This window comes from Aythya fuligula, chromosome 7, assembly GCF_009819795.1.
Source record: "Aythya fuligula isolate bAytFul2 chromosome 7, bAytFul2.pri, whole genome shotgun sequence".
Lineage (NCBI taxonomy): Eukaryota > Metazoa > Chordata > Aves > Anseriformes > Anatidae > Aythya > Aythya fuligula.
In genome coordinates, this window is record NC_045565.1 from 32407629 (window position 1) to 32479717 (window position 72089).

Below are 72089 nucleotides of genomic sequence, written 5' to 3' on the forward strand. Positions count from 1 at the left end.
TATAAAATTACTGGGAGTCTAAAAGAATGCAAACAGCATGACTTCTGCACCTCTGTTTTGTACAGCCTACTGCATATAATGAAACTGCAAATGGGGAAAGTGTGTGTCCCAGTTCTTGCCTGTCTTTTCAGCCCTTTCAGAGTAGAACAACTGCACTGCTACTTAAATTCAGCAGCACTGGCTTAAGGTCAGCATCATCTCTGCTGCACAAGAGGCTGTGGGAACACATTTCCTTTGGTGTTTCGGCTGCTTGACAGACGTGAACAGTGGAAACTGTATCGACTCAGCAATTAATAAAGTTGTCAAAGGCAGACAAGTGGGGGAATACAGAAATCCTGCTTGGGATTAATGAGTATGGTGATCCAGAGGGCAAATCTTTCCAAATGAACAGAACAGCTTTCTGGGGAAGAAATTTTGCAAAACAAATGCACTACACAACTCCCGATAGATGCACAAGGTTCAAATTCGGTCAAGGGGTAGTTTGAGTGAAAAGAAAGATGAAACTGAACTGTCTGTGCTCTGCAGTCAGTCTGGAGGAGAATGAAGTGTGCTGCTTCCATTCCTACAGCCAATTTAAGGCTCGGTTTGATAGAGAGTTTCTGTTGGCTGCTGGAATTCTGTTAAAGGAAATAGGTTTGCCCTTTATCTTTCACTGGGTCCAGCACACTTAGAGAGATTAGTTTGTAGCAGAAGACTGATTTCCAGCTCAAAATAAATGTCAGACTGGAAACGGTCTTTGTCATCCAATCCCAGCCATGCCAACGCTGGGCTTGAGATGAGAAGAAGGGATGGAAGAACCATCCCTCAGAGTCCTGCGAGACTGGAGGAGAAAAAGGTCTTTGTACCTTTGACTTGAGGTTTATGGTTATCTGGATTCACCTTTTGGCTTTCCTAGAGGCATCACCAGCGAGTCGTCAAGGTGGTTACAGTCTGTAAGGTGGAGGTAGGTAGTAGTATAATAATTTTACCCTTCAGTGGCTCTCATGCAGTCATCAAAGCAGTTGTATAAATCAAATTTTTGTCACTGCATAAGGCTGTTCTGATCCTAAGCAGACCCCAGTAAATGGAGCATCTCTGAGAAGCGACATTGCTGTGTTAGGGCTTTCTGCTGTAAGGGTGACAGCCAATGCATCTGTACGGGTCAAACCAAGGCAGATTACAGCTCACCATGGTTTGTGTGTTACAGGGGCAGGGGGGTTCTCTTTTTCTTTCTGTCAAAAGAGTAAAATATTTTATGAGCAGGCAAAAATAACTGTCCAGACTTTATGAAGCAGAGGCAAGAGGATTCCTGCTAGTATCCCAGGAGGGTGGAGGACATCTTGCATAGATTGCATAGGAGGACTGGATAAGATCTATTAATGTCATTGAAATCCCATTCAGTCTAAATGGTATTATAGAAGTCATGCTGGGTTAAAAAGGAATAGACCTTACTGGTCTTCCTAAAAGCTGTTCTGGGAAAATCAGGTTTGTCTTGGGAGAAGCTTCCTTGTGTCCAGATATGAGTGGCCAAAGTTTGCAAATCTGTTCCTTGTGAGTACGAGGGGAAAAGGCATTAGTGAAAATGCTCGTCAAAGGGGACCATAAGGATGGACTTTGTTTCTAGCATTTTAAATTCTTTGATGTGCTTAGATTAGCTTTCATTTGAGGACAGTAGGAACTCTAGGTAGCACCAAAATTCCAGGAATTGGTGCTGCAAAGAAAACAGTAAATATGGTGAAAATATTGCATCTAGAAATTCAGCAACTGTAAGATTGCATTACTGGACCTTGACATGGTTCATATGTGTAAATTCATCAGAAAGTTATTCAAACATGCCATCTATGCATCACTTCATCTGTACATCATTTCATTTTTTTTTAGCATTGGCTCTAGAAAACACAACATTCATACAAGTTTACAAACCTGAGATTGTTCTGCCACACATTTCAGTTGCTGATATGCAACTTTTGTCTTTACCGAGTAAAATGAAAGAATGAAGTATAAAAGATGATGTAGTTCTGATTTTATGTCATCTCCATTTTCATTCTCCCAAGAAGGAAGCAATTTGGAGTAGTGAATGTTATTTCCCTTTTTAAATTCACCATCCACATGAAGTGGATTCCTCTTTTTAAAGATGGTTCAAGTGTAGAATTTAGTATTTGTGTCACTTTATTTTTGGAATTCAGCAGAACTGACTATTGAGGCAATAGACATCAAACTCCTCAGCCCCTCATAGACAGGACAAGTAGATAATACTTGGACAAAGATTCAATGGAGACATCAGGTAATCTTATTGTACACATAAAAGCTTATTGTTATGCAGTGTTATGCTGCCATAGCAAGTGACAATGACAACCTCATACTTCCTCTTCTGTGCTCGAGATGCAACTGCCAAAGAGTGGTTTATACTTTCAGGAACAAACTGCTGGGAAATTACATTTTTTTAATGAATCATAGAGCGCAAGCTGGAATGTCTGAAACTTAAATTCAGTTTCTATTCACACATTTAGATAGATAAGATACAGATAGATATCATCTACGTAAGATTTAGATAAGATACATTCTAACTAAATTTTCCTTTCACTATGGAAATCCCTGTAGAACGTGATTAAACTTTCAACTGATTTTTGATTCAGGACTCATTTTTCAGTTATTCTATTTGTCTGTGGTATAGCACTGCCTAAAATGCATTGCTTTCAATTACACCAGCTGTCTGAAATTGAGTGAATCAAAAATGGTTTTATATAACTTAATAAAAATACTAGTGACAATAGTATTCAATAACAATTGACTACAAAATAACTATTAATGATTTACTTTCATGTTACTTGTCTTGCTCCTGTTATATGTTCTGATATGTAGAGCTGTCCTCATAAGACCGTATCCATATTTCTTTGTTAAGTGCAAAGTGATGGTGATTGCACTACAGAAGGCCTTGTGACCATCCTAAATATAGTGAGAAGTGGCATCATAGTCGGCTTCATAAAATCCAGTTCACAATTTCAAGGGCAGCTGCTTGGAAATTCCACTCAAAATTATTTCACTTGTATGCATATTCAACATGGGTATGAAAGGCTGTCATGTCCATCTCAGGTTTCTGATGGTGAAATTGCTTTAGATTGAAACGTAGAAAAAAGATGAAGTTATATTTTATTGACCCCCTTCACTTGCAGCCTGAGCAAAATAAAGATGTTTCTAACAAAAATAATATTTAGTTGTCTGAAGAAATTATCAATTTTTCAAATGCAAGGTTCAAATGCTATTTTTAACACAATTTCTTTGAATTCAAAATATTTGAAGCTTTGTTTTCATGTTATTGTCTAAAACCTGAAAGCTTGATATTTTTTCCTGACAGTAAAAATATATATGTATTTTTTTCATAGTAGGTAATATTATGAAAATTATTTTCCTCACTCTTCTTAATAAGCAATCAATTTTTTAGTGCAAACTGACAGGGGAAAAAAAAAAAAAAAAAAAAAAAAACAACCCACTACTCAGCCCCTGGAATGTGCGGTACCGTGCTATATATCCTGCCTGTGGTCTGAAAGATTGTGCTGTGATTTCTTAATCCTATAAATTATAGCTCTATACTGTTGATCAGTTTAAATATAGATGCGTGTGTCATCCCCACAGCATCATTGATTAATTCCTTCTCACAAGCTGCCTGATAATTACAGAAATACTATCTGAGTATTAGGCAATAGCAGGATATATTTGAAAGCATCAACAAATTAATGCACGTTTGCTGCACTGTGGTACATGAGCGTGACCTCTTTCCTTGAGGTCCACTGAGAGACACTTGACAGCTGCCTAAGACCTACCATGAGGTCACTGATTACCTTTCATTAGAAATGGGTTGATCAAATTTTGGTTATCATCTTTCATGCAACCCAATAAATACACGAAATCATGCTAAACCAAAAAGAGCATAAACTCCTGCTTCATGCTCACTGCATCCTTCTTTCATAGTGAGACTGTAATTTTCTGTTAAACGTAATGTTTCTGCATATATGTCACGTATCAATTTAATTGTCAAAAGTTAGAAATTATTGGCATAATTTCTGACTTTTGGGAAATTTATGGGGATAATGTTAATCTAAATATTGTATTCTTCAACTTAATGAAATGGAGAAATTGGTTAAAATTAACCAAAGATACAGTTTAATCCAGAGGAGGATTTTTTCTTTACCATTAGTGCTTTGGAAAATACTAGAATGAGACTTTCTAAAACAATTCATGCCCTGAAGGCTACCCTGGCTAATTTTCAATCATTTTTAGGAAGACTCTCTTCTGAGGTATGAGGAAGAGATATATTTAGTTTGCAGTCAAAACGAAGTCTGGAGTCTCCATATGACTTGTGATTTTATCCAGACTGTAGCCTTAGGGCTAAGAAGCCCCATAGCTTGAAAATGAGATCAAGCAAATCTGATCTTCCCTCATGGACCTTCACCTGAGCTAGGAACGGCAGAAACTTAGAGAATCTGCTACTTGCACCTTACACAGCAACTATTTAACTATTTCAAAGGCTCACTTAAAGGGAACTTTACTTCATTAAAAAAAAAAAAATAGTTATATACGGAACATAGTAAACTAAAACTCATGAATAAGAAATTAATACTTTTCAGCACGTGTTGCAAAATATATAAGCAGAATATACACTTAAACTCAACAAAAAAAAGACTTCTAATATCCAGTCTTCTCAACTGTACTGTATTAAGAAACAGTAACAGATGGACAGTCCACATAGGACTTTTCCCCCAAATGATTCCCCCTGATCACACAGAACAATCAGTCATAGCTGCCTATATGGGTAGGAGAGTAGGGGGAGGACAACATATTTGCCCTAGCTTTTTAGAAACTTTTAATTTATCACTAGTAGGTGTGACTGAAATGGTCCTGATCCTGGTCTGACCCTTTGGTCCTTTATCTGTTCATTTTCTTTCTCCTTCTATTTTTGGTCTTTTTTTTTTTTTTCCTCCCCTCTGTTTTTTGGCTGTTAGAAAACACCTATCATATAAGAATGAGAGCAATAAAGCACAACAAAACCCAAACCAAGCTAATTATGAAATCTTTTTTCTTTTTTTCTCAAGCGTGAACTTGTGGGGATAGATTTTTAATATACTCAATCTTTTGTTAATTAGCAGATGTCATTGCCTTTGAGGAGCCCGGGTGGTGTACAATCAAAACTCCCAAAGTCTTTGGAGGTTTTTTGCAGATGGCTTTGAAAATATATTCCTACAGTGACCAAGTGGATCAAACTATGTAGGAACTGAAAAGCTGCAAGGGGGTTCGATTGCTTAATCAAAGAGATGGATAGAAATTGCAAATGTATGAGCAATAGCCTTTGGGAAAGACTACAGTAAATATGACAGAGAGCTGCATGTAACTACGCTGACAAAATCCACTTTCCTCTCAGTGAGGTGAAGAGACAGGTCATCTTGTTAGTGCAGTTACCTTCATAAAGACTACAGAATTGATTTTCTTTATATTGTGTTCTCCCAAATTAAAGCCACATTTTAAATCTTAACTCGTACCATCTTAGAAATTAGTTCTAGCATCTATCTGTGCCTGTCACTGCCACTGTAATGTCGGTTAATTAAAACGGTCATGGCAAGGGAAAATTAAAGATGTAAATATCTCAAGTTTCATAGCAGTTGCTGTTGTGGAAATTTGGAAGCTTTGTTGACAAGGCAAAAAGTTTTCACCGAAACAATTAATTTCCTTGCTGTCATCCTTTTTCAGCCGAGTAACACTGCTGAGGTTACTTAATATGATAAATATGAACAGGTAGGCTGCATTTTAGTAAGACAAGAGCAAATGAATCAGACCTTGTTTCCAGGCAGCATTTTTTTTTGCTGAGAGTGATCAGCCAAATGTGCACAGCAGGACTGTTTGCACCCTGAACTTTCATGGTAAGTGAGGGGGGGGAAGGATATTAGAACTGCTTGTCTTCTTTATGGTGCCTTATGCAACCATTTTTCTCATTGCACCTGCTTTCTTCATTGCTGGTAAGAGAGAAAGGAATGGATCAAATACATCGTTGCAGTAAATCCACTGATGTAAGCTCACATTAGAAGACTTCATTCTTTTCAAAGACAAAATTATCACAAGCAGTAAGGAGGGGTTTTGTGTCACATTAAGTCTTTGTGAAGGAGCCAAGATTCTCATACTTTATTAATGAGGATTTTCTTTTGACAGATGTGTTTTGTATCCCAGTAGCTGCAAGTGGTTTCAGTGTTACAAGGACTTTTACGGGAGATGCTGGGTTACTTACAGCTAAACAGTAATTTTCAAAGAAGAGTTGATAAGAAATCCACAATGCACGAGTTAATGAGAAGGTTTTTTGCTAAGCAGCCTCCTGCTGGTTGTGAATCCTTTCATTTGAGGGAACGTGGGTAGGGCGGCAGACTGGGACATGAGAGACTCGCACTTTCTTCCTTGCTGTGCCGCCACTTTGTTGGGTGACCTGGATGAGCTCTTCATTTTCCTGTGATACACATTTTCCTACAGCACAATCAGCATCGGGGTGAAGAATTAACCAAAGCCAAACTTTTGGTATTTAGGGAACTGCTGAATTTTGAGTTGAGACTTGCTTCATATAACTGGGCAGCATAGTTTTCCATTTCTGCTTCAAAGAACCCCATCCTCTTCCTATCCCTCACATGTCTACTGGTATTTGTGATCTATCTGCAACCCATAAGTGTTGGCTGTTATTGGATCTTTTTGCACGCTAAAGTTCCTCAGACAGTGGCTCACTGAACTGACTAGGATGGATATTGAAAAATTGCAAATCAGATTGTTTTCAATCTAATCAAAGATGCAAGAACTCATTTTGCTCAGTAGCTCTTCTGAGGACTGATGAGATCAACATGAAAATTAGATGAGGAAAAAATGTTGCTGAGTAACAATAATGTACTTTTCATTGAACTTCCTAATGGAATGAGGAACGTGCTTAATTATGTGATCCCAGTGGTAATATCTGACATAAACAGCTTTCTAATTGGTTCTCCTCTTATTCATCCCTGCCACCATCCTCATGTAATTTCTAATCTTGCTAAAATAATTGTTAAATTACTCTCCAACATTTAATGCATAAATAAGGATATGAAGAGGGCTACAACAACATATTTACAATGCCAGCATAGCTAGTCTCATCCACTGAAAAAACACTTTCCTGTGAGGCACATAACTGGTCCTTCCAAATTTTTAAAGCACACAAAATAAAGCAAAAATAGAAGAAATGTAGTACCATTGGTGTGTGGGTGTATGAAGAATGGCTATGTTTTGTGTTGTTTTAGTTTTTCTGTAAATGAGCAATTATCCCTTAGTAAATTGTAGCACAATGGATTAGACGTGCTTGTTAATGCCATGTAAAAATCAAGTCCTTGAGATTTCTTGTGTTCAAGTTAATTTAGAAAGGATTACAAAATACAAGATGAAGTTTCAGAATTGGCTTTCTTCCTTAAAATTGGGCAAGAAATTATGGCTGTTGGCCATGCAAATCATAGAACCATAGAATATCCGAGTTGGAAGGAACTCATAAGGATCATCAAGTCCAACTCCTAGGTCCCTGAAGGATCACCCAAAAAATTAAAAAATCAGGTCATGTGGCTGAGAGTGTTGTCCAAATGCTTCTTGAACTATGGCAGGCTCAGTGCTGTGACCACTTCCACTTCAGAAAATTATCTGAAATTTGAATCAAATTCTGAAATTGAAAATAAATTTACATCTATCTTATTTGTTGGATTTTATGTGCCAGTAAGCAGTTCTGTACCCTTGAAAGTCAGAGGACTTGTCTGCTGGAATTTAAGACTTCATACTTAAAACAATTTTGATGAATGCAAAATAGTTATACATCTATCTGATTTTTATAGCACTTAGTGCAATTGCCTGAAAGGTTCTTATTTTAGGTAGTAATACACAACATTTACTAACATAGATAAATGACTGAAAAATCCTTTAAAAGGAACAAAGGGCAATCCTATGCTTGTAAATGGATGAATAAATGCTTGTTATTTGAAAGAAAAACTTTCATGATTTATGAAAATAAAAAATAGTAATAATAATCATGATTTATGAAAATAAAATGGAAGATGGATGGGTAGGCTCCAGTAGTAGGGACCTCAGGAGTGGGATGTCTCTTTGTGCCAGCCATCCCAAGCAGTCAGCAAAAGGACTATCTTCTCTAGGATGGAGGTCTTTATTATTCCACAGTGTCAGAATTGAAGACTTGACCAAGAGTGAAATTTGGTTTATAGTTGTTGGAAAATACAAAACACATTTTTATCTATAACAGTAATTGGAAGTTAAGGTTTCTCATTCCTATGATTTCTGTCCCAGCAAGGATGCCACTCATTAAGTCTATTTTTGGAAATATGGCCTGAGAGAACTGGCTTAAAACTGAATATGTTCCTTCCTTCCCGATCTCATGTGAGTCCTACTTTTGAGAGAAGAAACAAAGGAAAACTGAAATCATGACCAGTATTTGCAGTACAGGAATACAGAGATTCCTTTATGGTAGTATTTCAAGGTAATAAAATGACAAGGAAGAGACAGAGGTATATTTTCAAGAGTAACAAAATTCCACTTATTGCCAATGGATTTTGAATTATTCGTCCACCTTCCACTCTGGGAAAAAAATGACTTTTTAAATTACCTTACTCAATGTCACTTTTAAAGGTTGCTTCCACACAAATTTGTTGTGAAAAATCAGATGTCATGTGCTTCTGAATACTACATATGAAAAATTGCCGCATCTTTGTGCATTCCTCTATCAATTCCCCATAAATGTAAATTCCCCCATGCATTCATTATAGATCTACTCTACGACCCTACAATGACTAAAGGTTTAAAAAATAAAAATATAATTTCTCAATCTTTTCTGAGCTTTTTCAACACTGATTGGGCTATTTCAGGTGAGCTTAATGAAGAGTGGAAGAACATTGTGTATCCTTGTAGAAGTCCTAGATTTCAGAGATTTCTATTTCCTGCATTGCATTGCAATTCCCACTTGAACAGAGATCATACTTCTGAGGCATGAGATGTCTCTAGCTGATAATACTTCTAGAAAGAATTTCACACCAACCCCTCAAGGCCTATTTTTTGTTGTTTGGTTGGTTAGTTTGGGGTTTTGTTTGTTTCCTTTTTTTTCGTTTTGCCTTTTTTCTCATTTTTTAAACCCACCTTTGTTTTTCTTCTGTGCTGAAGAGTACAGTCAGAAATGGAAAGGTAAATAAAATCTATTACGCGGATATTGCCACGGTGTGGAGGTTTTAAAGGCAATTTCTCATTTGGTTGAAGCCAAGCTGTCTCTTCTACGTGTGAGAATGTACTCAGACAACATCTGTAATTACTTTTGTGACATCCCTTGCATGTTGAGAGAACAATATTTTATTTTAAAGGGTTTTATTTAAGAAGGGGATGAAAACATTTTAGAATATCACCAGTAAAGCTAATATCTGACTCTCTCTCCACTACTGTTACCAAAGGGGAAAAATAGATGCATACTGCTGATGCCACAGAATGTGAAAAAGCATGTGCAGCTCTCAAACAGGACTGGGAAGGAATACATTTTAATTCATAGCTGGTAAGGCAGGGGTCAAATTTCTATCAGTATTTTTTTAAATGGACCTTTCAGAAGATGATTTTCATATATATGCATACATGGCGTTCATCTATTAATAGATACAGTATTTCAGCCAAGTCATTTTCTACACTGCAGACATTTAGAAGAACAGGACAATTTATATGTCAAATATGATGGCTCTTGTGAGGATTTTTACTTCTGCATTGCCTTGATCAGTGACCATAAAACTTGCTTTTTCAGCACTATTTCAAAGTCAGATCAAATAATTACTGTGCGTACGGGAAACATTTACATAAGCTCTCTAAAATCTGCAGTCTGAACAGTAACACACCACCCTAGAAAAAGTTCCAACAATCACTTGATTTCTCTGTAACTCAATACCATGTGAGAAAGCAGTCAGGTGTGGAAAGCAATCATTGCAGGAGGCAGCTTTATAGAAGATAAAAAAGATAAAACCCTTGTGATTGTCTTCATTCCCTTGATCATATGTTGTTCCTCTTTTTTTTTTTTTTTCCCATGGTTCCTGTACTCCACTATAATTCCTGTCAACCCCACTTCTTTCCATTTCTTATGCGCATGATGTTTCTGTAGAGCTGTCTTTACTGCGTAGCTGTCATCATCAGTGTACCAACTTCAGAAGCTGATATTTTTTTATGTATTTTTTTTTTTTTAATATATATATATTTGGATATAAAATATCCAGCCATGGAGAATAACTCTGTTTGTAGCTGTCAAAAATCTGGATATTTTATTCTGCTGCTGCTGTGCAGATTGCAGAGATTATGGCTTTGTTCTGCCAACTATATTGACTGCTGCATGATTTTCTGATTCTTCCAGACTTGTTCCTACATGATCATTTTTAGTTTTATTTAAACTGGAAAGGTGACAAACCCCAAATCAAGCTGACCAGGAGCTCTGGGGCACTTATGCCTTGTGTTCCAAAACCTGCAACTTGTTAATAGTTCTTCCAGAGGAAAAATAAATTGTGGCACAGGTAGAGAATCGCAGATCACCACTGTGCCAAGTACAAAAGCCTTGTGCATTCCAGATTTTTCCTCTAAGTGCTACTTTTTGCTTCTATTTACCTGCAAGTCTTTGGTCCTCTATCTAATATGTATCAGTATGCCAAAGAGATCAGAACATTTTCCAGGACTTTTTCAAAAAAAAGCAGTAAGAATGAGATGACTGATTCTTCCTGATTTTCACCCTGCTATTTGATCCTGAAAACTGTTCCCCTTTTAAGAGTTTTAATTCTTCATTCACCCATTCTCCGGATCGTTTATTGGCATGAATATCTATTGCATGGTACCCTGCATCCTAAGCACAAAACTTCCATGCTGATCTGCAGCAGATGTGTGTTCAGCCAGACCCTGAACTTCAAAAATTAGTCATCAAGCCAGTAAAAAAGCCCAGAGTTATGTTAGAGTGATGGGAAATTTTCATTTCCCTTCTTAGGAAAAAGCTAATTTTTGAAGTCAAAATCAATGAAACGTCTATTGGATGTGGATATCTGGGACTGGCATTCTCATTCTGGAAAGTTGCTGGGTAATTTTTGAACTTCTGAGCTGAATGCATTTGGGAAAGGAGACACGTAATTGAGCCTTTGGTAAAAAACGTTTAATTTTGCATAAAACTGATAGGGTTCTGCGTGCTAAATATTTTGCACCATCAGATTAATATATTCATTTTATTTTTATTTATTTCAGCAGAATTCTGAAGTCCCAGCAATTGAATCTCTTTCATCAATATCTGTTCTTTAATCGTTTTCTGAAATTACAAAACAAAATACAAAGATCCCTAGTAGGGTATAGAGTTAGGCTGGGGTTAAATGAATCTTGACTTCAGATACATTCCCTTGGGGAAAAAAAAAAAGAAGAAAGAAAAAGAAAAAAAGAAGAAAAAAAAAAAAAAAAAAAAAGGCACTTGATTTTAAATAACAAAGTCATCTACACTAACACTCAAAGCCAGAAGGAGCATATTAAATTCCATCTATATCTGGGGATGCTTTGAGGTGTTTGAGATGTTTCCACCCCTTCGCTTTAGTGCAACTATAGAAATACCTGAAGTGGTTTGTTGCACAGCATGCTTTGCTGAATAGGATTGTGATTGCTCATGCCTCTTTGCTGGAGGGGAGAGTTTTCCTGAAAGAGAGCTCAATTCTTTACTGATTCTGAATGCAAACCCCTCAGCCTTCTTTCTCCTTGAGAAAAGACAGTGTCCTGTCATGTCAAGCGATGGGGTACATGTCTTCTTAAAGGAATTACCTTCCTGTATGGTTTCCTTGAAAACAGCTGTACCATATCTTTCTTTACATTTGGTGATCTCAAGCTGCAGGTGCAGAAGGGCGGTTTGTGTTCAGATGAGCTGTCTGGCATTTGAGGATGTTCCAGTCATGGGGGCAGAGGACATGGCATGATGCTGTGCATGTTTTTCGCTGTCAGCCCCAGATCAAGAAGGAACATTATCTAGGAACTTAAGAGAACTTAAGCTTTAAAGGTATGGCCTAAAAACCAATAGTGCTAAGGTAATAGCAATGTAATTTGTAAGGCAAATATAATTCTGCCCAATAGCATATATGAATTAGTTACATATCCTGATTTCAAACTGAATTTTGTATAATGAAATCTAACAGCACATAGGCTAGAATTGTGGTGGCTCACTGGTGGATCCCAGGAGCTCCTGGAGCTCTAACTTAAGGCCATGGAAATTAAAGAAGTCCCAGAAGCTTTCAGGGGATTATTCCTGCAGTAATTACTATTACATAAAAGAGAAATCCAAAAGAGAGACTATGCATATATCTTTACCTTGATCCTGCTTTTTCTAGTTCAAATTCACAGCATGATTATTTAGAATCATGAGCCTAAAGCTATGTAAAACCATAGGTCTTGTTATTTATTTAATCTGAAGGGTGTTTTTTTTTGTTGTTGTTTTTGTTTTTTTCTCTAATGGTTTTTATGATCACCCACTACTTCATTCTCTACACGTACTTCATGAGGACAACCAGAGCTGAAGCTGTCTGGAGCTGAAGTCTCTCTTACTGGGTATCGTATTTGTTGGTGAGTGGACCAACAGATGGACCCCAGGAATCACAAATAGTTTATCCAGTGCACAACTCTTCCTCCCCTCTGACATCTTATAATATTCTTATTCTTTTCAGCTCTTCCAATGACCCTCGCCATTGTTCACAAAGCTCTTCATCATCTTCTTTTTCTCTCTCTGATGAATCTTCAGTAAATACTCAGAAAGGAAACTGATGCTTCCTGATTTTCACCCTGCTTTTTGATCCTGAAAAACATTCCACTTTTAAGATTTTTAATTCTTTCACCTATAATTTTGTTGACACAGGACCAACTTCCTTCTTTGTATCTCTCCTGGTATCTTCTCCTTACCTTCAACTGCATTAAAATGCATTTCTTTCAGAGTCAAGAAAATAAATAGAAAACTGTGAAGAAAAGCATCTGTTTCTGTTGTTCCGAAAACATGAGTAGCAGCAGGATGCCAAAGGATGCAGAGTAAAACCACAGAATTGGGTAAAAAATAATTAGAATTAGTGAGGTTAACGGCTGCTAAGGATTCTGCAAAATGGATCTGTAGATCTTGGTGTCCTCAAATGGTGACAAAGAGAAAGGAACAAAAAAGTCCTCTATGTCTCTAGATGACAATGATTCATCATCTTTAAAGCTGAGAGAGACATTTGTGGATGAGAAGGTTCTGAGAAATAAGAAGTTCCAATAAAATTAACCTAAAACACGTAACGAGCAATGTACTAAGTTTCAAGAGCAGATTTCTCTAGAAAAACATTGGAAAAGGCATCATCTGCAGGTTGTTTCTTGAGTTCTTGCTTGTACGCATTGAATTGTGACTAAAAGAGAGAGAGAAAAAAGGGGAACGGCGCTTGCAGTTTTTAATGTGGCATAGTGACAGTACAGCATTGCAAAGACCTGCAGCTGGCATCACAATCATGCCAACTTTGGCCACCTAGTGGCATCTTTTTCACAATGAAAAATAAATACACAATTGCCAGCCATTTCTACTTTGAAGACATACACCCCTCCCACACCGCACAATGTATGTCAAGTACAATTCAAGAAACTTGCCTGGAGCTACTGGATTCTGACTGTCTTATTAATGCTGTGGGACAGAAAATGTTCGTTTTTTTCCAGTTCTTTAAGAACACATGGGAGCCAACCTCTTTCTCTTTCAACACAACTGAATAAAACAACATGAGCACACGGTGCCTTCTGACTGCTCCTGGGTTTTGGCAGGGATCGCCACATGCAACTTTAAAGAAAAGGCAAATGCTGCTGTTCCAGTTTAACTGGAAAAAAAAAAAAAAAAAAAAAAAAAAAGGTATTATGCTGCTTTGCATCTTGATGCTTGCCAGAGCAAACTCGCAATGTTCCTGTTGTGGGACACATCAGCTTTGATGGCATTACCAAGTATATGTGACAACTGGAGCAGGCCCAGGCTGGAGTGTGGGCTGTGTTACAAAGGACGCAGCACCTCAAGGTGCAAACTGAATGCTTTACATTGCTGCTGAGGCACAGAGCAGCAATGTTGTGTTTGTTGTTGTTGTTGTTGTTGTTGTTTTTTGCAGCTGGGTTGTTGCTGTTGCCCTTCTCCATTTAAGAGGTGAGTTTAGAGCAGAGATGACTTCAGAAATTTGCTGGGTCTGTTAAAAGGTTTTGCAGCATCCGTGCATCCAGTGAACCTGCACAGAGGGGTTTCTTGGGGGACAGCTGGATACCTTTGAGGTGACAGCTGGCCCTCTGTGCTGAGGTGATTTCTGGTGTCCATCTGCACACAGGCAGCAGCCATGTCTTCTCCTGGAGCCCTTCAGCAAGGGCAGACCAAGGGCACCCTTTACAATATTTAGTTAGATAGTAAGAAGTTGTTTTGTTTGTTTGTTTGTTTTTAATCCAGGAAGAGACAGTTAGAGACCTGCTCCTCCATGTCACAAGTCCATGGGACCAGATGAGTTCCACCCTAAGGTGCTGAGGGAGCTGGCGGAGGTGATTGCCAAGCTACTTTCCACCATCTATCAGTGTTCCTGGTTATCTGGAGAGGTCCCAGAGGATTGGAGACTTGCTGATGTGACTCCCATCTACAAGAAGGACCATAAGGAGGACCCAGGAAACTACAGGCTTGTTAGCGTGACCTCGGTTCCAGGGAAAGTTATGGAACAAATCATCTTGGGTGAGAGCACACGGCACCTGCATGGTATCCAGGGGTTCAGGCCCAGACAGCATGGGTTCACGGAAGGCAGGTTGTGCCTCATCTCCTCAACCTCATCTCCTTCTATGATCGTGTGATCAGACCGGTAGATGAGGGAAATGCTGTTGACGTAGTCTACTTAGACTTCAGCAAAGCCTTTCACCCACCCACCCACCCACACACCTCATTATGGTTGGAAAAGACCTTAAAGACATTCAAGATCATCTGGTCCAACCATCCCTATCACCAATGTCACCAAAAAAACATGCCCCTGAGTACCACGTCCAACCTTTGACACAGTCTCCCACAGTATTCTCCTGGGGAAAATGGCTGCCTGTGGCCTGGACAGGTATACTCTTCTCTGGGTAAAAAACTGGCTGGAGGGCTGTGCCCAGCAGGTTATGGTTAATGGAGTTAAGTCCAGCTGCCATCCCGTTACAAGTGGTGTCCCCCAGGGATTGGTACTGGGGCCTATCTTGCTTAATATCTTTATCGACAACCTGGATGAGGGGATTGAGCGTACCCTCATTAAGTTTGCAGATGACACCAAGTTGGGAGGTAGTGTCGAGCTGTCTGAGGGTAAGGTGGCCCTTCAGAGGGATCTGGATAGGCTGGACTGCTGGGCTGAGGTGAATGGGATGAGGTTTAACAAGGCCAAGTGCCGGGTCCTGCACTTTGGCTACAATAACCCCATGCAACACTATAGGCTTGGGTCAAGTGGCTAGAAGACTGTGAAGAGGAAAGGGACCTGGGAGTGTTGATCGATGCTCGGCTGAACATGAGCTGGCAGTGTGCCCAGGTGGCTAAGAAGGCCAATGCATCCTGGCCTGTATTAGAAATCGTGTAGCCAGGAGGACTAGGGAGGTGATCATCCCCCTGTACTCAGCTTTGGTGAAGCCACACCTTGAGCACTGTGTTCAGTTTTGGGCCCCTCGCTACAAGAAGGATATGGAGGTGCTCATAACAATTTAATTTTATGAGGTGCTCATAATTATGCTCATAATTATGAGGTGCTCATAACAATCGATCTCTCCGGTCAGGACCCAGAACTGCCAGTGCTGCAGCAGCGACAGGAGCAGGGTTCCCGCACACGCCCAGCCGTGCTCCTGCTCCATCTGCTCGATTTCACAGAATCACTGAATTTCTAGGTTGGAAGAGACCTCAAGATCATCGAGTCCAACCTCTGACCTAACGCTAACAGTCCCCACTAAACCATATCCCTAAGCTCTACATCTAAACGTCTTTTAAAGACTTCCACGGATGGTGACTCCACCACTTCCCTGGGCAGCCTGTTCCAATGTCTAAAATTTCCAGCAGCAGCTGCATCATGCGAGCCTGCAGCTCCTCTGCACGCTGCTGCATGTGCGCGGTTGTAGCTGCATCCAGTTCATCGCCAACTTTCTGTGTGCTCTGAATTAAGCCCAGGAAAGCCAACGCAAACAAGAGTTCTGAAACCATGGTCTGCAAGAGTTGAGAGAGAAGGGTGTCAGTGGGGCTGGGTGGGAGCTGGCTGGCAGCTGTGTTAGGTCAGAGGTTGGACTCGATGATCTTGAAGTCTCTTCCAACCTAGAAATTCTGTGATTCTGAGTTTTAGAGAACGTCTTTGCCAACTTTTCAGGCATCGGTACGACTGAAAGTTGGAGAGGCCGAGCCTCATCCCCCAAGCACTGCCGAGGGCTCCCCCGGGAGGGCCTTTGCGGCTGGCTGTGAGGAACGAGGAAGATTTTACCCCGAGCAAAGTCTCCTGCTCGGGGCCAGGGACAGATTCGGGATTTCTGCTAAAGACCGAGAAGCGCTGGCCGCACACCGGCAGCCCCGGAACGGCCTTTCGGCAGCCGCAGGGTGGCGGCGGAGCCGGGCGGGACGGACCGGCGGCGGCTGCGGCGCTTCCTGCGAGCGGGGCCGGGCAGGGCCGCGGCGCTGTGGGGCTCCGCGGGTCGCCATGCAGCCCTTCACCGTCAACATCAAGCTGGCGGCGAGGACCCTGACGGGAGCCCTCAGCGCGCCCAACAGGGGCGCGGCGGACTGGTAGGGGGCGCCGGGACCCGGGGGGGGGAGAGGGGGACGACGAGGGGTGGCTGCCAGGTGCCCTCCTTCTTCCACCCCTCCGAATTGCTCGAGGAGGAGGTGTTGGTCTCTGGGTGTCGGGGAGAGCAATGCCACAGCCCCTGGAGGGAGGGTGGGTGTGTGCCAAGCCCTCCAGGCAATGCCCTTTTGTGGGTGGAGCTGTTGGTGCTGCAACAGCCCATGGGGAGCTGGTGGCTGCTGCTGCTGCTGTTTCTGGGGTGGTTTGGGGCTTGAGGTGCAAAGGCCATCCATGCCTTGGTGTTTGGATGCGTGGCTCCGAGCGAGAAGTTCGCCCAGCTGTGCTAGGAAGCAGTAACCCAGTGCTGCTGAATCCTACGGGGACAGCTTCAAATGAATTGGCCTGAATCCAGTCATTTTGGAAAAGTGTGACCTGTGCGTTTGGCAGCTTGCAAAGCAGTGAACGCTGAAGTTCTTGGAAGTTTTTAGAAACTTAATACCCTTTGACTGTATTCGCTTGCTCACTGTTCTCACCATATCCATGCAATTATCGTCAGAGGCTACATTAATCCTTCCTCAAGTCAGACTGCATCAAAGACTTTTTAACGATTCCTGTAGTTCTTCACATGCTTCCTCCCCCCCATGCAATTATATAAAAGCAAATATGCTCCTTACATATAACATTTGGGAATGCTGTGCATGTATTCTAGTATGATGTTTTAAATTTACAGAAGAGGATTTTTATAGACGGACACAAACGTGCTTTGTGGTTTTCATAGGGAATCATCAACACACAGTTCAGCAGACAGTGCTGCAATCACATTTTATAATGCTGCTGAATTTTATGTTATTAAGTAGTTTTTAGTGTTTGATATTCATGTCTGGTAGCATACATTCATCTTACCAAAAAAACACCAACCAACCAAACAAAACCTCCACCTCGCTCTTGATGTGAACAAACTGCTTTCTGTTGATTTTTGCTTGTTTGATGATGGTGTGTGCTTTTCTAGGGGCTGGCAAGGTTTGATTGCGTATGGATGCCATTCCCTTGTGCTGGTAGTTGATGCCAATACTGCCCAGACTTTACAGGTTTTGGAAAGACACAAAGCAAATGTTGTCAAGGTGAGACGTGTTTTAAGGTGCATTACGTGATTCTGCTGTGTATCTTATTTTTCTAAATGGTTTTCAATACTCATAATTACATTGCACTCAATTTTCATGTAAACTCTGTTGTAAAGTACCCATATTTAACATGATCCCTCTTTTATGGTGAAATCAAACCACACATGCTAAAATTTGGGCTGAGGTCAATGTTATACTTTTAGATATATAAAAATATATTTGAATCTTAGGAAGGAGGGGTTATTTTTCCGTTATCACAAAGCAAAGTTGTGTAGTTAGCAACAATCACAGAACACACGGCACTCAGTAAATCAATACCTGCCATGCCTTCTGGCATGTGTTTTGGCAGACGTACACTTAACCTTATTTGTCTTCAGGCTAGCCTTTAAAATGAACAAGACATCAACTCCAATGTCTGTAATCATGTAAAATATATATATAAGTAAGTGGTATGGAGGCAGCAGCTATAATGATTATTATGTTTTAAAATCTGCACTTAGCTTAGATAACAAGTTGTAACGAAATACTTCTTGAGCCACTTAATGCTAGCATTTTCGCATACTTAGATGCATTCACTAGTTTTGAGCAGTAATGCTATTCCAATAGGAAACCAAGTGTTGAAGTCCAAATAGTTTCTGTATAATGTATAAGATAATTTTTCAAATTACTCTCTGGTGGTTTGTTAACAGAAATAGACTGTAAGGAAATGACTTCTTGTGAGGAGAAAGAATGGAGAACAATTTTGTTCCACTTTAAGAAGTAGGAATTATTGTGAGGTCATAATCATTGTAGATACCTTTATGTACATTTCTGAAAAACTTTCTTTGAATTCTAACTGCCTCTATTTTTTTGTTGTTGTTATGAATTTATAAATGCTAAAAGCATGTATAGGCTGGAGGGGAAGTGTAAAAGATCTGCTGTGTCTGTTTGGCTGTTGAACTCTTGAACTCTTTCTAGTAGAGATTCATGCCAGCAAACATAGTCTACAAGGGATCTCCTCCACTGAAACCTGTGCTTGAGTTTTGAAAAATTTCAAAACATGCCACTTTCTGTAACAAAAAGAAGGAAAGAAAAAAAAAAAAAAAAAGCAGTTATGTCATTTTCTGCAGTTTGTTTGGCTAATGTTCTTTATAGACTTCCTGCCATTTGTGTGTTACAACTGTGTCTGGAATAGGTAATGGCTCTGCTGGAAAATGCTCCACGTTAGCTGTCATTATGGTAGTCCTGGCTTTTTGGGAGGCTGATAAATTTGTACGGAGTGGATTATACCTGACTGCTTTTGTACCTGTACAAAGAGTACTGGAAAGGGTGTTTTTACAAAAGAAAATGTAATTATATGAAGAATTGTTTGGTCTGTCACCAAAAAAAAAAAAAAAAAAAGAGTACTGAAATCTACATTTATGTCTGTTTTGCTGAATTAGTAAACAGGGTTAATAAGGCTGTAAATTAGGTGAGATAATTTCTGAAAAAAAAAATAAAAATTGCCTGTGGTCCCTGTTTCTGACCAATACTGCTACATTTGAAGTCAGGGTAGAGAGGCAAAATGATTTCTTTTAGCAGAGGAGCAGGTCATGTGTGGGGACTTTGTTGGAGCAGAGTGACTGCAATGCGAAAAGAGGGCTCGTGGTGCTAGAGAACAGTAGGAGCTCTGTTTAAGACTGCTGGTGTGAAGGCCTCCTTTTCATTGTTCATAACCTGGTGACAGATCTGCCCTTGGGAACTGATGTTTTCCAAAATTGACACTTGCTTCAGAGAAACATATATTTAACCGAGGAAGAAATAGCTGTGTAGATTTCAACAGCTGTGTAATTTTAATACTACATAGCTACATGCAGGCACCCTCAAGGATAATTTTATTTTGAGCAGCAGGGAAGCAGGAGTTACAAAACTGAAATCTGCAGGTAGAGGAGACTCTCCCAAGAATTATTCTGTTATTCCAGTAGAAACGTGCTTTGGGTTGTTAGCCGGAACTCTTTAAAGATTGCTTGCTGTGCAGGTTGTTTAATTTATTCAGCCAAGCTTTTGGGATGCATACTGGTAAAACCTCTGACAGGGATAGCACAAAGGTGGCTACAGTGCCCTGAATGCAGTTATAAATCTAACTCATGTTGTAAAGTTAGTGGCACCTAATTATAATTGTATTTTTTTTTTAAGTATCATGATTTCAATACCTGTGCAAAGAGTTGTGTTTGCCCTAACACTTTCTCTGTCAGGTACTTTGATGTTCCAGCTGTCTAGCTGCAACATCATTTCTGTAGTATATAAATTCTCATTACCTTACTATTAAGGTTTATTATTCTGTTAGTGTCTTCATTCTCCCTTAGGAGTAGAACTTGGCCTTTAAAGTGGGTAGCAAAACAATTCTGTATTGAATATGTAGGGAAGGAGCCAGTATTATCTATTACATTCTCTGGAGACTTGTAGATGGAATGTTTCGAATTTCAGGCTACATCATTTACATCTGTATTGCCATCTTCTTGCAAGCCAGTGCAGTTGGCAATCCCAAACCAGAAAGTGGGATATGAAAATCCGTTTTGGTGACATCCTGAATAGGGTAAAGAAGATAGCAGGTGCAGTTTCTTCTAAATATTTGAGTAGACTTCTAATATTTGTAGTCCATATTTATGGATTGTTGTAGTTTATCTTCAGGAACAAGGAATACTGATTTATGTAAATTTGAAAATACCATCCATGCTGACATGCATCACAGTTGTAAGATATCTTAAATTCGCACGACTGATATATGTTTACACAGATGTTATTAACTGTTGTTACCCTCTTTTGATGAATTAATTATTTGTTTATCCATCTGAAAAATATTTTGTATGATCTTTGTTATATATGCTTCCGTCTCTTGACTACTTTTCATTTGTATCTTCAGGTTAAATGGGCTAAAGAAAATTACCATCACAATATTGGGTCTCCATATTCTTTACGTTTAGCTTCTGCTGATGCTACTGGAAAAATAATTGTATGGGATGTGGCAACAGGAACAGCGCGTTGTGAAATACAAGAACATGCAAAACCAATTCAAGGTAATGATAATGCATGATGTTTGAATGGAAGTTCCTTTACGGAGCATCATGTACAAGTCAATCACCAAGGGCTTGTAAACTGTGCTCAGTTCTGATGTAGAATTTTACAGTCAGTATTACAAGCCTGTATGTTCGTCTACTCACTTTTTTCATAAATGTAAAAATGTTTGTTCTTTGTAAATGTTTCCCAGAGAAATGCTGTGAGATTTAATCCATACAGCAACATTTTTTTAAGATCCGATGAAAACTGCTGGTCTCTTTTTATTAGTATCATTGACTGGAGTAATAATGTTTATGGTGTCAAGTATATCTTCCTATTTTTGAGTTGGGGATGTAATGCAGCTTGCATTGTGGCTGAATATTAGTCCCATCTGTTGTGCTGTAGTATTTTGTTGTAAGTAAAAGTTACAATTGTGTAAATATACTTTGACAATTATGTTCATTACTACTGATTAAGTATATGAGCATGACAACATAAATCAGAAGGGTTTCTTTTTTGTGCATGTGTACAGTTTTCTGATTTGTAGGATCAGGGCAGCTTTTACATGCGCGGATAGCAGTTTTACAACATGAAAAGTAAAATGGAGAAAGAACAATATATTGTGCAAATTTTAGAGTAGATGACAGTTTTAAACAAGGTAGGTTTCACGCATAGTTCGAGTTAGTTGTATGAAGTTTTGACAGTGAGTATGACAGACTTGAACTAGGCTTCAGCTGCAGTCAAGTAGTCCCAGTAAATGGGAAGGATTAACGCAATTGAACAGTTGAGAGAGAGGAAATTTTGAGAGAGTATAAATAACTGTGTTTTGCGTTCGTTTGAGAAGACAATTCAGTGGTGATACTTGCTGCTTTTGATTCTGTTCTGCGGATGGTAGCCCAGTGCTGATCGGAAAGTCTGAAAAATAGGCAGTAAATTCTGCCTGAACAAATCTGTGCAGCTGGATATTTGAAGATTCTTCATCTTGTTTCCATGAAAAAAGATCATGATCTCATTCAGGGATTCTCGGTGTATTTGTGCCCAGGATGTACATATTTTTTAAATGCATACATTTTACAAATCTCTACAGGACGTAAACAAAACAAATGAATTGAAACCAAAAAGAAACCAGAAGAAAAGGAGAAGGAACTATATATATATTTCATGGTGTAAGCTACAGAAGATCTATGCTTGCCTGTGCTACATGTAGAAATATCTAGAAGCCTGGTATTGAGATCGAGTCTTAGTTGGGCTGATGAAGGATAGAGAGCGGAAAATGTAGCCACTGGCCAGGTATAACACAATTAAGAAGATACGGAAAAGTAATTGTCTTTTTTTCTTGGTCTTTTGGTGTTTATTAGTAAGGTGCCATCCATCAGATACTCCCCTTCATTAGTTAATGTCTTGCACTTCACCAGTGAAGAAGTTGAAGTAGTGGTTAAAACTCACAGCAGGGCATCCAAGTATCTAGGTTTAATTCCTGCTTGCATCACACATCCGTTATCGTCTTTACTGCTGCTTTAATGAGTGCAGCTGTAGTTGAGGATAGTACTGTATTAAAACTGTTTGGTTCTAATTACTTGGGGTTGGCACTTTTCTGTGTACTGGAACCACTCATAACAGAGCTGTCCAAGAGCTAGTTTGAGTTAGAAAGCCACGCTGCTGTGGCTGGACCACTCTTGTTACCTGAGCCGCTGATGTAAGGGGACTGCTTCCAGCACCAGGTGAGCTCTTTGTTTAGCTGGAAGGGATAAGTCCACAAGTACAGCAGCATCTGTGCGCTCTGCTGCATGTTCTAGATTTCCATTTATTGCCACTGCTGCCCACACTAGCAATATATTTCCATGTTATTTCTGAAGTATAATTTAGAACGCTTTGTTTCTAAAGAGACTACCACAATGAATTTCTATAAATAATTTATTTAAAAACTTGCAATGATGCTTGTGTCACACACGCGTTTTGTCTTGATTTCTACTACTGGAAAACCCACTTTGTTTGTTTTTTGTTATACTTCTGTTTCTGTGAAGCCCATGAGGGTACGTACAGTATTGCAGTGCCCTGTAAGTCTAGTAGTGAGACACTGTATGTTTATTCTTTCCACTGCAGTTTTTTTTTTTCTGTTTATTTCTTCTTTTTTGTGTTATAACTTGCATTTTATTTATCAATGACACCAATTCACTGAATGTTTCATGTGGTTTTCACCATGCCATTTGAAGGTTTTTCTATACGTGAAGGCTTTTCAATCTGCTATGCTATTGGGTAACAAATAAAGTCATATGCAGTGGAAATAAAGTTCTGTTCTTTCATCAGTCCTTGGTTTAATTTAGCAATAGCTTTTAACAAAAACAGTTTCTTTTGCTTTCCATCTGCTTCTGAAGCCTCTGGCTATTTTTTTTTTTACAGGCGTGTAGAAAATGTGCAAATAGAGATCAAGCACCAAGGTGATCTTCTGGTGCTCTCTGTGTTATCTGCAAGAATGTGGCAGGATAACAGCTGGAGCTTCACTGTTTCAATAAAAAGAAAATCAGTGCTTCAGTGTAAGGCACTTGTCTTTATTTGATCCAGACTCTACCTTCACCTGGGAAGCAGTTAACCATTTGTTTACTTGTAGTGTAACTACAGGTAACAGGTTCAGGACACAAATGATTTTATTTTTATTTTTTAATTTTCCTTCTGAGACCCATAGAGAAACACTTATCAACTTTCAAAAAAAGGTGAATTGTTAAAACAGAAGAATGACTTAGGAAGGATTTTTTTTAATCTTTCTTTTTTTTTTTTTTGATCTTAATATGTATGGATATGCTGTAGAGACACCGTGACTTGTTGAGGCCATGCTGTGGTAGGAGCTGGACTCGGGGGGACACTTCATTGCCTGTCTGGCCTGTGTAGCATGCATGTAGCTCCAACACAGTTCCTTTCAAGTAACAGAGGTAGCTCTGTGTTCTTTTGTTCACTTTTCATCTTATTCCAAGTTTGATTTCTTTTTTTTTTTTTTGTAGAGATTTATAAATTTACCAAAAATTAAGACTTGGGTATGGCCTTCATTTTAGTTTAATAGACAGTTCTACTTTTCCCACCTTATTTTTCCACCTTATTTTTGCTTGATGAGAATAAATTTACCAAGATGATCAGTGTATTGACCAAGATGATTAAACAATATATATTATTCCACACACACACACAAAATAGGTATAAAAGTTATTAGGTAAATCACTACTTTTGGGGTAACAGACCCAACCCATCTCCAAATGCAAAGGGCCTTAATTGTTCCAGTACACCTTTACCAGTGTAGTCACCTCTGATTCTTCTGGCTGATATATCTAAGTTAGAAAGCATAGGGTTTTATGCTCATTTAGCTTAAATGTTTAGATGATGCTGAGTTGTGATGATTGGCAACCATGCCTCTTCAAACTGACCCTAGTGTTTGAGGTTGTATTTCTATTTTTGATTGTGTATTAGAGTCATTTTACACCTGAACTCAAGGCTCTTGCTAAGAAGTATTTGAAGTGGAGAAAACATTCATTTCCAGGTCACATACTGAAACCACCCGTCTGTTAAGTTGGGATGGTGTATGATTCTTTTCATTGTGACTGATGTGTTTCTGTGCAATACAGCATGTTTTTTTCAGATAGGAATTTCCTGTCTGAAAACAACTGACAACCTTCAGATAGGTTGTGGGTGCTGTGCTTGTGTGTAGACATGTATAACCCAGTGCATTGCTGCTTGTTAAAAGTATAAATTGAGACCATAAAATGAATTTATTTTTTAGAATTGTGAAATAGAAGTACCTTGTTACTAACAAGTTGCTAATCATTTCTTTAAAGATGAAGTGTTACAGAAGAATGGTTTCAAAATAGAACTATTTGTGAAAATTTATTTCAATGTTCAAGTTTTCTTCTTTCTTTTGACAGACATGCAGTGGTTGTGGAATCAAGATGCTTCTAGAGATTTACTGCTCGCAGTTCATCCACCTAACTATATTGTACTGTGGAATGCAGACACAGGCACCAAACTTTGGAAGAAAAGTTATGCAGAAAATATCCTGTCTTTTTCATTTGACCCCTTTGATCCATCACACCTAGCTTGTAAGTTTTTATGTACAAAATAGTAAGAAAGGACAGTTTTAGTTTACCATTGGTTAGTTGGAACTAGCAAAAAAACAAAAATTCTCTATGATAGTATCAAGAATCACAGATAGTTGTGTTGTAGTACCATTAAAGTTGGAGAGGAGCTATAATGGAAGGAAAAAAAGGCATGCTCGAAGAAATACAGCCAGGGAGATTGCAGGTGTGACCTGAATATGTGTGACCAGGAGAAACCTTAGACTTAAATCTTAAACTAGAGGTTGTGACATTAAAGTAATCGATTAGTGAGATTTATGTTATTAATGCCAGGAAGAAATTTCAAAACAAAGACAGGAGTCTTCAGCCAGTATAGAATTTGTCTGAAAAATTATGTCATTGGGGTGGGGAGGGGAAAAGTGCCCATGAATAGAGAATACAACTTAAAGATCTGAAAATATATGTTTGTGACTTCATAAAGAAGATGGAAAACGTGGAGACAGGAGCTGGGAGAAGCTGGATACAGAGAACTATGTTAAGCTGACATAAAACGCTATAAAATAATTGGATGCTGAGAGTGAATCCAATGAGATGAGAATAGACCCAGATAAATGGCGTCTTCAACAGAAAGGTTTTTGTTGAAGGAAGAATGTGACCATCGATTTCCGAAAATCCAAATGTTGAGGGGGGTGAGGTGCACACATTCACATTTTAGCAGAAAGAAACTAAGATAAATGTGTCATTGTTTTTTCACTTATCTTTATCACTCCTGATCTGCAGAAGACAAGTTGCAGTTTCCAGTCTTTGTAGGTTTTATTATTGTTATTATTTGCCATACCATTCAACCTAGACAGAGAGCTTTTCGATATAAACATGTAGTAAAATCTTGGCTATATCTTTACAGCTCAGCTTTATGCTGCCACATAAATGATGTGCTAACAATTCTTTGAGCAATGCACTTCATGAGAACAGAAAGTGGTTATATAGCCAACGTGGGCAACTCCGCCATTTACATTATGAAGCTTCCTGAAAAATAGTTTATGACAGAATAACTATACTGAACAAATCTGAAGGGGCAACCCAGATGTTTCTACAGATAACCTCCCTTTTTTATTGTTAATATTTTTAATACAGATTTAATTTTGAAATAATTGTGCAGATTTTCGTTAATAGTAGTTGACCATGTTCTGCTCTTTCAGTAGAAGGTTCCTGTAAGATAGAATTTTCTGTCTTAATGTATTAATAATGCTATTATGATTTCTCCTCACCAAAATTTTGTTAAAATAAAACGCATCAACAAAATTGAAGATTTTATTTTGTAAAATTTGTTTTTCTTGGTACAGTGCTCACAAGTGAAGGAATAGTGTTCATCTCCGACTTCTCTCCTTCGAAAGCTCCTGCCAGCTCAGGGAAGAAGGTTTACATTTCTAGTCCCCATTCCAGTCCTTCTCACAAGTTGGCTGCTACTACAGGGGCCAAAAAAGCCCTTGATAAAGTGAAAATCTTAATCAGTAATGAAAAACCAAGGTAGGTAGCAAATATTTCTTCTGAGGTAATGTTTTTTTTATACCTATGTATTGTATAGATATTATTAGGTTATTATTATATTAAATATTGTAAGATAATAATATTTTTTTTTTAAAGAAAAAAGTTTATTTAAGGAATAGACAGACTGAGAATAGTAATTTCTATTCTTTGTCTTCATAACTCTGAATTTAAGAACATTGTAAATTGTGAGAACAGTCTCTTTGGCTTCTAGTAGTTGCATGCTTTAACCTTTGTTTCTTAGTTGATGCACCTTAGTTTGATTCAATAGATGTGCCCTTTCAAAAAACAGTTCCTCATTTTAGTTGCAGCTTGCTTTTTAAAACATAACTGTGCTCTGTGTGCCTATATTATATTTTCCTGCAGGTGTTCAGAAACATCTTTCTTGGGGGAGAGATGGGTAAAAGATGAAAACAGGATGATGTAATTCATTTTAATTGTGGAATGAGAAAGGAGATATTAAAATATAATTTCTTCAAGTACTAATACCTGTGAGGAGCTGTTATCCCAAAGTAGTTTGTAATAGTGCCATAACAGGCATTTTTTAAGTTAAGTGTATAAATAAAATTTATGTGTTTTATGACCTTTTAAAACCAAAGATGTTGCTTTTTAAGATTTATTTTTTTAAGAACTTCTTGGCCTTTTTTTTTTTTTGTGGTGCAATTAGTTTTTCCTTTCATTTTTACACTTCCCTTTCATTTTCACTTTTAATTTTTGTAATAGTAGTGACTAGAACAGACTAATTAGAGTATATTGTCAGTTAGCACTTGACACGAAACTTTAGTGCAGGTTTGAAATTTATATTCTATTTTAATAAGCTGTATTGCAAACTGAGGAGGAGACTTAAAGATATGTTATTTGGTAATCATTTAAGAAATTAAGATTTTTATATTAGCTTAAAGATTGTGATCTTGTCACTTTGTGTTCTGTGATGCTCTATCTGATGTAGTACATCAGGCACCTGATTTTCAAATATTGGGACAGTACATATGCTGCTGCAACCTTTTGTATGCTCTGTGATAACAGCATATCACAAAGACACTGTTTTTTGTATTCATCCAATTGTATTTTAAGCTGTATATTAATATTGCCAAGGGTATGATAGTCATTTCTTTTATCTATTCCTTTCTCTCTAAAACACCACAAAATACTAGAACGGGAAAAAAAGGAAGAAAAATTGTAGCAGCAGTGATTTATCAGGTTTTATATTAATTTAGGGAAACTTTGAGGAAAGAGGCGCAGGAAATTGCCAGAAAAGTGATTACAAACAGAAGGTGATTCATAGTCCTAGGGAAAGGAATGAGAAGCAAGAACCGTGTAAGAGGGATTTATTGTATGGCAGAATGAGATTAAAAACAGACAAACAAAACCCCTTGAAAGGGATGATACGTTAAATCAGTTAAGAGAGTTTCTGAACTGAACACAGTACAAGGATGATTTTCTTCAATGTGTTTTACATACAGTTCATTGCATTAGACGTTCCTAATGAACCCCTTTACGTTGCAGTCTATCACCTATTGATCAACAAAACAATGAACGTTCCTGTTCTCTGCTTTCTCTGAGTTTTAAAACTGGTGTTTTTGATAAGCTAGTTCAGTTCATTTCAAAATAAAGTAACACACATAATACAAATTTGAAGGAAGCAGTATTGTTAAAGGTAACTGCCATGAATACCAGTAAATGTCATGGCAGCTAGCACGGTTCATAACTGAATTGCTTTCTCTTTGCGTTGTGCAAGAACTATACTTGTACAATTTGACTCACCCATTATTTTAAAAATTACTCTATAATCTTATTTGGACAAAAGGCAACAGTGTGTCTTTTGAAGGTTGGTGATGCTGTTCATAGCTGAACTAATTAAATAGAAATCTATAGTTTCCGAGTGATCAAAATGGGGAATGCTAGAAAGAAAAGCATTTGCACTGTTAATTTTATTTTGAACTTCAAATATTTGTTGATACTGAACTTAATTAAAGTTGTTCTCCTTTTCTGGACCACTTACAATTTATTTTTTGACATTTTGCAGTGCTGAATCTGTAACACTCAACGACTGCCTTCAGTTGTCATACTTGCCTTCCAAAAGAAACTACATGCTATTACTGTATCCCAGAGAAATTCTGATCCTTGACTTGGAAGTGAATCAGACAGTGGGTGTGATTGCCATTGAAAGAACGGGTGTGCCTTTCCTACAGGTAATGAAAATTTGATAGGTGTCTGTCATCGTAATGGTTTATTATGATCATTTACAAGTACATGACTCATGGGTAGTTGTATTGTGATGAATACTAGAAGATGCAAAGAAGTTAACAGGAGAAATGTCCTCTGAACCAAGCACTGTTTAATTTAGTTTTCTGAAGTCTGCTGCAAACCCACTTCATTTTGTGGTGTTACAGAAGTTACCAGTGTGGAAATAGTGCTGTGGAGAAAGGACATTTCATTTTCTTCTGGTTAAGCTGTTTAAGCTAGGGACTTTGTGAGCTGATTCACTAGTTTAATTTCAGTTACCTGATAATAAAGGTATTCTGGTTCATTTAACAAAAAATTAAAAAAAAGCTGTTTTGACAACCTCATTGAATTCTTTGGTTTCAATGCATGGTTGTGTCTCAGGTGGGATTTGAGTAGTATGGTTTCCAAGATTATTAAGAGCCATGCTGTTTTCCACAATAAGCTATAGTATATCTTTACACTTTGATTAAGATTTGCAAAGTAGTCCTTAATAATGAGTTAAAAATATAATAATTAATCATAAAAATAGATGATGTGCAGCTCTTGCCTTTTCTTGTTTTTTTTTTTTTAGTTGTTTTGTTGTTGTTGTTGTTTTGTCTTTCTTTTTCCTGTCACTGATTCTTGACTTTGCTTTAGTAGCTATAGAAATTCATTCAAATGTTGCCTTAATGGTAAATTTTTTGTGATTGTCTTGAATACATCATGAATATTATTAAATTACAAGCATATTTAGCAAAGAATAAAATATTGATAACATAATATGGTATCTGTTTGCCTAGGTAATTCCGTGTTTTCAGCGTGATGGGCTATTTTGCCTACATGAAAATGGTTGTATAACTTTAAGAGTTCGCAGACCTAACTGCAGTATAACTGGAACTCCTAATGAAGAGCCAGGTAAGTTTTGTGCCATTAATGGCCAGACATTAACTTTGAGGCATTTTAGTCAATACTTCAGCACCGGTGTCAACCATCATGCCTTGTACAGAATGGTTAATTGCAAACTTTCCAATGTTCTTTCTCTTAAGTAAATACATTAAATTTATACTGTGTTCTACCAAAAATTGTTTTTGATTCCCCTGATACCTTATGCAAAATAAAATATCTCCTGAAAATCCTTTCATCACTAGATATTACTCTAATTAGGAACTGCTGCAACACTTAAATGTACAAGAAAGTTTTAAGTACAAGATCATTTGTTTTGACCTTTAAGAAAAAAAAAAAAAAGTGTTTTGTGAACATGCACACTGATTTTTGGAAGTCATGAGGTCAGTTGTAAGAATTGAATTTAGAACTACTAAGCTGTGGGCTTCAATTTATATTAAATTCTAAATTATTAAATGGTTGCCTCTTTTATGAATACTAAGAATCAATTTTAATATAATGAAGGAGACAGGAAAAAAGAAGGTAAAATGTAGTTCTGTACAAGTAAATAAGTGACGTTTTGGGTTAATTTCTTTTTTATTATTTTGTTAGTTTGCTAATTTTTAGTGAGCAACATCATTACTTTTACAAATAAACCGAACAACATTTCAGTTGTGGAGAAACAGATGCACTTTCTGCGGAGATATAAAACAGTATAATTTTTTAGATTTTTGCAAGGTTCAAGCAGAGTAAACCCCTTCTAAAATAAAGTTACTCTTTGAGGAAATTTTCAGGGTCATGTGTTTTGTACAGCATAATCAACGCTGTGTAGTCTCTGGTTATGTTTTGCTTATTGTGCTGCAGGAAGCATGTAGATCTCAACCGAAGAAGCTCTGTCACTCTACCATCTTACCTCTGCTGAAAGACTACATTGCATGTTTTCTGTTTTAATTGTTTGTCATTTCTGGCACATTGATGTTACAGATCCAGACCCAGTTCAGGAACTGACTTACGATTTAAGAAGCCAGTGTGATGCAATTAGGGTAACAAAAACAGTTCGGCCGTTCAGTATGGTGTGTTGCCCCGTGAATGAGAATTCTGCAGCTCTCATTGTCAGTGATGGCAGGGTAATGATCTGGGAATTAAAATCCAGTATTTCTGGCAGAAATCTGCGTAACAGGTAATGGGATTTATTTTTCTTTTCTGTTACATTTACAAATGGCACTTAATTATATTCTGAAAGTAATGGTATTGTGCTTCTGTGCGTGATGTGCTATACATGTGTATGAATGAGGGGAAGAGGTGTTTGGAATAAGGAAACAAAAGATAAGAATGAATATCACATTATTTTGGGGGAACATTTTCTCATTTGGCTTTCTGCAGACTATATAATTTTCCTCAGAAATGAATCCCTCATTTTCAATCACATGAAAGGACTATGAAATTAGTCTGGAAAGATTATTTTCTTAGCAGGAAGAAGGTTTTTACCTAGATTTGTGTGAATTTGACACAAAGCATTATGAGTGCATAGTAGGTGTCTTGAATATGTCTGTGTAAACAATGAACAATTTTATATGCCAAGTTTTTAGAGTTTTAAATTTTGAGCAGTCTTTAAAAATGCTGTATGGAGTAGTATATTTCTTTGAACACTGAGTGCATTGCAGTCATTTTGCTGTAGTTAAGCTTTAATATACTATTGGGTAATATAAGTAACTTACTGTCATTAACAAACAAAAAAATACAAAATTCTTAATATACTTTTAAATGCTACAAATACCAGATTTTCAACATAGATACTTTTGTTGTTCGGTGTTTTAACATTTTTATTCTTGCTAAACAGCAAGAATAAAATGCTATTAGATGGATTCCTTGTGCTGCATAGCCAATAGAGCTGCTTAGGATCTATATGTTGCTGAGTTTTACTTCTTGGATTCCTAAGCTCATTTCTAAAACATTGATTTTTGTCATGATTATATAACGAGGAAAAATGTAATAATACTGTAAGAACCACTGAGCCCAGAAGAATCTGGATATGGTTGGATTGTACTGAAAAGTAAACCATATTTCTAGTTGGCAGGGAGTCTTTAACGGATTTTTAAAGAGTCTTCCTGTAGTAGCTCATGATTTTGCTGGGTTTGGTGGTCTTAATTAAAATTTGAAGTCAAAGTCTGTTAAACTGGAATTTTGAAGGAAAAGGCTTTGTACACACCTTAAACTGAATTTTTGTGTACAGCTGTCTGCAGTCAGTAGTCTTTGGTCTTTGCTTATCATGGGGGCCTGTCCTCAGCGCAGCTGGATATAATTCATGAAGGTTGCAGGGGCTGTTTGAATCCCTTTCAGCTATGGATTCTACTGGAACCCAATCACACCTCTTGGGGAAAATAACTCCCCCAAAAAAATTATGCATGGTAGATATCTCACAAGACTATTAGCATAGGTAATGTTTCTGTTGTAGCTTTATATACAAAAAGGCAGCTGTTTCCTATGTTTAGGTGAAAGGCTTTGCTTCAGTTCTAGATACCATTAACTGGAAGCCATATAAGAATTTTTTTCTGAGCAAAAGTTGGGTAATCTGTTCTTAAATGTCAAAATATTAATGAATGTTTCTTAGCTGTATTCCCTAACATAGCTCTAAATATTAACAATGTATTGAAAAGCCTCCATGTAAAGGTTAGGTACACTTCAGAACAAGGAATACATCTGCCTGTTTTCTCTTACAAATATCCGTGTAGGGAAAATTAAACTTACTTTAAAATATGTACATCTTCATGTGCATTATCTCCTGGTAAATGTTGGGAATAATCTTGTCAAAATATTCTGCAAGTAATAAGCAGTAAATATACTGAATGAGTAACTTGGGAAAAAGCTGAACTAAGGGCTTGAGTAAGCAGGCCATCCAATTTGCTTTAGGAACTTGTTTTCATTTCTTTTACAGTAGTTCAAGTGCATCACCTTTGTATTCTCCAGTCTCGTTCTGTGGAATTCCTGTAGGAGCATTCCAAAATAAACTTCCTGACCTCTCACTAGACAACATGATAGGTAAGAATATCTTCTACTAATTACTGCTACTGGTTTTTAGGCCTTTTGAATCCTTGTATGTTTCAGCTTACTTAAGATTCTATATGTTAGAATTATTTTCTATGCAAGTGAAGTTGTAATTCTGAAAGAAAGAAACACAGTTCTCATTTGCTAAAACAAAACAAAACAAAAAAAAACTAAAAGTAGAAAGAAAAGGACTCTTGAATCAATTCTGGAAGAAGATTGAAATGATTCCACTTTTTTTTTTTTTTTTTTTTTTTTTTTAATGTTAGGAAAGAAAGTTAGTATTGCAGTATTGGAGAAATTTGCTGAAGTACTGCGTTCCAAAAAGCTGTATCATACTGAGTTCAACAAGGAGAAATGCCTCATTAATAAGCTTTGATATTTTGTATGTTTAGGTGATTCGTAATTTTTGTTTTATAAACTCCTGCATGATAACTTATTGTAATACCAGATTAAAATTGAATACTAACAAGAGCTTTAATTTTTAAGCAGGGCAAGGGACAGTTGCCGGAGAAGAACAGTTAAGAAGTTCTTTTCTGCAAGAAGTGCACCTCAAATTTTTGCTGACTGGACTTCTTTCAGGACTTCCTTTGCCCCCATTTGCTATCCGCATGTGCCCACCTCTTACAACAAAAAACATTAAACAGTATGAGCCACTCCTTGCTGTTGGTAAGTATCTTGATTAGCTTATTGATTGGTCTGCAAATTATATATTCTAGATTAAATACAAATATAGTATTAACAAAGGAAAAAAAAAGATCTAATTTTGTTCTAATTAATCACAAATAGTGACCCTTGTATTAGTTTGCATTGAAGATTCATAGAATTCATTTCAGATTCATTTTCCCTGCCTCAAGCTAAAGAAATGCTACCTGAAAATGTACAATATCTTAGCAAGATTGTGTTTATCTTATCATCATACCTACGTTTTAAGATTTTTATATAAGTTGCAGCTGCTGTGAAGCACAAATACAGGTGAAATACAAAGATTAAGAAGCAAATAGGTAGGTGTAGAGAGCATTTAGAGCAACGTCTGTAGCATTCTAAACTTAAGGTACCTGAATGGCAATGGTTTCCATTGCTGTGTTTAAATAAAGTTGATGAGCGTAAAGGAAAAAAAGATGAGTAAGTCTTCCCAGTGTCTAATAGAAAATCGTAACTTTAAGTGTTTCAGGAGGTATTTGATCTACTTGAAGCTTATAGCAACCAAGTTACTAATTTGTAATTTGAGAAAGGTTGTTATTTCAGGGATGAGAAAGCAGAATTACTTTAATGATTTGGTAAAATCTACATATGATTCTCCACTGGGATTACTGATGGATAACAGTTAATACTCTTCCTTGAGGCATTTGCTCTTCTTGAGTAATCAAAACAAAATCATTCCTTTCTCCTGCTACTGTGTATGTTGCAGGGAAAAGGAAAATCAATATATTATACAATAATAATATACGATTGTATATTATACAATTATACAAGGAAAATCAATATATTTTCTATAGGCTCTACAAAGACAGATTTCAGGGAAATGTCTTGACTGAAACTGTTTTTCCTGTCTGCACAGAATTTTGGAGGGTATAATATTTGGTACTTAAGCACTAAAAATCAAAATACATTTTCGACATTTCTTTACAATAGTTAATGTGGAAAAAAAGGAGAAATAGCTGTAAATCCTATGTTTTCACTGAATTATGAAAGACAAGAATAAAAGTGGTCTGCATATGTATTTTTTTTTAAATAATCACTTTTTGTAGGTACAAGTAATGGCTCCGTCCTGGTGTTTCATCTCACAAGTGGTCTCTTACACAAAGAGTTAAGCATCCATTCCTGCGAAGTCAAGTAAGAGTTTAATTCCTACCATAATCATTCTGGGAGACAAATTTAAAACATCTAATGTTGAAGAAGCAATATGGGGGGTCTTGTTTCATTGTTAACGACATTCAACTAAATTACCTGTTGAGTAGTCTAACCTGCCAGTGTTTTTGCTCCATGTAACCAGTAATCCATGTCAAAATCAGAGTGAAAATTACATTCAACTCTAAATATTTAAATTGTTTCAGTGCCTGCTGATCTAGGATGCATATCAGCTACTTGCAGTTTCTTTAGTACGCTGTGGTACAAAGAAGTCTTTTTAGCACAAGAAAGTCTATTTCAGGGTTTTATTTATAGTCATGACTAGCACATTATGTTCTTTGAAATAACTCTGCTTTGTACAGCAAAATTTATTTATTTCGCTCACTTGTGTATGAAATTTCTATTGAGACAGATGTAACTGAGGTTAAAATAATTTTACCTTAAAAAGGTTTTAAAGATTGAATACAGGACTCAGTATTTGTCTATCCTAAGTAGGAACAGAGTAAGTTGTAAAGCTGTTGTATATGTTTGGAATTTTTTTGTTTACACAATGGCGTAATTAGTGGCAAAGATATTCAAGATAGTCCTGGCTAGATATACATTTCCAGACAGGTTTAAGTATGGAAAATAAAATTATTATTTTTAATAGTAATATTAGTAAAAATTTATATCAGAGTCGTGGCATGAAGCCTTCTTCAGGCTAGCGTCTTCATTTTATTTTTCATTCTACAAAAAGATGAGACAAACGGGTGTCTCAGAATAGCTAGATCTAAGAGAGTTCATTATGTAAACCTGCTTTGAATCTACCACCAAAATCACAGAAGCATATTTGCACATAATTTGGTTTTGTGGTGTGATTAGTAGGCACTAATCCATTTGAATGCTGGTTGTTTTTTCTTGTTTCATGCCATTAACTACTTAACAAAGTTATTTTATATTCTGTTATGCAGACTAGGTGGATACTATTGCTTTTTTTTTTTCCACTACAGTGATTATAGAATTCAAAATTAAAACGTCTACAAGCACTTCACAGATTTAATAATGGGGAGACAGAAGGAAAAATACTTTTGAAAATAAAAAAAAAAAAAAAAGATTTTGTTTTTATCTTTTATTTCATTTAGGTTCCATGTATTATTGGAATTATTTTTAGTGGGTACTTTTCACTGCAAATTTTTTGCAACGTTTCAGAAAATACTGAAAAAGTTTTTTTCAGAAAAACTTTCAGAATACATTGTATTCCTAGCAACTGTCCTTGCACTAATGGTAATTTTAGAATAAAAAGTGATTGTGAATTTTGTTTAATGCTCACAGTCATAAACTGTTACCTATTTAAATCTTTTAAATACTTATTTTAGTTTCTTTGTCCAGATCTTAGTGGTATAAGGACTTTCTACATAATTTTCACAAGTTTAGGGGAATGCTTTAAGCAATGTAGAAAATGGCACTGTGATTTTTAAAATTAACATTCATGGAGTGCAATGCTTTTTCCTTCAGTGGGAATTTTTGCTTTACATCTAGAACGTAGATAAGTTGCATAATGCCTCTATTTCAGTTTTAACTGAAAACACAGCTTCAGGGAACTCCATTATTTTAGTATGATAATACCCTGGAATTGGAACTCAATGCCAACAAAATTTTCAGTGCCTTATAGTTTAAGACAAAAATGTAATAAAACTAAGGATCTTAATAATGGCAATTGTCATTTTTATGTCAACTGTGCTAAAATATTGACCAATAAGATGTTTGGATGCTAGCAATTATGACACTTTTTTATGACACTTTATTTTGGTAGGAGATAACGTGGTCACCTGCTGATTTTTTTTTAACTTTATTTTGTTTTTTAATCAGATCTCTGCAGATCTGTATTGTGTTTAGGAGGAGAGAGAATAGTTTTTCTGTCCTAGATAGTTCATATGCAAGAGTAACCTTGAATGCTCATTTTGTCCATGATTATTACTTAGCCATTTCCCTGTTTCATTAGAACTGTGTGGGTGAATACTTTTCCTTTGAGTTCAATTTGCTTTTTCTTAGGAGTACAGGGCAAGAAGAAGCAGAAATGCTTCAGAGCACATGGAGATGGAAAGTTAATCAGGCTGTGCTAGGAGCATAAGTGAGGCAAAAAACAGAGGGAGATCATAGCATGTGTATGGGCTGGAAGAAGCTGTGAGCAAGAGGTCAGTTTGTTCCTTTAGGATACAGAGAAATGTAATTAATTCTTAACCATCCAGTAGCTAATCCTGTTACCTGTTCTGTCTTCTAAGTGGAGCAGTCTACATTTTTTATAAGCTATTGAGGTAAGATAGGTGATGATAGTACATGTTCAGCACAGAGGAAAACATATGCATCGTGTACATAAAATGCCTGTGGTGCAGCTCCTTGGTTGCTGAAAGTGGTGTGTTTGCAATGTTCGTTCCCCTGTAGGTAGCAATAACTAGACCAGTACTTTTTCTCTCTCTCTCTCTCTTTTTTTTTTTTCTTTTCCTGAAGCTCAACAAGCCCAAGGTGGCAACAACCTTAATTTTTAAAATTAAAATCTCACTGACTATAACTAGAATGCTTATGGCCTGCAGGCAAAACTTGAGAATTGCTGTGTTACATCCAAGTTTTGACAGCTGAATTGAAGATAATTCTCCCTTGGGAAACTGCTTTGCAAACAGTCATCACCTTGGAAAAAAAAAAAACACTTTTCTCACGTAGAAAAAGATGAATGAAAAGTATCTGTCACTTCTGCCATACTTTACACTTAAGCATGTTGGTGTGCTAAACTTGTTTCTGTGCTTTTGTAAACGTGCATCATCTGACAAGTGTAAGCTTCATAGCAATGAAATGCTGCATATTCAGAGTTCAACTCCAAAGCTGTCGTTACAGAAAGTTGTGGGGAGCAGGAAGTATAAATGGGTTCAAGAAGTGAGTGGGCTGTGAATAGCGTGGGAGTCTTCCAATGGCTTTTAAACAATCTCTGCAGCTCAGGAACTCTCCAGATTGGTACCTAGCAGGAGCTAAATGGGTAGACCAGAGGGAGAGCCATTGCTTACCCTGGAAATGAGGCGCCTCTCTTAAGAATTTGCAAATACCCAGAAAGTCAAACAGGGCATGGGTGAGATTCACTTTAAACCTGATGCTCTATGGCAGCTGTAAACAAGTCCTCAGATTTCTAAAAGGATCTTGTTGTGCTGTTTCACAGGTGCTGCTGGATAGTTATGTTTGAAATCAAAGTTTGATTTCTGTTGGCTATCTTTAGGAGGGCTCTGAATTTCCAGAATTAGCATGTTACCCATTGATTATCAGGAATGGTTGTGAAGACTTTACTTTAAGATGGTGAGATTTGTAAAATCTTTTCAAATAATAAAAAAAAATAGGCTGCAGTGTCACATGTGATTGCACTTGTGGATTTCTATTAAATCTTTCTTGTAATGCTTCAATTAATAATTGAGTATTTCTTGTTTTCATTGAAGTTACTGGTTGAACTTTCATAGGTCCTAGTGGGAAAAGAACTGGTCCTAAATTTTTAAACTTTTCTTAGGACTTATGAGTAATACTTCACATTTTTTTAAATAGCTTGATATAAGAAAAAAAAATAAAGATAAATATGACTATAACTTTGTATGTATAGAATATTATGGGAATGCTTTTTGCATTCACTAATAGACATTGCATTTAGGAAATTTCTACTTAATATGATTAAGCTGGATTTCTTGACAGTAAATCATAAATATGTCTCATATTTCAGCTATATTATTGCAAAACAGACTGTGATTTTACGAATGATGTAACTGAAGACCTAGCTGTCTGGAGACAGTTTTTAAGTAATCTGTGTTTGAAAAATTTGAGGAAAACCTAAAACCTTTTATCCCTGTTAAAATGAACTTGGGCACAGTCTCGGTTTTCTTTCAGATTAGTTCTTGATTTAATTAACAGGTAAAGCACTCAAATATTTATGCTGGCATGAAGTGTGTGTGGGCAATGGGGAGGGACAAGGCTGTTATGTTTTGGAACAGTACCACCTAGCGTCGCTCTCCATCCTCCTGCTGCTGCCTGTGGTATATCTCACGAATTTACAGAGTCAAGAGTTGCTGACATTAGGTTATAGACATCGAGACTTTACATTCTTGTAACACTTCAAGGTATTTCAGTTGCGGCTGCTGTTGTGTGATCTCAAAGAGCAAAAAAAAATTTTGGTTGTCAGTTTGTTTCTGATAGACTTTGAAATCTGTTCAGGGCCTCCCTTGTTTTATCACCTTTGTTTCTCCTTTCCCTGGACTGCAAGATACGTATCTCCCTGCCCAGCTATCTATATGAATATTTTTTCTTTTCTCCGTGCTGAGTTACTTGATGGTTCTTCCCATCTGGTAAATCACTGATTTAATTAGAGCAGTGTCTTTAGTCTGCTGTAGTGCTAAGTATGTGAGGGTTTTTTTCAGAAAAGTTACCTATGTTTCTAACTGAATATTTTATTTAACCAAAGAACCTAAATATCTGCGTAGTCCTAAAAGAAAGCTCATTTTAATTTTCTTTGGTAACTTTGTTATTGTATTTGTATTGTAGTTATAAAAGTGTACCTCCTTGTATGCTTACATATAGTGTTTCCGTGAACTGTAGAAAATTGCTTCTATGCCATTTTCAAATTGAAGGATAAGCATGAAATAAAAAGCTGTTTTTCAGTCTAGGCTATTTTGTGACCATTTGACTATTTCAGCTAATATGCTCTGTGTGCTCTTTTCTGATGACAGGGGAATAGAGTGGATAAGCTTGTCTGGTTTTATTTCTTTTGCCACATCGACACCTAACAATCTGGGGTTAGTAAGGAACGAGCTGCAGCTGGTGGACCTACCAACAGGTTAGTAGTATTCTCTGAGAAATCTGTACGAGAGGCTGACACATTTGCTAGGGAGTCACAAATAACAATTCTTACTACTTTTTTTTTTTTAATTATTTTTTTCTGTTGTTATGATAAAATAGTAAAGAGGAACTTAACCCATTGTGCTCTTCCTTGTGAAAACCACATAATGTGGTAATGAGATTTTTTAGTTCAGCATGGTTAAATATTTCTTTTTTCTTTCAATGTCATTTCTGTGATCCAGGTAGGAGCATTGCATTTCGTGGGGAGAGAGGCAGTGATGAGCCAGCTATTGAAATGATAAAGGTGTCTCATTTGAAGTAAGTATATTGTAAACTTTTTACTGTGGTATATGCAGATCCTCATCGCTTAATAGAAATAACAGAAATACCAGGAGAAAACACTTCAGATAGGATAGACTAATATTCAGCAGCATCAAGAGAAAGCATACTCAAGAGAAAAAGCTGTATTTCTGTAGTTGACTTTGTCACACACTTTAGAATCCAATCACAGAAGATTGCTCTACTTTCTTTTATAAATGTAATTAAAATAACATTGAGTTTAATAAAACAGTGTCTCTACATTTTCAAAGTTTTCTCTTTGCAATGAAGAAAAAACAATAACGTTGTAGCTTGTATAGAATTTTGGGGGGAATTGTGTACGTGATCCAGAGAATTTAGGAATTCAGCCATATAAGGTCTTGCCAATACATTAAAAATCAAGAACAGCAGTCGACTTAGATCAAGAGACCATAAAATGATAAGTGAGAACAAGAAAGTATAGTTTATATGAATAGAAATTAATGCAGTTGAGAAGAGTACATAAACTACAGAGCTTGTTTGTATTTTCATGTTACATGTGAAAAGTGGGAGACTGAAGGTGTTTTACTAATCTAGCCGTACAGCTGAAAGGTCTGAAGACATGACTGACAAATGGTTCGGTGTAAGAGGATTTTATGTTCGTTTATCACTGGATTAGGGAAGTGCGTCTGGAGTAGAGAAATAAATCCATCCAACCTACAGACTTGGTATGTCTTACTGATAGATTTGCAGTCATCAACTCATGCTGAATATGGCTGAATCACAGGTGCTGCTGCTTTCTCTGGATTCCTTCCCTTGCCTCCTGTACAGTAATTGAGCAGTGCCACCAACCTGACAGAAATTTCTAAGTCTTTTGGTCTTCAAGGAGGACCTTTTTTCAGGCAGGCTTTGCACGCAAGGAACTCAAGAAAATCACAAAGTTTGGGTTTGGTTTTGAACCAATTTAATGTACTCTGTACCATCTTAGTTTTTGAGGTGTTTTGTTTGCTCTTTTTTTTCCATATCAGAACTTTCTGAGAATGCTGATAGTAAAAACGTGAAGTAAACTGCTAAAAATTAAACAGAGTGATTACTTCTGATGTAATAAATTCTGTGTTTCAGGCAGTATCTAGCTGTGATATTTAAAGACAAACCACTGGAAATCTGGGATGTCAGAACATGCACTCTACTCAGAGAAATGTCTAAAAACTTCCCTACAGTGACAGCTTTGGTAAGGAATAGTCTTTCTTACTGTTTGTTGAATGTAATTTGTTGAGATAGTATAAAAAAATCTATGAACAAATCTGTATCAAAATGTTATATATATAGCATATGTGTAAGTGCTTTCCCCCTTTTTCCTTGTCTGGTATCAAATTTGGTAAGAGAAGGAGATACTTGACAGATACTTGGTCTGCATTTTTAGGGATGGAGGGATGTGTCAGAGAAAACAGTCTTCATGGAAATCATTATAATTAACAGAAAGTTCCCCAGTAAATTCAGGGAGTAAACTTATGTTTGTATTCTTCCTGAACAATTTTTCACAGGAGTGGTCACCTTCTCATAACTTGAAAAGTCTGAGAAAGAAGCAGCTAGCAGCCCGTGAGGCCATGGCCCGGCAGACGGTTGCATCAGATACTGAAGTTAGCAGTGTTGAATCTTCTGTTATCAGGTATTTGTGATTCAGATTTGTATGTATGAGTTGTTTTTCCTCCGTATGTTGTTATTCTACAGAACAGAATATTTTTGAGCTGATTTTTGAGTACATGCCAGGTAAAACAATTGTCTGGGCCTCCCTTTAGCATTTAGGTGTGGAACTCTGATTTACTGCTGAGTGGGAAAACCAGTATACCAAGTGGGACTTGTGTCTATTGCAGCACATTAGTTACCTGGTTCTTGCAGTAAAACCTTTATTGGCCCTCTGAACTTTTCCATAAGTGTATAAATACGTTAACTGTTGTTTCTGGTAAACTGTTTTGTAGAAAAGGTGTTTTGTTTGTTTGTTTGTTTGTTTGTTTTGTTTTGTTTTGTTTTTTTCCTGCTTCTGTGCATTAATTAAGGAGAATTTGCCTTGTAATTCTGATTTCAAGAAAAAAAGACTTGTGTCTCATTGTGTTCTCTTTTAAAGCTTGTTACAGGAAGCTGAAAGTAAATCAGAACTGAGCCAGAACATTTCTGCCAGGGAGCACTTTGTGTTTACGGATGTTGATGGGCAGGTTTACCATCTCACAGTAGAAGGAAACTCAGTAAAAGATAGTGCAAGAATTCCTCCTGATGTAAGTTCCAATTTTCTATATGATATAGTTCCAAAATTATGGAAAAGTTAAAGAATACGTTTTCAGATTTATTATTTTTGATGTGCATAAAATCAAGTCTGACACATGGGCATTTCATTGCAATAAGAGATAGAGAAGCGATTTCCACTGTGTTAAACCTAAAATTTTTCATGAGGATGACTGACATGAAAAATGCTTACATTAAATATAGAATTCTTTCTGTTTTAACTGAGAAGCATTTGTTGTATTAATTTCATAAAATATATTTATACGTTAATGAAATACTAATGTTGAAGTATTTGTTCCTGTTTGGCTCTATTAATCACAATATTTATTCTGCTTCTGAAATGTTTCCAGGGAAGTATGGGTAGCATTACATGTATTGCCTGGAAAGGGGATACCTTGGTTCTTGGAGATGTTGATGGAAACTTAAACTTCTGGGATTTGAAAGCTAGAGTATCCAGGTATGAGTGCAAATTAAGTCTGGTAAGCATGAGATGATGAGTGATAGAATGGTTTTATTATTTCATCTTTGTCCTTCACTGTAGGAGATCATCTGTGGTGTATGAGGGGAAAAATGCAAGGACTTCAGAATAAAATTTCAGAAAGTGCCTACTTTATTGCAGTTCTTTACATTTAATCTTTTGTATTTTCAGATGAAGTAACATTTTATCAAAGTTATAAAATCAGCTAGATATCTTTCTCATTAGGTTAAATCTGCAGTGACTTCTCAAAATGTTAAGTATGTATTAATTTTTTCAGGCATTTAATCTTATTACTTTTCATGATACTTTGGATAGCCATCTGTGTCTGCGTGCATATTATATATGGATTGTTCTCCTCATTCTGTACAATATCAGGATGTGTAATGTTCACAAAAAGGATTTAATTGCCCACGATGTTAGGTATAGAATGATGGATAAAAATTCTTGTGCTATTCTGTTCTTAGGGGGATTCCTACACACCGAAGCTGGGTGAAAAAGATACGTTTTGCCCCAGGGAAAGGAAATCAAAAACTTATTGCAATGTACAATGATGGAGCAGAAGTTTGGGATTCAAAAGAGGTAAACATTTGTTGTGTTTTGTTATGTGTTTTTTTTTTGAAAAATACACTTACTGCTTCTGAAAATCAGGAAGAGTCAGGGATTAAGTTTTACCTTGTCATGATTTCTTGATGACAATAATAATAATATTTCCATGTTTTTCTCTGAATTTCCTCAGTGCTAAGAGTAATCATGCTGTATGGTTGTACATTACATCTCTCTTAACTCCATGTTTTGCTCTAGAGCAAGTGAAGGGAAACAGCGGAATGCTGATTGCAGTGGAGGCTTTCTTAATATTTCTTAATATTTCTTAATATTTCTTAATATTTCTTAATATTTCTTAATATTTCTTAATATTTCTTAATATTTCTTAATATTTCTTAATATTTCTTTATATTTCTTTATATTTCTTTATATTTCTTTATATTTCTTTATATTTCTTTATATTAAAATAGTAACGTTCAGAAGGGTTAATATTACAGAAGGGTTACAAATTTTCTAACTACTAGTTAAAAATATAGTTCAGGTTTTGTTTATCTCTGTTTTGTTTATGAACAATTAATCATGATATTCCCATAATGCTATGTTAACATTACGTCTAAATGTTAATATTATGTCTAAATATATTTCTAGGCAAGGTCAATATTTATCAAGAAAGTTTATGAGGAGCATAGTTAATTGATGAGATGTTGCTTCTGCCTTATGGCTTTATGTTAGATTAAGGGATTGGAATTAACAAGGGAATGTACATTTTTACCAATTTGCCAAGGAAATCTTATTTCAGAAAAGATGACAAAAAGACCGTTATGCAGCTGTTCTCAGAAGAAATTTTTCTTAGCTCTCTATTGGAAGAAAGTACTGGTTCAGGGCAACCAAGTGCCATACTTCAAGGTTTCTAAATTTCCTACTCTCCAGTGGAGACCATTGTTAAAATGATTTATGACTAACTTCACCTTTTATTGCAAATTTTGTGGTATGCCTCCTGGGCATGTGACAGAGTTTTACACTGCATGATGGAGAGCCTACTAAAAATGAAACATATCTCAACTTTTCAAGGTACAAATGGTGAGCAGTTTAAGAAGTGGAAGAAATGTCAATTACCGAATCCTGGATGTAGACTGGTGCACTTCAGACAAAGTGATTTTGGCATCAGATGATGGGTGCATTAGAGTTCTAGAGATGTCCATGAAACCATCATGTTTCAGAATGGATGAACAAGACTTAATAGGTATGTTGATTTCTTTTTTGCTGTTGACTGTTAGATAATTCATTTTGAAAGTGGACAATAAAAATGTTAAGCAATTTTAATAGAAAACAGAGTTGTTAAATGCAGACAATTAGGTATCCCTATAGCGTTTTTCATAGTTGCAGCCAAATTTTGTAGGCTTAGGACATGTGGGTGTTTTTTCAGTACCAGCTTAATCTCCCAAGTAAACTATAATTTTTAATATCTTACTTGGAATATAAATTAAAAGAATAATATCTAAAAAGTATCACTGAAATAGGTTACGTTATTTTGAAATATTTGATATGTCAAAAGTCTCTTCTGATATTTCCAGATATGAAAGGAAGTTTGTAGACTGATTCATTGCCCTTTCATAGTAGATTTTCCTACTGACTTCTGAAATATTAATGCTGTTTGACATTTTTTGTCATATGTTTAAGTAGGGAATTAAGTAGAGAATTGAAATACTTAAGGTACTTTTTTTTTCTTTACCTTGGCAGTCTTAAGGGACAGACAAACTATGTAGATAAATAGTAAATGCAGGAAATTATGAGTTAGAGAATACTATTTTTAAATCAGGAATCAGTTGAAATAGTTGTGCTTAGAATAGTTGCTATTCAAAATGAGTAATGCGTTGTCTAAATTGCTATTATACTTGTTATACTTGTTAAATATCTTTATTCAAAGTAGTGTCAACTTTCCTCTAAAGATCGGCTTAATTACACAGTTCTTTGTTTACCTAAATGATAGTACCTTAAAGATGATTTCCACACATGCGCAATTCTGTTACTGATCTGGAAAACTCCAAATGAAAATTAAAACCAAGTCCTTGCCATGATTTAATAAATTACAGTTTCTTTCTGGTAAGCTGCTGGTAAGTAACAACTAAGAAACCTTGCTGGACTGAAAATTCTGTCAATTGGCATTCTTTGCTTTACTTGTGACAAACCACACTGGCAGTAATAACACAGACTTGCATTCATGCTTGAATATATTTGCACAGAATCTTTACTTAAATAACATTCCAAAGATACACTGCTTTCTTCTACTTCTTATTTATTTTGTTCAGCTGGGGGCTTAAAAACAAGTTTCAGTGTTGTTTTGTAAGCTGACAGGTTACTTTGATTAAAATAAAATATTTTTATTTCAGCTGTCAAACAAGTAATTTGTCATGTTGTTTCTTGGACATCAGAAATCACTTCTCTGTAATATAGCTGTAGCTTTTAGGCATTTAGCAATATCTTCTTACAAAACCCTCAGAAGTTAATATATTGCAAGACTTAAAAACAGCCTGCTGGCATCTGCCTAATGCAGATGGAAGTTTTTCAGTTTCATATACCAAAAAGTGTTTTCCAATTGGTAGGAAAAAAACAAAGGAATTCTGAGTTTTAAAATGAGATTTATCAGAGTAGGTTATCTCCCAGTATAAATAATAGCACTCTCTACCATTCTGTTGAAATATCAATATATATGTAGTTTGCTCATATTACCAAGTTCTCACATATCAATTGGATTAATTCTTACTCAAGTGGGATTTTTTTTTTAAACCACAATACAGTGTAGCATTGTACATTTTTAGGCCCTCAGTATTTAATTAACTGACTTCCATTTGTTAGTTGAAGTAGAGATGTATTTTAATGTTTGCAAGTTTATTCTTTTAGTAGTGATGATAGCTTTTTAAGTTCAGCTGAATGCTCAGTTTGGGACCTACAATTAACTTTTTGGCCACCCAGATAAGAGGGAGAGGTGTTTCTGGGTTACAGTTTGTTCCATTTCGTTGAAGTTGGTTATCACAGGAGAGTGACCTGGGCACTTGACCTCTTGAAAACTAATGTCAAAATAAGGCCTGTCTGCTCTGCAAGGAGTGATGGGAGAATACTTGCACAGGATCATCCTCAGAGTAAAATGAGATTGAATTACAACAGTCAGTTTCACCAAGAAGCATCACCAAACTGATGAAGACAAAACAATATTGATGAATAAATAAGTCTTTGGTATTGTTACCCAAGTCCCATTCTTTCCAAGGCAGCTACTCCAAAATATTCTTATTTTTTCTGATTCTTTCAATAAAGTACCCTATAGAAGATTAAAAAAGGATGAATATGGTCTGTATGTCCTTGAGCCTGATCCCAGAACAAAAGGCTGGGGTTTTAACACAGTAGTCTTAGAGTACTTAAGAGGTTCCCTTTCTTTAGAGAAGGACGTGATAGATTTTGAGGGCATTTGTTAAACACCTTTTCTTTTACTGTTTTACTTTCAGCCCAGCCAACTGTACAGGTTCCCTTGAGCTTGTCTAATCAGGTATTGCCAGCAAATAATTAAATTGCCTCATTATTGTACTACTGAGGAATGTGGAGTTCTTTCCGTTTTTTCTGGTGTTCTAAATAACTGCTTTTGTTGTGAGCATTTTGGTCAGTCCTGCCATGCCTCATTAATCTTCTTAAAGCATGTAGATTCTGGCTATGATGCAGGTAACAACAAGATTCTGATGTGGAGAGCTATGGTGTGAGGTGTTTGTAGGAAAACATAATTTATCACAGCCTTTTTTATCAAATAAATGTTCTGTAATGTTGAACTATAAAAATTTAATGTTCTAAAACCAAGCACGCTGAAATAACGGTATGCCAGGATTAAGGTTGCCTGTGATTTATGTGTCCTGCCTCTATACTGCTATATCTTTTAATTACAAAACCACATCTACAGGATTCCTACATCATGTAGTGCATATGGGGTACAGGGAATTGCTGAATACTTATTTAATAATGTAACTGGTTTGTATGTGTTTTACTCCTAAGTCACTGGGTAGCATTTTTTATGGATCATCTAAACCTTGTACTGAATACAGAATTACGGACTTTTAAATTTGTATGACACAGATAGTAATGTAATTTTCATCTTGTTTCTTTGCAAATATAAACAGGTATTTAAGCTCATAACATCCCTTTGGGGTGATAAGTATTAACCCTCATGGTATATTACAGAAGCTTCAATTGCAAAGTAAAAGTAAAATGTACATTGTGGTATATTTTGGTATAGCTGTATGTATCTTCAAGCATGCCTTTGTAGTAGCAGTAATTATCATGTACAGCTGTACTTAATGCCAGTAGATTGCATTCTAGAAGTCTACGACTAAACTCGATATAGAATTCTGAAATGCTCATTTGAGCATGGTTCATAACCCTGTACCTTTTATGAAATGTTGTTGCTTGAGTGTAACAATAAGCTTTTATCTCTAGTAACCCATACTGTGGAGATGACTGTGTGACTTACGATTTTCTTCTGGTGCTTACAAACAAGGTGGTACATTTTATGGTTACTGAACAGAGTATTATTGCATGTTAGCCACTTAACAATGAATCTTTTCCTTTTGTTTCAGAACCTGCATGGTGTCCCTATCTGCTTGTTCCAAGGGCTTCATTAGCTTTGAAGGCATTCTTGTTGCATCAGCCGTGGAATGAGAAATATTCTCTAGATGTTATGAACATGTAAGATGATGTTTTTTTTGAATCCTGCTCCCACATCTTTCATCACTGTTGTGCAAATAACTCTTGGGCAACCTTCCTCACTCTTTGGGATTGTCAGAAAGACAATAGATTTGCTTTAATAAATAGAAAAGGATTTAAGGTCAGCTGTTGTGTTTCTTTCAACATTCAGGAGCCCTTAGCTATTGAAAACTGATGTCTCCTTTACGGTATTGCCAATCTTCCATGGTTATTTACAGGTTATATTACTTCAGAGAACAGTGTGTTCTCTTCATGCAAGAAGTTAATTTAAGAATAGTTAGAGTTGCTTCCCAAAGTCTAATTGAAAGTGGCTTATCTGATGTGTAATGTAAAAGGTATGTCGTTACTTATAGTGAGCCATGTTTCACATCATAGTGGAAGCACCTTTCTTATCCTTTATTGCATTTGTTTACTGTTGGTTATTAGTGAAAAAAACCTGTAGCTGCAATAGTTGCGTAAGAATATGCTCAAAAGATTCTGCAAAACAAGACAAGCAGTATATAAGAATTGCACTCAGCATAGGTAATAAACATAAAAGCTCAAATCAAATATTCACTTATTTGATACAAATAAATATGAATCATATAGCAAACAAGTATTTGACCATAACAGAATGGTAGGTCGTGGGACCAACAAAAATGAGCAAAAAGGAGGAGAAGGAGGAGTCAAATTCTTCCAAAATCTTAAGAAAAGGATACGTGGAAATTCATAATGCCTGCATGCGTTGCAGTGAGGATGAGATTAGTGCTAGAAGGGCTAACCAATTGCATGTGCTAAGATAACATACTTTGTAGAATAAGTAAAACAGAAGAACAGGGATGAAGATAAGTCTGCAAACAAGGAATCAAAAACAGGAATAAGAAGTTTAAGGTGTAAAGGAGAGTTGCAGTACGAGAATGTAACTGCTGAGCCTTCAGTATTAGTTATAATCCTTCAGTATTAATATAAAATAAGAAAGTGATTTAATAGTGGGCTTGACGTTGGCATATTCACTAGCGTCAAGGGTAATGAATAAAAGAAAAGGGGGGAAAGAAAAGATTAGTTGCACCAAGTGAAGTTGAAAGACAACAGTCTTCAATTACTATCATGAAACTAGTAACTAGACAAAAATATTGCAAAAAGGCTTTCCTTAAAAATGTGCTGGATTGTTTCTACATATGTTCTTATGTTTTTTTTGTCTAACAATAATGCACTTAATTTACAAATCATACTGTGAGCTTGGTAGTAATAGAATGTTTTGGTTTTTTTTTTGCAATCCAGAGATTATCCAGAGAATGAAAACGTCAAAAATCTGATTCAAGAGCAGCTGAATTCATTGTCAAAGTAAGAGCTTTCCCATTTTAGTAAGGTATCGAATTCAGAGAAGGAAAAAAAAAAAAAATGATTTTTTGCCTCTCTAAATGTAAGCTTTGAGTAATGACAAATTTTATTTTAAATAGCTAATTTTTATGTCAACAAATCACAAAAGGTGATGCTTTATTCATTTTATTGAGATTTTAAACATTTATTTTATCTTATTAAAAGAGAAGCCATAATACAGAAACAATTTCTTTTAATAGGCAAACTATCTCAAAGTAGTTTGTTAAATACTGACTCAACAGTCAAAATGTAGTGTTCTGAATATGTATTGTGATTGAAGTTAGTATTGATTTTTTAACGTTAGCTTGTTGTAGTAGTGTTTGCCAACAAAAGATTTAGAGATACAGATTCATATTGATATGTAATTTGTAACTGGACTGTTAGTGGTTGTAGTTGGTTAGGCAATACTCTGTGATGTGTGGTCTTTTCTTGGTTGTTGCTCTTCTTATATAGAAAACAGATTTTGGCATTCCATTTAAGCTATGAAAATTTTATTTGAAACTTTTCCATTTTCCTCTTTTTCTTTCATTTAGTAGGATGGACAAAAATAACAATGTATTTTTAGCCAATCTGAAAAATATATAGAAACCCCAAATTAATGCACTGCATAATTACATAATTATTTGTAATTAATTTTGTAATTTGTAGAATCAGTGAAGATTAAGTTACAGCTTTGTATACACCCTTGTGGTTGTTTCCATTATTGCAAGAATAAGGTGTTCCTGACAGACTCACTGTTGGTATTTAAACAGGTAAAGTGGCTTGCTGCTTGAGATTTCAGACATAATTGTTCTGATAGATACATTTTTTTCAGTTCACACAAGAACAGTTTGGTTTGTTTTGTTTTGTTTTAAAACAGATAGCATATATTATGTAATAAATTAAAAACAAAAATACACAATCTTGCACAGCATTTTACACATTACTTACATCTCTCTCTTTTTGCAGTGACATAAAGAAACTGTTGCTTGATCCAGATTTTACTCTTTTGCAAAGATGTCTCCTAGTTGCCAGGTAGCAGCTATACCAAATGTTTCTTAATAAAATCCTGATCCTATAAATGCATATGAATTTGTTAAAACTTAAGGTGTCAACTAATTCCAGGTTAACTCAGTGTAATTGCTGGAGTACTTTGTTACATGTGTGTTAGAGTATTTTTCAGGACTGAAATTGAAAATTTTACATTGTGGAGACTGTGTTTTATTTGCTTGTTGGATGTATCTTCAGTCAGTCTTCATCGTTCTTTCATAAATGCACTTCTTACATAAATGCTGTAATGTAACTTTATACTTGTACAATGACCCAAGGCATAATTCGGAACTTCTCAACACAGAATATTGTAAACAAAGAAGGGCCTATTTTTTAATTTGAAATGCATTTCTTCTGTGTCATTCTTCTGCCTAAACTGTAGCAAATTTTAGTCTGTCTATATTCAGAGATATTTTTTCAAACAATTATTAGTAACTATATTGTAGTTTAAGAAGGATATTAGTGATTAAATGTAAAATAATAATTAAAAAGAATCCACATATTTGTAAGCTAGACGTTCAGTGAGTTTATTTACTGTTGTAAATGTTTTTGGCCAACCTCTTACTTACGTAGCTTGCTGAATGTCATGGTATAATCTTTTCCTGTTGTTTGTACCACTGATAATGCAAAATACTTGTGCCCACAATAAGGCATTCTTTGGAAAGAGATATTTTAAATTTATAACAAGTTTTATGTGAAAAATACAGACATATTTCTCATGCTGATTTCTATCTTTTCAGACTGTATGGAGATGAATCTGAACTGCATTTCTGGACCATTGCTGCCCACTATTTGCACAGCTTATCCCAGGAAAAACCTGCAAAACCAACAAATGCACCTATCCTTCAAGAACAGTTGGTTAATCCATTGGATATATGTTATGACATTCTATGTGAAAATCATTACTTCCAGGTATTTCAAGGAGTTAAAAGTAAACCAAAACCAAACCAACCCAAAATTTAATAAGAATGTGATAAGAATGATAAAGCCTCAGCATTGTGGCTTTCTTATTATCTTAGAGCTTTTCTTTGTACGTTTAACTTTATAATAAAACATACAACTCTGAATGAAATCACTCCCTATTATTTAAAAATAGAAAGTTCTTGGAACTTCTAAAGAACTTCCTTATTTTTTTAATTGTTCGGTTCTCTCTCTTCTGTTAATATTATCTTTTTATTAATATTATCTAATAATATGTTCTTCTGTTAATATTATTTATTTTTATTTTTCATGCAGAAATTCCAACTTGAAAGGGTAAATCTGCAGGAGGTGAAGAGATCGACATATGATCATACCAGGAAGTGTGCTGACCAACTTCTTCTCTTGGGCCAGGTTTGTGGGTAATATTTGAATTTTTTTTGTCCTTCTCTGTCCTTCTCTGTCTGTTTTATATACTTACCCTGCTCAGCTAAAGTTATGTTTGTTTCAACTGATGTGTCTTCACCCAATGCATAGTTTTTACTGTCTATGCATTATGTCTTAATGCATTACATTGCAGACGCAGTGTAACGACATGATATATTGTACTGTTTGGTGGTACTTTCTTCTGACTGTACGATTTTCATGGGAACCCAATAAAAATCTTTCCTTGCACTTTGTGACCAGAAAAGAAAAATTGCATTTTGAGTTGCCCAGAAGTAACTAAATAATAACAGTTTTGTTGGTATAATTTAGTCTGCACTTAGTATGCTCATTTTAAGTAATACTGGGTGTGTCTAAGCTACTCACTGAATGGATGAGCCTGATATAAATAGGCTGAACTTAAACTACTTCTATGCTGCTGTACATTTGAGCACGTCACCAAACATTATATGTAAAAGGTGGCAGAAATACTTAGTCTCTACTATCTGTAGATCATCCATAAATGCTACTGTATTTAATCACTGTGCCGGATTTTAATATGTATTTAATGTGGCTTTTCATTATTTCTGTAACTAAGCCATCGCTTTGATTGACCTCACCAAATTGACCTCTCTAAAAGTTAGGCTCCTCATTATAATGAAGAGGCAGAGTGATTCATGTAATATATTAATTCTATTCAGAGACAGTTATCTGTAGTTGGTGTAACAAGCCTCCCTGGTTCAGCTGTTTATGGAGAGGCAGCTACTGTAGCGTAGTTCCAAAATACCAGGTATTAAATCAACCTTTGAGATCCTGGCCAGTTTCTATATCTTTACAGTTATATTTCTTCTGCTTGTTTTAAGGGCTTCTCTTCATTTTATAACTTTGCAAAAGATTCTGTAAACAAGGAAATAAATGTTCTGAATTAAACGCTTCTTTGGCCCCTAATAGAATTTTTAGGCTGCCATTAAGCATTATATTCATAATGAATGATTAAGTGCTGTCCTCCCTGAGGATGCTTTACTGAAATAGAACTGTAATCATTACTACTTTGGTATATATATCTGTAGTCTGTTTTTGAATAACCTTCATTGTTATTCGTTCCATGTCCTAAAAGGGGTAAAAGACTGTTTAAAAGTTAATATCTTGTGGTCAAAGCTGTTGTTTTTTTTCTCTTGCCAGACTGACAGAGCAGTACAACTACTGTTAGAAACAAGTTCAGAGAATGCCCATTACTACTGCGATTCACTTAAAGCTTGCTTAGTAACCACTGTCACCTCATCAGGTCCATCTCAAAGCACCATTAAATTGGTAGCAACCAACATGATAGCTAATGGAAAGCTCTCAGGTAAAATGTGTGTTGAATTTTTTGTTTGCTTGTATATTAGCAATTCTGATCGTTATTAAGACCAGTAATGCAGCTGGGAGAGGAATAAGTCCTTTTGTATAATAGATCTTGTAAGCTGCATGTGTTATAGTATTTTCCTTATACAGCATTCAACACACAAAACGAGTACTAACTTGGTTATGAAGCTCAACTTCTTTTGATTAATTTTCATTGGCAATTGTTTTTCTGGAGTAATTATCAACTTTTTGTTTGCATGAGAAGAAGCTGAGCATGTGAAACTACATGTTTTCCACTCGCCTAAGTTAAAAATTATTTAAATTCAGTGTCTTAGTACTGAAGCTGAAATACAGGTTTAGTTTTCCTTCCAGTTCAGAACTTGTTTCTTGCAACTACAGATTAATTTTGCTTGATGTAAGAGATGGTCTCAATATGGTGATTGACCAAAAAAGATACTTTCTATTCTGTGGACAATTAACACTAAATGGTTAGAAATTACAGTATGGACAACATTAAGATAAAGGATTATTTATTAAATTAGTCTGATTTATACAGATCATTATCGTTTTATGATGAGAAATCCAGTGAACAGCTTGTCATTTGCATTTAGAACAAAGGTAAATGAGTGTTTTGCAAAGTACTTCTAAGCTCTGCAGCCCAAGAAAAAGATGTGGTAACGAATACCCATGTTATATAGATAGTCATGTGGTAGAATTTAGTTTTTCAACATCTTCGTATGCTAAGAAGTAATATAATAGAGATCCTTTTACTGGGGATGAGTGATCTGCTCGCACTATATAGTAACTCTTTTTTCCCCTTATTATATCGTCTATTTTCTATTTTCCAGAGGGTGTACAGTTACTGTGTCTAATAGATAAGGCTGCTGATGCTTGTCGCTACTTGCAAACGTATGGTGAATGGAATCGTGCAGCATGGCTTGCAAAGGTATGTAATTTCTCAACTTTGTGGTGTAGCATAAATGACCTGCCTAATATGCGTAGGTATGAAGGATGCTGAGGGTGTTCAGTTAACTCCAAAGTTAAATCAATCTGAAGTGATATCATCAGTTCTTTCTGTGTGCTAAGCTATAACAAGGCAATCCATTTAGCTAGCATTCACAGGTTCTTCAGCCTTTTGTGACAGGATTGGGGCCTAAAAATGGTTGGAATACAGTTTTCTTACTTTTTGACTTACGAAGTTGCATATATGCACAGCAGCACAGAGTTCATTGTGAAAACCCATTCTGTGAAACTGCAAAAACCCATTCCTGGAAATGGATAAATAATTAGGCAATGATTTTGTGCTGAACTCGATCTAGCACGTGTACTGATTTTAAAGTTAACACCAACCACATATATTTGCACCAACTTTTGTTTTACTGTGTCAAACTTATTAAAGTAGAAATACCTAGACTTAACATTAATACTCTACATTAAATTATGTAATGGACAGGAGTCACTATGGATTATCTTTCCATGTGCCTAAGAAAAGTTTCTGTTGTTTCTCCTGCAGAAAGTATGGAAAAAAACATTCTCAGATTTTCTAAATGAATGATTCCCATTCATAGGAAAAATAAAGAAGTTTTGTCCTTTAGTCTTCAGTAGATAAAGATTCTTAACTTCTTAATACTTGAGGTTTTAGTAAAATCTTGCGGTAAAAAATTATGTTAATGACATTTAAATGTCAGAGGACCTGAGTGGACTTTTTATATCTATATAATTTTTCTTTATTATATTTGCTCAAGAGATTAGTATACTTTTTAAAATAAAATTGGTAATTTAAGATGATTTTGCTTCTGCCCAGAGGACTGAAGAAAGTGAAACAAAGCTCTATTTAGCTCTATTCAAAATTGTCTTTTCCATCTGTTAAAGGTTCGTTTGAACTCAGAGGAGTGTGCTGATGTGTTGAAGCGTTGGGTAGATCACCTTTGCTCTCCACAAGTCAACCAGAAGTCCAAAGCCATTCTTGTCCTCTTGTCACTTGGATGCTTTACAAAAGTTGCAGAGATGTTGCACAGGTAAAGCTGAAACAAGACAATCTGTATTTTGTCTCGTCTAAATCTGATATTTGAGCATTTGTGACTCAAAAGTCACGGGGAAGAGAGAGAGTCTACAGTTTGATTTCTGACATTTGTTTCTATTTTAGTGTGTTTTTCTTTAATTAACTTTAACCTCAGCAGTGTGTCATTTCTGTGGGCTTGAACTGATCTTTCTTCTGCAATTTCAGGAAATACACTGGCATTTTAATTTACTGCAGACTTTAAGATTGCTGGCACCTTTTGACCAAGCAGTAACAATTTATAGTAGCTGTGATTATTTCTCAGTGAGTTGAGCCTCGATCTTTCAAAATTCTTACATCAAATGTCAGTTTCTTGAATGCAAGGAGGAAGGGGGTGTACAAGATTCTTGGTAAGAGAGCAGTGCCAGAGTAATGGGTGCAAGGGGAGCTCAAGTCAGTATATGGGAACAGTGTGGGTTGTTCTTACGTACTGCCCAGGAGCAGTGTAGCAGCATGAGAAAATGAGAAAAGCACTGAGAGGTATCATGATGTAGTGAACGCTTAAGGCACAAAAGTGCAAAGAGCAAGGTAGAACAATACTGGGAACTGAGAATAGTCTGTAATGGTGTATAGTAGTGTGTAATGTGGCAAAGGGGCAGCTAAATTTTTACAGATAATCCGTGGTGATTATCCCTGGTACTGATCATCCCTGGCGATGTTCAGAAACCCTGGTCAGCACTCAGTGCAGAAGAGACTTGCCACTCCAGAGCTATGTGCAAAGTTTTTGAAAGCCTGTGTGCAAGTTTTTTGATGCAGTGTCGTGGAATATTTTTCCGTTTCCTTGTCCTAACAAATTATTATTTTCTTTTTCTCCCATTTTACAGTATGAGGTACTTTGATAGAGCGGCTTTATTTGTTGAAGCTTGTCTGAAGTATGGGGCATTCGAAGTTAATGATGATACAAATATCCTTTTTCTGAAATCCTGTTTATGCATTTGTGTTCTTGCAGACAATTTTATGTGAACTAATGTTAGATGAACTAATCTGCACAGGAATAGAAGATCCTATTTTTGTTTTACAGGATGTGCGCGTTACAGAATTTTGAGGAAATAAATGAAAATGAATCACTTGCATAAATCTGTAACACCTTTTCCTCCTGACGCTCTGTGAGGCCAGTGACACTGGAAAACAAACAAAAAGTAAAAAAGAAAAAAATTAACGTAGGAGAGAAAAGAACAGATGATAAAATGATCTTTGCAGAAGTCAGACATTGTTACTTTAACCAAACCACTGATTTTACTATATAGTCTATCTTTTAAACACTAGCTCAGGAAAAAAAAAATACCATATCTATGGTATTCTTCATTACAGTCTGCATTTCTAACCTGGTGTTCTGGAACTCTGAACATGTGCTCTACCATTTTTATTTAGGTATATCCAATAAATAATAACACTTACGTAGATTATACCTGATTTGTGTTTTATGGAGTCATCACTGATGTCAACTTGTAAATTAAAAAAGCTAATAAGTCATTTGGATAACGCCAGATGCATCTAATTAGTGACTACGAGTTAATGGTTTAATTTCTTTCACAATTTATGATGCATTACGGTAGTGCTTATGCTTATCTGAAATTTTTCTGTTTCAGTTTATAGCACTTCATGCATTGTCTGATAAATACTAATATGCATTCAGTAGTAGAATTTAAAGCAACACTTTTGTCTGTATTTTTGCTGAAAAATATTGGATTCGCGCAATTAGCACTTTCATCTTGGGATTGCTAAGGGGTAAGTTTGAAGAAAAAAAAAAAAAAAAAAGAAAGTAATTTTATTTTTTCATGTTTGTTTTCCTTAATGCTTCATTTACATAAACTGATTCACGCTGTATATGCAGATTATGCCAGGAGCTTGAAGCTTCTGGGCTTTAAGCAAGGAGCCATTATCTTCGCCTCAAAAGCTGGAGAAGCTGGTAAAGATTTACTGATGGAGCTCAAACAGCCTAAAGAGGAAGTGACACAGGAGTAACAATTTTACCTTCACTGTTAAGAGGAAACTTCCTATCAAACTGGGTTGTCTATCAGGTTGATACTCCACTGTGTGAAAGCGAATTTTCCCTGGAATCGCTGTAATAGCTCACGTGTGTGATTTGAGCAAATGTTGTTAAATTTGTGTGGAGGCAAGATTAAGAACTGCTTTATGTTTATTTTTAAATTGTCTTCATTTTCAAGAGAGGGGAAAATAAGGCTATGATAAACAAGAATATATTCAACTTCTTCAACTATAGTACAAATCAAACTTAAAAATATGCTGAAAGAGTTCTATACCTGTGTAAAAGTCTACTCCATTTACTTCTAAAAATCAAATCTTTATAATTCTTCACTACTGTTGTATTTATATGTATAAATAATTCAGTCTGTACTGTAAAAATATAAATATATTTAAAGAATAAAGATCACAAAACATGCTGTTCTTTACTGGAAAGTCATGGATTCTCAAATCCAATTTTTCTCTTTAAAATTGTTGTTGTTCTAAATGAGTTCATTCTGTTGTCATTTTCATAACTGGTTGGAATGGAATCTTTTAACAAGTTTATTTACAAAAGGCTCCTCACATTCCAATTCATGAAACGTCCTTTTTTTTTTTTTTTTTTTTTTTTCCAATTAAGTCATTGTTATATTCTCTATTGTTCTGAAGTGTATGCTCCCTGCACACTTTAGGGATTAAGTTCTGCCTTGTCTTGACTGGTTAATGGGATCAAAGAATAGGAAAATAATCCTACCTCAAAAGCAGTAAGATAGGCTCCTGCATTTGGGAGGCTGCTGATGCTCTCTCCGCAGTTACTCTTTTATTTGCTGTTTGAATGTCTCATGAATTAACAGGCAGAAAAAGTATTGGATGAAGCCAGAATCACTGGATTTAAAATTACTTTTTATGGTAAACACATCTCATGGTCCAGATACTTAAGGATGCCACCGACAGCATCTCTCTTCAGTTTTGTGCCAGTATTTCAGCAGAAACAAAACATCTTCCCACAGTATTGTAATGTTTAAATGCTTTTTTTCTTTTTCTTTGTTGTTCTTTGTTGGATGTATCTCTTCTATTTATTGAGATTCCACAACTGAAGAATGTATGCTAAAGTTAAATTGCACTTGCAAGTTGAAGGCTGTGGCATGTGAAAATTAGTCTTGGCTAAAAAAGCCAAGTCTTTAAATGAAGTTGTTGGAGCTACTGAAGTTTAGTAATGGTAGTGAAAAGAATCATATCCTGCAAAAGGTTTCCCCTTTAAATGCAATTCTAAGGCTTTTCTACTTAAACTAATAGCGTATTTGATTCTTCTCATGTTTAAATATTTGTAAAATGCATATTCTACCCTCCTTCCTAGAGGTGCACCAGCTTCATTACATCTCTTTAATTCTGTAAACGTTTTAAATCTAAAATGGGATTTCTGATGAAATTTAAAAGGTTAGGAATTTCAAGAATGACAGTTTTTATACAAATGTGAGTTTCATTGCTCTAAACGCAAAAGGAAATGTTTAAATCATAATATATCTTACATAGGTCCTACCACATCTTACATACATTATAAAGTGTCTTATCCACTTAAGTGTCTGAATAAGTCTCTTAAGACACTTACTCAGTGTCTTATTACTGACACCTGTGTAGTTACTCAAGCTTGATAAAATAAGTGTACAATGAAATTTGCCTTAAGTATTATCTTGTGAGCAACAGAGTTAATCCAAATTAACTGTCATTATCAGTGGGCTAAATATTGGCTCACGTTGAAAACTGCAACACTCCTCAATTCTTAGTCTTGTTTTCAGGAGCAGTACGGAGGGACAAGGTCAGCGTAGAGTTAATGTAAGCACACACAAACTTGTTCTTTGACAAATCGCATAGAGTCCCTTGTCAGTGGAACTCTGGAAAAAAAAATATCTGCTTTAATACGTGCTCAGAGTTACGAATCTGATCTAACATTTTTAAAAGAAAAGCATTGCAAACGCCTTTTGATACTGAATGTTTCTATATACTTTTAAGTGTGAAGGTTGCAGAATAATGTGTTGAAACCTGTTGAAACCTTTGCAATGAAAATACAGCATAGAAGTGGTTGAAAAGTTTATTTAGATAATAGTGTAGTCACACAATAATAAAATATAAAAATAAAACCCCTTTGTAAATCTGTGTGTCTTTATTTAATACAAAAATGTTATCTGTTGCACTTGGATGCTGATTGTGTAATTGTTATTTGCCATCTGGACTGGAACAATGTTCAGGGCTAGTTTTAGTAGAGGAAGCGATCAACCTTTGTATTAGTCCCACTTTCCATAGTAGTGCTTATGAGATGTTGGCTTTCAGTAGTACTAATTGCCAACCTTTACTAGTAAACAAAATACTAGTTTGGGCTAAATTAAAGCGGGATATCGTCTGTGCTCTCAAATCTTGAAAAGCATGGAAATAAGTGATTAAAGCAAAGTAATTCCTTTCTGCTTTCAAGCTATCCCACAGACTGCCAGTGCAAGACTCCCTTTGCAAAATATGAAATGCATTTAGCAGTGCTGAGATCCGTATCAATGAGCTCTTCTTTCACTTTTGTAGTTCAAGAAACTTTCCTTTTAGCTCTTAGGATGCTTTTGTCACATTGGCTTAGAAGTTTGGTTTTGTTTTTTTATTTGTTTTTAAAGTGCAGATAAACATTTGATGTATAATTGGGGTCGTACAAATAAAAAAGTTTCTAATAACTATGATTTTAACTCCCTAAAATTTTGAGAGTTTAACTCCCTAAAAACTTTGAGAGTTTTCCTTGAACAACTGTGAATAGCTCAAGAAGCAGGTAAAATTTATAACCTGCATTTTCAGGGTTTTGCATTTTGAAGCTTCTGCCAACGTTGAAGTCTTAATGCAGCCATAATGATGGAATCTGTATTTGACCATTCTTAGCAATGGAGAAACAGTAGAAGAAATGAGTTTCAAGTTGAAACTAAGAGATTGTTTACTCATCTCTTTGAACATGAGTCTTAAGTGAAATAAGCTTGATTTTAAATTATGTGAGCAGATTGTTTGGTAGTTATTTTAAGATTCATTTGTGAAAGGACAGGACCTTTGTCCATAAGAAAGGAGCTTTTTGAACTACATCTTGGGTTGTCTAAATTGAGAAATTGTAGCTGGAGAACATCTTAGAGCATGACTAGTGGTGGTTACCCCTTTCATTATATTACGTGAATCATTTTAGACTTGTATGACCAGTGAAAAAACATGCATGTAATTGAGCCTGCAGGTGTTGGAGATGCAGAAGCCTTCATCTGATGAAGTATTCTGAAATGTGCACATCAGCTGTGTGAACCTCATTCAGTCCCGCAGTGTCTTTTCCTTTCTAGATCTGTGTTCCCATTTAGCTTGTGTGCTTACAGTCTGAGATTTATGGTAAATACTGACATGGGACTCTTGTGGTAGTACTTAATTTTAAAAATCGAAATTATTTCAGTCTTATACTGGATGTACTAAATCTGGATGTAAATAAAAAGTCTAGAAAAATAGCATAGCAGCTAAGGTTCAGTACAATCAAGCCCTAATTAAAGTTTTACTTGGAGCATGGTGTGCCTCACAACACAGTAAGTGTATGTAAACGAATAACATTGATTAACTGTGTCTAAAATTGCCTAACTTGGATCAGCTCCTGAGGTGCTTTTCAAAAATATATATATATATGATATACATATATATTTATATGCACACGTCCATATATAAACTATATAGGAAGAATCTATGGAAAATGAAAAAAATATTGCATGGTATAATTTCTTTTCAATAAAATTTAAATCAGTCTGCCAATTTATAGACCTTGCAGCCAGATAGCAGCTTATATTGCATAACAAAGAAACCTAATCCAGAATGATGATGTGTTCAGTGTCTGAGTAGATATTCCTGAGAGGTAAATATTCCTAAAAGGATTAACATTAGAGATAGAAAACTAGGATGATCACAGATTTTTTAACAAGAAAAGCGTTTGGTTTAGGTGATCTCTGCCTTCCCAAAATTGTATTCTAAAAGCTCAACTGAATGTGTAATTGCTGGGGGGTGATAAAATAACAACATGTTGGTAAAGAGTACTATGGTGTTGTGTTTTTTTAAAATTACTTTCTCTGAAGAAGTCTGCACAATTTTGATATTACTGTGAGCCCAGTAAGATAACTCATTACAGAGTTCAGGGGAAAAAAAAAAAAAAAAAAAAAGTTTTACCAACAGATCTGAACAGTCGCATAAAATTCTCTGGTCACGTTGATCCTGTCCCACTGTAGTATCTTTGAATTGTGACTTCTTAACACTAAGTTGTTCAGTTTCTACTTAAACACTGAAGATGAGTCACAGCCATGCTATTTTCTAACTACCTCAGCTGCTTTTGCTAGAAGGCAGCAATTTGAAGCAGAATTAAAACAGAAACAGCTGAGTTTGGAAGGTGTTGGCATGCAGCGTAGTTTCCTGAACAAGGCATTGGTCTACTGTATGAGGACTAGTGAAAATTAGAACCTACAATTCCTGCAGGAAATCAGAAAAATCAGAGGAGAAAAATAGTTAAGCTTGCATTGGTTGTGCTTAGGCTTTATCCTGCAAAAAAAATTTCACACATGGAGCTGTATTTGAAAGTGAGAGGATATCAGAGAAACAATGCACTGAGCAGAGATGATGCTGTGGAAAGAATCTCTTCCCCCTTATTCAGCGAAGGCAGGTGGTGATATGGCAAAGCTCAGCATAAACTTGTAAGAAGAGGAAAAACTAAGAAATTGGGAAGGAAGGAGATCTTAACTCTTGAATTTATATTTCTTTGAAAGCCCTTTTTCATAGTGTCTTGGGAAAGCAGTGTTTTAAAAGGCTTCATTTAAAATGAAGAAACGGGAGAATGGCGAGATACGTGTACAATCAGCAAATAGACACTGCTTATGCATATGCTCAAGGTATAAAACTGCTTTAAAGTCAGAGGCCTAATACAGGATTAATCATAAGGAGATTACTTGTCTTGATGACAAGTCTTGACTCAAAAAATGTGCAGGATGTCTGTCTTTATGGTTACCTGATATAAAACAGGTTTATTTTATTATTATTATGGGTAATAATTATTGTCAAGTACCTGTGTTATTACCTTCTCTAAGTTTCTACATCTGCCACTTTTTAGACACATTTTATTGTTTTTGGTTTATGTCTCTAATAATTAAGAAATTAATCTGATGTTTTATGTTAAACTACAGCTGGAAAGTTTTGTTGAAGGTTTCCATACAGGTTTTCTGCAGGCTTTGTATCCCTTGTCTGGGTTTTCCGTGTAATTCCTTTCTGTGCCATCAGCAATAGCATTTTTTTGCCTTATGGAAAACTACCCAGATTGCTAATGTAGGTGTCATCCTCCAAGATCATGGCTTCAGTCCCTTCACTGTGCTCAGATAGTCCTTGGTCACCTGTCAACAAGTTGGTTTTATGGTCTAATTTCAGTTCTCAGCGGAGCTCCAACTCATCAACTCGTTTGGTTTGATTTTGGTGTTTTCTGTTGTTTTTTTGTTTGTTTGTTTTGTTTTTAATATTTTTTCCCTCTCCGGAGAGACTGGGTTTTTCTAATTAAAGAGGTCAGTGACTTGCTGCCTATCTGTCACTCTGCTCCCTGGTTTGGGGCTGAAGGCAGGCTGGGCTGAGCCGCAGGCCGAGCTACCAGCACGTGGCTTTTGTCTGGTAGGGCCTGGTCTGGAGTGAGGCTTGGCAGAGCTGCCCTGGTTGGAAAGGTTTCAACCCAAAGCCAGAACCACGTGCTGAGGAATGGTTTTGCTCTGTGTCCACATCTACGCCAAGCCAGGAACACCCTGCCATTACTCTGCATTTTCCACTGAACTAGCTACGTCAGGTCTCTTGAATGTAGATAGCATAAACTAGTCTTCTCCCTTGACAATTAGTGACAATAATTGCTCCAAATGCCTTTTCCATTCTACTCTTAATTCTGACATATCTTGGATGACTTTGGCTATATCTAATGTCTTTTGCTTGAATAAAGGAATTTGCAGTGCCCGTATTCTCACCTAGGATCTGTGAGCACAGGGCTAAGCCTGGCAACCTGGAAGAGTTTTTGGGTGCTCTTTTGCATGTGTGCTCCTCTCTGCATCCTCCTGCTTGCTTTGCGCTTGTGTTGGGAAAAAAGCTGAGCTGGCTAGATAATAATGTTTTCTGTTCGTTTGTTTGCTCAGAGTGTTTTCTGTTTTGTTTGGCTTTTTAAGTAATGTTCTGCTGTGTCAGTCCCCTGATCTGGTTAATCATACACTTACAAGGGGCCAAGGCACAGAGATAGCAACACAGACATGAGGGTTTGGAGTGAGGGTAGCCTGGCTTCAGGTTGCCTTGAAACTGAAAGTTCTGGGGAGAGAAAAATACATGAAAGGTTCGTCTTTAATTTTGAATCACAAAATTTAACTTAGAACATCTGTATTTGAAGATACCAACAAAATCATTTGCACTGCAGGTACATACATCAGATGTGTCCCATCAGTAGTTAGAAATCAGCAGAAGGTAAGAAGTTGAAAGCATCTGAGTCTTTTTTACCTTACCGTATTCTTATTTCAGTAATTTCTTGCATCTGCAATTTTAACTGGTATCTACAGTAACTGAAGTCTTGTATCTTGACTTCCATTTGCTTGCAAAATGTTAATCCCTATAGCACACAGGATTAATTTCATTCTGAGTTCTTTTACTTTTTTATTCCTGACACTCCAAAAATGAAGTTTTTGTTCCACAGTCTCTAGGGACTGTTTTTCAAAATACCAGCCTTGTTTTATATTGTTGTTGTTGTTGTTGTTTTCCCATGTTACACAACAGAATAGGAGCTGCATCAAAATACTGTATGAAACAGCTCATTTGTCCTCCGTTTGGGAAGAGAAAGCAGACAAAACAATTTTCCAAACTGGAACAAAATGGAGTATTTTATTTCTCCCTTCCCTTCAGAAAAATATTTCTTAAATACTTATCAAGCCAGAGAGCCTTCTCTTTATGACTGTTTCTTCCAGCTCTATTCTGTGGTTTACCTCAGCATCTGCTTTCTTTTTCCACTCTCCAAAGTTATGCCTGTTTCTGATTAAAAACAAGCTGAAAGGCAGATTAATGCATTGCAAGAAAAAGCAGCCTTGCTAATATCAAAAGAGACCAGGAAGGTAATTTGTCAGAGATCGCCCAGTCCTGGATATGGTGTTTTCTGGTAGCAGCCTTTTCTCCCAGTAGGACTAGGCTAATATATAGGTTTTGTATTATTATTTTACACCACAACTGTCTCATCAAAAAGCCAGGACACATTCTTTGAACCCAGCTGAAATCATTTGTTTATCCTTCCTGACTGCTTTGCAGGCAAATTCCCCACCACAAAATGATTTGCAAATGTATTCTTCTCTTTCCCACTCCACCACATTATCATTTTTTTATGAGCTTTAAAAAATGTTTGTATTTGTCTGAAGTCTCACTGCTTTGTGATAAACTCTTGCATGTCCTCAGCTTTCAAACCCAGGAGGCAGTGTGCATAGACAAAATAGATAAGTTTACACGCTTTTAAGTTGTATATTGTCTTGCTGGATGTCTCGTTGCAGAGCCTTCCAATATAGGTTGGTATCTGGATAAGATCCCTTGATAGGATCCCTTTCTCCTTTCACCTTGTTTTCCCTAATCCTCATACTCCTCCCCACCCCTCGGGGCACAAGCAAGTCACCACTGAAAAACACAAAATGTGGTATTTCATTAAAATCCTCCCAGGAGAGTTTCCAAAATCCTCCCAGTTTCCAGCTCATGCAGGAGAGGGCAGCAGAGCTCAGGCAATGGACTAGCTGGGACAGTCACTTGACCTGTGAAATAATGCGACCCCAAGGGGTGTTTTGAACTTTCCCACTAGGAAACATTCACACGCGTTCAGTCCTTCCGTGGGGCAGCTCCAAGGAACAAACCGAGCAGGAGCAATCGGATTTTGGTGCAATGTATAACCAGCTGCTTGGAAAGGGAAGAATATTGAGGCTGTCCAGGCAACCAAGGTGTAAGCAAGGCACCAAGGTGTAAGAGCTGGGCTTGTTTCTAAGCATGAGGCCACCCCCTCGCTTGAAATCAGCTTTGATTTGATGTGTCAGAAATGCTGGAAAATGCATTACAAGTACGATTTTAAACATTACGTTGCATCTAATGCAGACAGGGTAAAGTTTGTTTTAAAATTTGTTATCGTAGTCAAGTCTGGTTCACTCTATTTCTGTGTCAAAGGACTGTCTCTTAATTATCCATTATTTACAATAAAGGGGAGATTTTGCTTTCTAGAAAATACCGAGAACAGACCTGCACACAAATTGCAGCAAGTGCATCCGATGCTCAGGTGATGAAAGTAATCTGTTTCTGTGTTTATCTGGAGGATCAGAGGATGCTTATGCCGGTAACCCAAGGTAAATTGTTGGCAGCACTCCTGCGAGGCAGCACAGATCACAGTAGCTTATTTTATGTGTGTAGGAAGAAGAGAGGAGCATAGAAAATTTACAACAGGAAAAGTTCTCTCTGACAGTTTTAAAATTTATATACCTCAACAAGAGCAGTTTTAATTCAGTAGGAAACCATCCTTGAATTTTCAGCTGGCAAGTTAACACAGATACAGATTACTTCTTTTGGTAGAAGCATCAAATCTTTATTGCTAGTGATGAGAGGCCATAGTGGTTCTGACTTGCCAGACCCAGCTCAACAAAAGACACGGTTTTCTTTGGAAAGAAATCCCAATGGAGCTTTCAGTGGATGGTGGTTATGGGGAGGCTTATTCTGAATGCAAAGCATCTCACTTGATAGTTCTTCAGCTAACATGGACAAAAGTGATGGGAAAGCCGGGGCAGTGAAGAGCCTGACATTGAAAGTACTCTTGCCTTTACCTTGCCAGCATCTCCAAGAGCTTGGGTCATCCTCCAGCTTCAGAGATCTTTCATTTCCTTGTCCTTTTCACATTGCAGGATCATGAGTTTGTACCTTGCATGTCACTCACACAACTTGTCAGGAAAAAGCATAATTTACCAGAGATAAAACAGAAGAAACGCTCTGTGGAATGTCTTTACACAAAAAGGGCTTGTGAAAAGATAATGACATGAAGATAAGTATTGGCTAATGCTTTGTTTGAATACAAATGACTTATCTTATTGAAGCAATTCTACTTTAAAACACAGAGCTGCTAATACCCACACCCCGAAGCCAGGGATTGAAGAAATGACTATATAAAAGGAGCTCATGGTCCTTATTGAATTGGCCCTATCCCAACAATTAATTCACCCTGGGATCCTGCTTGGTGTCTGCCTGAAGACCACAGGATGGCAGCATGCAAGAGCATCACTTGGGCGACAGCTGGCCTCCGCTTCTCTTGCTGGAGTTTTGTGTGGTGTGGAGAGGAGAGGTACTCCCTTGCCCCCCGGTTTGGAAAGCTGTTTTGCCTCAGCTCTTTGCAGTGGTGGTCATTTTTCGCTTGTTTGCCCATGACTTTGAAGAGGCAGTAGATGCTCTGAGCAGTAAGCAGTGCTGAATCGTCTGAAGCCAGCTCAGACTGATGGCAGTTGCACTCCAGCAGAAGAATAAATTGCTTGTATAAATAAAGATGATGTAAACACAGGTGATGTCAGGAGAGCTCCAGCCCAAAAGCTCTCCTGGGTTCCCTGAGACAGTCTTTTCTTAGCTCTTCTCTTACAAAAGGGCTAAGAAAACACTTTCCTTGTCCTAGCCTTAGCTGTGATCCCAGCAACCATGCTGGGGCACAGGGCTGGGCTACATCAGCTCCCCTGATCTGTGCTTGTGGGCCTGCATATTTTGGGGGTTTTGTCATTCATCTTTGTATGAATCGGGAGTAGCTGCTCTGAAAGAGTCCATTTCATTTTCTTTTTAAGACATGTATTTCTGGCTACTTCTTGTCTTGTAGGTGAAAACATCCAGAGAGGCCTTTCAGTGGGCTTATTCACAGCTAAGTCTAAATCTCAGCACTCACCATCAGCTGCTGGGAAGGCCTGATAACTCATGAAGGCAAGGCTAAATAAAAAACGCATTACTGAGACTTCCACAAAACTAATTAAACCAAGTCTGAATGCTGTATCTGATGCCTGATGCACAGACACCTGAGCACTGCATAAAAACCTGCAGACCCCAAACAGGACTGTAGCACATCACAAAGGATGGACCAGCTGCTGAAGCTCTGGGAGAGCCGTGGTGAGCAGGACAGCTCACAGGTAGGGGCAGGTCTGCAGCACCAGCAGGAGTAAGAGAAGAGAGTTGGGGAATGGTTTTGCTTTCTTTATAGTCCCCATACTGATTTTACTTGCTCAGCCTCAGCGTTGCTGAGCAGAAGAAGCTGAACTGATTTTCTCTCAAAGCAACTTCTGTCTGGTTGGTCAGGATGGATGTTGAGGGCAACTCTGGTACTTGGGCATCTTGTCTCCTTTGGTGGGTTTGCGAAAGGGCCTGTAAATGTAGGACACATGCAATTTTTTCTTGCAATGCGACAGTAGGATGTTTTGCATTATGTTCATACGAACCAGCACCAAATCCAGGACCCACCCATCTAACTTGGCATAATGTTCAGAATAGTAATGACAATATGGAAAAAGAGAAAAAAAAAAAAAAAAAAAAAAAAAAGACATCTGCACATCTGCTACTATTTTATATATCTATGTATTTTTGGCCTTATAAGAGTAAGAATATTTTCATGGCATATTTTCATGGCAACCAAATGTAACTTCTGGAGGGATACATCCTTGCATATTAAGTATATGTCTGTCTTTCAACATGTGTCACTGACTTGATCAGAACAAAAAAAAAAAAAAAAAAGAAAAAGAAAAAAAGAAAAAAGCCCAAGTTGTTTTATTTCAAAATTTCAGCATTTACATTTTTTGTAGAGATATTTGACCAGTTATGCAACCATTCAAAATAATAATAATAATAAAAAAAAAAGTACATTGACAAAACAGTTCATGTTGAGTACAGCTCTCTGTCATATAGAATTTTCAGTGAGTTATGTCAAATCTATCTTTATCTGAACTTCTTTGAGAGTAAATAATCCCTAGAAAAGTGTGTTTTCCTGGGACTGCTGTTGGCAGCAATGGATTCTCCTCTTCAGGGGCTTGTGGCAATATTGCCACTTTGGAGGACTTTGTATGTGTATTCATTTGCCAGTCTAAAGCTTTTTAATCAGTACATTGAGAGTAAGCAAGAGATTTAGATGTGAGCTGGACTCTGTGGTTCTTATGGGTCCCTTCCAACTCAGAATATTCTGTGATTTCAGATATTGGCCAACTCAGTTTATATTAAAAAACACATGCCACTTCACCACTAACACAAAACAAAATCAATATTTATGAGGCAGGGATATGGCAGCATTGCATTGCTCCAAGAGTTGCTATCATCCTTGGTTAGGTGCCAAAATAAGCATGAATAAGCATGGCTGGAGCTAAGGACAGTGACAGTTTTAATGTTGTGCAGCTCAGAAACTATCGTAGCTAGAAAGAACAGAGGAATTCCAGTAGCAGAAGACCTTCCTTTTATTCTTCCTTCTTCTTTTTTTTTTTTTTTTTTTTAAATATAGTACTTTATGAACCATGACTTAGAAATGATATAGTTTCAGTTTTAATCACTTGTATTGCTGACTGTTGACTCATCTGTTTTTCAGGATCCCATTTGTTGCTACTCATGTTTGTGTTTTGTTTCTGTTTTTGTTTTTGTTTTTTCCCGCCTGACATACAGTGGTGCTGGTTTCTTATTTATAAGAAACTTGTAAGGCTTTCTGCTGGCATATCTTCCCCATTCTTTTCCTGTTGTAAAGTCTTCTAAATCATAACATGTTTTCACACAGGAATGACTCACATTGAGAGGCTCGGTTCCCTCCAGAACTTTTTCTTCTCATCAGGGCTGTGTAGGGTTTCATCCCAGACTGATCTGTCCTTAAGTTCTGTGCTTCTTACATACCTAACTTTTGAAGATGGTTTTCTTCTCCGTGTCTCAGTGGCAGAGGGCTTCATGGAACTAATTATCTCAGAATGAATACCTTGTTGGGATTAAAGGCCTCAATTAACAGCCTTTTGGTTTTGTGATTTTTTATTTATTTTTTTAATTTTCTGTGTGTGAATCATGGGCTGTTCTTTAACTTTGTATTCCAAATTTTCATTACGAAAAAAATGGTTGTTTTCTCTGAATAAGATTGTTACAGGTCCTCTGTGGGATTCCAGTTCAGGGTTCAGTTATAAAACTGAGTGAAGAGTTAATTGCTTGGGCTCAATCCCATACTATTGTTTGGTCCTCTGACTCAATAACGAATATCTTTAAGCTGAGATAGCTGATGAGAACATTGAGGTGAATAACCTACAAGAGAGCTTTTCACATTCACTGTGATGCATTTCCAGGATGTAACTGAGTGTAGCCTTACTGCAGCCAATTGTACACCAGCTGAGGATCTGCCCAAAGATTTCTTATGCACCACTCCCTCACTAAATTCATTCATGCTAAGTTATTCAAAGAGAATGATGTGAAGGGGGATTGTGGAAAAGAAAAAGAAAAATGGAAAAAAAAAAAAAAAAAAAAAAAAAAAAGGAGAAAACAAACAGCAAAGCAAATTCATATTTGCTTTGAATGTTTGTAGAAAAGGGTTGGATTCTTTCCTGCAACTTTGGCAGGTTCTGATTCAGCTCTGGCAGTAATTATTCAGAGCGGAGATGGATTTTGTATGAGAGAGAGAGAGAAAATACACATAATTCCCAGGGAGTCTTGACAGGCTATGCAATTAAACTGATCTCTGACATCTCTGGACAGTGGGAAAGGATCAAAATGAAGTTCATGTTTGATATATATAAATTCTTAAGGTCATGGTCTTCCAAGGTGGGATGTGATTCTGCATCTGCCCCACAGTTGCTGGTTAGGCAGGAGGTCGTCTTTTAGAAAGATGCCCAATCCAAATTTGGAGCCTTAAGTAAAATTACAGCTTCTGCTAAAAAAAAATACATGTGCTGTATTTCCAGAGTGAATCAGCCAAGCCTCAGCTCTTCGCCATTCACCACGACGCCGATCTGAGGGCATTTCTGTGTGTCGGAGACGGAGGAGAGCTGCTGGAGGCTGGCCAGGCCCCGGCCCCCACGCAGGGCTGAGCAGCTCGGAGCTGGAGGTGCGCTGTGGGGGTCACCCCACTCATGAGGCTGGGCCGACTTGCTTCCTGCCCATGGGTCATGTGGGCACGGTGGGGTGCAGACATGTCCCAGGGTTTCACTGCTCTCTTCCCCTGACTGCACAGTTTAATCGTTGTCCACTACAATTCTCTTCAAAGTACGTGGGCTCTTTTTGAAGACAACACGTGGAGTGAAATTCAGCATTTCTGCTGCCTTTGTGTTACTGAGATATTCTGTTTCTTTTGAAGACCCCTGCTGAAGTGCTGCATTAGAGTTTTGCCAAAAGGGTTGCCAATCTGCTTCCCACTTAGGCGTGCTTTCAGGAAAGCATCATTTTACTGATGTCTGTCTGAAAGCTGAACTGAGATTTTCATTGTGATCGTATTTCAGTTTCTGAAAATCATTTCTGAGCTTCCCAGCAGCAGTGATTCTTTCAGTAAAGACTTTCATCAAGCAGACTTTTGTAATATCAGGCATGTTATCTACCCAAAGCAGAAATAAATTCAAAACGTTTCCCATGCTGGTAGTTGATAGGAGTTGATTACTCTCACGTGTCCTTAGTCACACATTCTGGTGGCATTTCTAGACATGAATAATAGTTTGGTTTGTTATTTTTCTAATAGGTATCAGTGGTTAGAATGGAAGCTAAATTCACATGTGCTATGTTGCTCTCCATTTCTGCATGCTGTCCTAGCACAAGAAGCTTGCTCAGAAGCAAGAAGCCTTCACTCCTCCCCTTCTGTTCATATGTTCAGTAAAGAACAAAACAAACTTTCCAGCGATAGTTGTGACTGATATCTATAAGGAATGTGTTTCCCTGTAGATATTGTTTACAGACTGCTTAATAGAAAGCATGAAGTTTTTGGCATGGTGCATCAAGGACTTGCTTTGTCCTATGCTATCAAGTGAAATACAGAACATGAATTCAAACTGAAATGGAAACATTATGGAATCATTAGTTATTGTTGATGGAACTGTTTTTGTTTGCTTTTTTGCTTGTTTATTCTTTTGTTTTGTTTTGTTTGGTCTTTGTTTTTGTTTCTTTGTTTGAATGCAGAAGCTGTCACCTCTCCTTACTGGTAAATCCTAAAACCTAATGCTATTTAAAGCGTCCCAGTGTGAAGAAGTTTAAGTTCTGTAACAAACTAGTTAAGGTAAGAAAGCATATATACCTCCATATATACCTCCTGATATGATGGTGGGAGAGTAGTGTTCTTGCTACCAAAATACCCAGAGCTGCTGAGACAAGTTTTCCAGAGCTGACCAGATGTGAGAAGGCTGGTAAGACTTTCAAACAGACATAAAGAAGGTTGACTTCCTGAAAAACAGGACAATTTCACTAAAAATAAACAATAGAGATCATTTTAGTGCAAGGTAAATTAAGTAGCTGGATGAACAGAAAGAGCACAGAAAGCTCTTCTTGTGTACAGAAAGGCCTGACTCTTCCAGTGCTGCCTGCCTACATTTTAATTTTTATATTTCTGAAAAGGTAATAAATAGGAATTTCAACTAAAAAAAAAAAAAAAAAAAAGGCAGTGGGGAGATTCTTGCTGCTATTTTTTACCTTATAAATCCATTCATATGTACAGGAGCAGTATCATACAATCAAGAGGCATAAACAGATGAATTAACCTTAATGAGGTATTTGGTAATTTCATTTCTGGATGTCTAAAGTTTATTAAACTTTATTGCATGACAGCAGGAAAGAAATTATAAGAACTGCTGCTTACAAAGCCTTCACTCCAGAATTTTACCTTGTTACATGAGGAAACAGAAGTAGTCTTTTCTGTCAGGGATGTTCATAACACAATGTGGGTTTCCCATTCATTGTAGCAGCTGCTGTACTGAGCAGCAATGTTTGCTGTCCATAGCTGTTTGATGTACAGCATTATGTTTTATATTTCATCTACTAATTTTCTATATCTTCAGACTTCTTTTGGTCTAAGCAGACTAAGAGCTTTGTAGAGAGCTTTCTGGTCTCTTTGACCAGAAAGCGATTCTTCCATCTCAATTTGCTAAAGCCTCATGTGTTTATTTACCATCTTCTGAATACAAGTTATTTCCTTTTACATTGTGTGCTGTAAAGTATTCATAACTTCTGATCAGTTCAGAAGCCTGCATTTCTGTTGACAGATGTTTGTTTGACCCTGTGGTCCAG

General features: G+C 36.6%; 1 protein-coding gene across 2 annotated transcripts; it reads left to right on the forward strand.

Moving 5' to 3' along the window:
• The first annotated feature begins 16677 nt into the window (after nucleotides 1–16677).
• WDR11 (WD repeat domain 11) lies at nucleotides 16678–57257 on the forward strand. Of its 2 annotated transcripts, none has more exons than XM_032191070.1 (29): nucleotides 16678–16807; nucleotides 17815–17926; nucleotides 20808–20961; nucleotides 24850–25023; nucleotides 26343–26526; nucleotides 28571–28736; nucleotides 29550–29664; nucleotides 30616–30811; nucleotides 32567–32670; nucleotides 33163–33342; nucleotides 34425–34509; nucleotides 39255–39361; nucleotides 39606–39681; nucleotides 40783–40891; nucleotides 41205–41329; nucleotides 41786–41933; nucleotides 42291–42397; nucleotides 42883–42997; nucleotides 44033–44204; nucleotides 47578–47686; nucleotides 48965–49027; nucleotides 50012–50077; nucleotides 50833–51004; nucleotides 51329–51424; nucleotides 52616–52781; nucleotides 53626–53723; nucleotides 54650–54795; nucleotides 55661–55740; nucleotides 56644–57257. In XM_032191070.1, the coding sequence occupies exons 1-29, from the start codon at nucleotides 16722–16724 to the stop codon at nucleotides 56799–56801; spliced, it is 3669 nt and encodes a 1222-aa protein (XP_032046961.1). In that variant the 5' UTR covers nucleotides 16678–16721; the 3' UTR covers nucleotides 56802–57257. The 2 variants fall into 2 exon arrangements, with proteins under 2 accessions (XP_032046961.1, XP_032046962.1); XM_032191071.1 differs by having other exon boundaries at nucleotides 33166–33342.
• The last annotated feature ends 14832 nt before the right edge of the window (nucleotides 57258–72089 follow it).

Coding starts and splice junctions, on each gene's coding strand:
- WDR11 (XM_032191070.1), top strand. CDS start 16,722: ATGCAGCCCTTCACCGTCAACATCAAGCTGGCGGCGAGGACCCTGACG. Junction 30,812..32,566: donor GGCAGAAATCTGCGTAACAG/GTAATGGGATTT, acceptor TTTCTTTTACAG/TAGTTCAAGTGCATCACCTT. Junction 50,078..50,832: donor AGATGTCTCCTAGTTGCCAG/GTAGCAGCTATA, acceptor CTATCTTTTCAG/ACTGTATGGAGATGAATCTG.